Consider the following 71,798-nt stretch of genomic DNA (forward strand, 5'->3'; position numbering starts at 1 on the left):
CCCCCAGTCCCTGTTTCCATGTGGAGCTGTTCCACTGGACAGAGCAGCCAGCGAGCCCCTTCATTCTGTCCAGTCAATCAGGTACTCGAAACAGAGCATGACTCACGCTGAACGCGGCCAAGACCAACAGCATCAGGCTCCTTTTGTTGAAGAGTTAACTCTAAGTTCCATAAACAATTTCCATTAGTGGAGTTCTCGTTGCTTCCATGGCACTGTCTACAGTCAGGGAAAAGCCACAGAAAAGCCAAGCCGCAGAGGAGCACAGTCTTTTCCCTCCTTGAACGCTCTTTCTGGAAGATCATTGTGGAAATGTTTTCCTCTGCGACCTGGCCATGGTCAGCAGGTCGAGTTGGTGGTGCGGGCTCAATGCAGAGCTTATCAGAGAAGTGCTGGGTTTCAAGTGCAAGAACCAGCAGTGCCACTCCAGAGAGGAGTGAGGGTCAAGGGTAAAATTCATCATTAAACTCAGGGGTCTGCTGTCAACGCTGACTGCGGTTTGGGGCAAACCTCAGGATTTCTATCTGGGAGGAAAAACAGTCCATACCTCTCCATGGCAATGAAATGTGTTGTCCTAAGAACTGAGGAGCTATAGCACTAAGGGATCTTTAAAACTCTGGTGGATGAATACTCTTCAAGCTGTGCAAATGATGTTTTTAATACCTGGGTTGAAGGCGATGAAACCTCGTCAATTCTCTGAATCAAGTGAGAGGTCAAGTTGCCTCCTCGCTCTAAGAAAGCTTCTGTTGACACACTACTAAGAGAGAAAAGCAAAGTGCTCTTGTATCTCCAGTCTACTAACTTTTGTGTGAGACAAAAGAAATATATTTGCTGCTGCCCATTTGGTTCATGGCACATAGGAAGGAAAAAGAAGAAATCAGTGAGGATGGGTGGGAGCAGGGTGGAAACGATGGAGGGATGGCGACAGGAGATGGGGGGGGTGATACTTCTCTGAGTATATATCTTTTGAATAGTTTGGGCTTTTATTGCCATGTTATGTTTTATATTCTCAAAATAAATAAAGCCAGTAAGACTGAGGGGTAGGGGAGAGGCGATCTCTGTCACTCCTTTAGGAAAACCAAAAATTGTTTCCATCATCATGGTGATGGGAATAGTCAGTAAAAAAAGGACATAAATAAAGGGCACAATTTTTAAAAATAAATTTATTTATTTATATTTATTTATTATTTTTGGCTGTGTTGGGTCTTCATTGCTGTGTGCAGGCTTTCTCTAGTTGCAGCGAGCAGGGGCTACTCTTCATTGCGGTGAGCAGGCTTCTCTTGTTGTGAGCACAGGCTCTAGAGCGCATGGGCTTCAGTAGATGTAGCACGTGGGCTCAGTAGTTGTGGCTCGCAGGCTCTAGAGCGCAGGCTCAGTAGTTGTGGTACACGGACTTAGTTGCTGTGCGGCATGCGGGATCTTCCCAGAGCAGGGATGGAACCCGTGTCCCCTGCATTGGCAGGTGGATTCTTAACCACTGCGCCACCAGGGAAGTCCCAAGTCTTTCTAACTTTTAAAGGAAACTGCTATAAACTTGGAAATTGAAATCTACACAATCTAGAGTTCTATAGTTTCCACATGGCTGGAGCTCTTTGAGAACAGAATAGTGTCCATATGATCCCAGTGAGGGTCTTGACAAGAGTGATGCTGTGGACTGAATGTTTGTGTACGCCCCTCTCCCCTCAAAATTCATACATTGAAACTCAATTCCCAATGTGATGGTAGTAGGTGGTGGGGCCTTTGGGTGGTGATACGATCATGAGGTTGGGGCCTTCATGAATGGCATTAGTGGTCTTACAAAAGAGACCCCAGAGAACTCCTTTGCCCTTTCTGCCACGTGATGATACAGTGAAAATATGGCCATCTATGGACTAGGGAGTGTGGTATTACCAGAACTGAATCTGCTGGCACCTTGATCTTGGACTTACCAGCTTCTAGAACTATGAGAAATAAATTTCTGTTGTCATAAGCCACCCTTTATGGCATTTTGTTACAGCAGCCCTACTGGACTAAGACACAAGAATACCTTTTTGGGAGTTGTGGGAAGTCCTCAGGGCTGGCTCCAGGCAAGTGATAAAACAGGTGGTTTGTCTCTGAATCTTGTCTTCTCATTTCCTGCCTTCTCTTCCACCCTTAGATGAAGAGTTCAGTTGCCATGCTCAGTTCCCTTAACCTGTCTCCATGCCTGATTAGCTCTGAGAGGGCATCAAGTCAGGAGCCTGAAGAATGACCTTTAGGTCTTAAGACCATACATAAATGTTCTGGTAGTCTAGCCACATCCGGTGTTCAGGACAGTGTTCTTGTAGGAAATAGTTGTAATCACTTCTGGTAAAAGATCTGGAAAGATCTGAATCCAGCATTCAGAATATGTGCTAAGTGTATATGTTCAAGTCCTACTGGGATAGCCCAATACCAAGTTGGCTTGCTGGCATGCAGAAAAACACCAAGTAAACTTGACTTTGCTTCCGCCACTCCAGAAAGTTGGGATGGATGTATTCAAGTCCCAGGAGGAAACATGCAGATCAGAGAAGACTGAATACCCAGGATCCAGTAAGGTTCCAAACTGACCATGGAAGTTCTGGCCCATCCCCGGTTCCCCCTCAATCAATGATATTGTGTTCGGGTTAATTTGGACTCCTTTCCTTGAGACGACCTCCATTCCAGGGCACAGGTCCTCCAAAGACATCTCTTGCCTGGAGTAGGTTTCCTTGACTGTCATTAACCACATACTTAGCATTGGAAAAGAGAAGGAAAGAGTAATTTGTCGACTTTTGTCCCATAGAACTTACCCTAGATGTTTTATTCTTGTCTTTTATTTTTAGCAATGACAGCAGTTGGTTTAAGTTTTGGTTTCTAATAAATCAATTCCATTTACCTCACCCTCTATTAAATATGCCAAGCAGATTTCACGTTATAAATCTACTATTTTAATGAGATTTAATGAGATTATCCTTAGATCTTCAAAGATTTATAGACATTCATCAGAGTGGGAAAGGGCTGCTTCCTTTATTGGCTGTATATTTAAAGAACACATTTCAGAGAAGTCATTAAAGTGGCGTGTGTCTTCCCTCTTCAGAATCTTCATAACTGTTTTGTGTACATGTGTGCATCACAAAAGAGCTTCTTCCAGCCCCAAGCCTTTGAAAACCAGGACATGTCACACAGTGATAACTACAGCTCCCCAGAGCCCTGTCTTTTTAGATCTGAGCCATGTGTTTTGATAAATAAATCATCTCTGAAGTGCTTATCTTGCTTCTGGCAAGGATATAATAATTTAGATGCCTGCTTCGTAACGCCTACAGGAAAGAGAACGATTCCACATCTTGGCATGAGAAAGGGAAAGGCCCGTTAACCACCCAAATTACAATGTGGAAAGGATATGGGGGCGACTTGACTCAGAGTTGGAGGGAAAAAAACCTGGAGATTTAAATACCAGTAGTTGGGTCTAAAGCCAAGAAAAAAAGGAGATGAACTCACAGATAACAGAATCATGAAATAGCCAGATGTTACAGGACTGTCATCATATAAAGGTCCCTGCTTATTTCTGAACCTCAGTCCGTGGAAGAAACTTTTGTTACTGGACTTAATCCATTCGGCGCTTGAACCTTCTGTGGGGTAAAGCCATGCATCCCAGGTGTTTTTTGTTTCTTTTTTTTATAAATTTATTTATTTATTTTTGGCTGTGTTGGGTCTTCGTTTCTGTGCGAGGGCTTTCTCTAGTTGCGGCGAGCGGGGGCCCCTCTTCATCGCGGTGCGCGGGCCTCTCACTGTCGCAGGCTCTCTTGTGGCGGAGCACAAGCTCCAGACGCGCAGGCTCAGTAGTTGTGGCTCATGGGCCTAGTTGCTCCGCGGCATGTGGGATCTTCCCAGACCAGGGCTCGAACCCTTGTCCCCTGCATCGGCAGGCAGATTCTCAACCACTGCGCCACCAGGGAAGCCCCCCCAGGTGTATTTTGGGGTAACAAAAAAACAGTTACATCGAGCCCCTGAATTTTCTGTGAATGAAGCGGTTTGCCAAAGCTAATATTTGTAGCCACGTGACTTACCGTTCACGGAAGAGGTGCACCAATGGGAATGAGTGGGTGGCCAGTGCCCTGCAGAACCACCTTGATGAAACGAGGCCTGAACACTCCACACTTGGATTTCACCAACTGTGGATAGAAGAAATTGCCCTATCTAGAAAAATGTTATTTTGTTTACGTGCTATTGGGAACATTATTCGATGCCTTCAAACAAGGAAATCCTTGGCAAAGTCCCTTCAAAACCAAGCACCGGGATAAGGTTTGTTCCTCCCGATGAACAGTTTCCTAAAATTACACGAATTCTGCAACCGGTTGTTTTCCACTTTTCTAGGTTGGTGGACAGCTCAGAAGTAAGTTTGATCGCTATCATTCCTCTCAGTTAGAATGTATTGTTATAGTTCCTTTCCTTTCCACCTTAATTTTGGGTTCATTTTGGTTCCTAAAACCTTTTCTACCATCTCAGTTTTTTTTTTTTCCTGAAGTGGGTGGCATATAAAAAAGGTGCAGTTAATTCAGAGGTTTAAAATGTGCCTCTTGAGACGTTTATTTCCAAATAGCGCCTTATTCCCCGGCAGAATATTTGTTTCCTCCCTCTCCATTGTTTATTTATTTGAAGTAAGAAAGAACAAGAAAGCAAAAGACAGCAAATCGAAGGAGAGGGTTTGCCTGGAAAATTCCCAGGAAGAAGCAACGGACAAAATAATACCCCCTGAAACAGACAGGTCCTATGGAGAACTATGATTTCCATGTTCAAAACTCTTTCTCTTGTACAAACATAGTTGGAAGCTGGTTTTAGCCACTTCTTTCCTCAATGCTCAAGCGAGAGTTGAAATGACAAATGTGCCCCGAAGCCCCAGGTTTCACCTCAGATGTTTGCAAGTGTAGGTGTGTTTACCTGGAGTCCCAGGATGGAAGGCTTGTAAAAGGAGTGAAATTAATATGCAGAAGGTGACCTGGGAGATTTCCCCATCCTGGTTGCTAGCCACATTCCTAGATTTCTAGGACATTCATTAAGATCTTTGCATTTGCTTTAAAATTGTCCATAGTTATTAACAAGGTTTGAGAAATTAGTTCACAAGTTGGAAGATTACTCTTTAGGTAGAAATACAAGGGCCTTGGGCTGTTTCTCTTCAAATGAGTATTTAGTGACTTCTTGTGAGTCTAGTTTTGAGGAGGAAAGATCTGCTGCTTCCTAATTTTCTTTGAGTATTTTTAAAGTATTTTGAATGAGTTTTTGAAAATGGAAACCCAAAAGAGCTTAGAACAGCAGGGGGACTAGCGGTCTGAAAGTGGGAACACTGGAGTTCGATTCTTGCCCTGTCCTTATCTAGGACAGCAGTAACAGTGGGCTGTTTTCCACCTAGCCCTCCATCCATCCTTCTCAACCCTGCCCAGGGAGGCCAATCCTGCAGACTGTATCACCCAGGTCCCCTTGCTGTCTGGCATCTCACTGGTCTCGGCCTAGGGATGACAGGTGGGAAACAGGTTGAGTGAATCCTCCCCATCCCTGCCCTTGCTTCTGCCTCATCGTCCTTTGCTTTTCTCTTAACCCTGCCTACAACTCTCTAAGTGGTCCCCTGTTAAGGTCCTGTCATTTGAACCATCTGGGGTGGCTTCTGCTTTGAGCCAGGCTTCTGATACAAATGACAACCAGCTTTAGCAAACTGGAAATGGATTTCAAGCAGTGGGATTAAATTCTGAAATTCTGGGATCACACCAGCTGTGTCTGAATTCTTCCTAAGAGACTTGTTAGGTGGGGAGAGAAGCGGGGAAGATTAACTGGTCTCTGCATGCCTGGGGCCCTTGCGGCCTTTTGCTCTATCTTACGAGAAGTGTAAGACAGAGGACAGTTCAGGTGGTCTTGAAGCCACTGCTCCAGGGGCTTAAAAACAATTTTACCCGCCAAAGGTATTAACGCACTTGGGCACTTGAGGATAAAAGAGCTTTCTTTACTCATGAGTCAACCGAAAATTTTAATTAAAAATGGAGGGTTTTTGGGGTTTTTTTTAAATAGCCACTTGACAAGAGGGTGAAGAGCGCCCATAATGGGGTAGTGAGACCAGAGTCCAGGCTTCACTCTGCTGGCCACACTGTCCTCAGGACCTTGCAATAAGCTAGAAATGTACACAATTGTAGGCGAAAACTTCAAGGCTAGGGGAGGAGAGGAGGCCAGACCAGGGTGGGCAGTGACATCCTCAGTCTTTTGTATTTATATCTTACACACACACACACACACACACACACACATATATATATAACATCCAAGTACAACAGTCATTTGTACCATTTCCCAGGAGACACAGATGTTTCCAAGGCAAGGCAGGGCGGGGCTGGGGGCAGCACGCGGGACGGGGGCTGCCTCACAGAAGCTGCAGGAGCTTCATTGATTGTAAGAGAGCTCCGGGCTCCGCCGACGCCAGATACTGGCAGCAGAGCCAGTCCTCCAGCTCCACCCCGCGCCGGCGGTCCACCGCCTTCTCGGCGAACTTCATCATCATCAGGGCCCGCTTCATGTCGATCCAGTTGCTGAGCGTGGCGCACAGCGCCTCCTCCGAGGTGCCCGGCTGCTCCACCAGCTCCCGCCGGGGTCCCCACAGCAGGCACTGCAGCACGCGCTTGGCCTCGCCGATGCGGATGCGCTTGATGGGGTCGGCCTGCAGCAGCAGGTGCGCAAGCCGCTGCAGGCCCGGCGAGTAGAGGGACAGCGCGGGCAGTGGGGGCAGGTCCTCCTGCCGGTAGTCCTGCTCCCGCAGCTGCGCCCGCACCTCGAACGGGTTGGGCTGGTGGAGCAGCTCGTAAATGAGGATGCCCGTTTGGAACTCGTCGAACTTGCGGTACTGGGAGGCAGACACAATCTCTGGGGCCAGGCGGGCCTGGCTCTTCTTCTGCTGCAGGTTGGTGGAGCCGCCCGGCTTCTGCTTGGCCTTCAGGAAGTTGCTGATGATGACTCGGGGCAAGCGCTTCTCGCCGGGCCCTCCCTGACAGGCGGGGCCAGCCGGAGGGATGGGCGTGACGCCGGCCGGGAGGGCGGCAGGGGGGCACGAGGAAGGGGTGGCGGCAGGGGCAGGGGGTGTGGTGGTGGGAGGGGCCCAGGAGGCGGCGGAGGAGGGGTCCGGGGAGGCCTGCGGGGCGCAGTGCACCAGCAGCAGGTTCTCCAGGCATAGGTCCCGGTGGATGATGCCGTGCTCCTTCAGGTGCTCCAGCCCGTTGCAGAGCTGCAGAAGCAGGAAGCACACGCGCCGCTCGTAAACCTCGGGCTCAGACTGGTGGCTGGTGGCTGAGTCTTGCACAAAGTCCGAGGCGGTCTGGTGGGGTACCTCTCGGGTGATGACCACCACGCAGTCCTGCTCCTGGGCGGGGGGATGTGAAGGCAGGGCAGACAGGGGGTCCCTGGGCGCATCGGGAGAGGTGAGCATGCTGGAGGGCACCGAGGCGACAAAGTGGCCGCAGTCCTGCTGGATGTTGAAGTGCACGGGCACGGAAGGGCTGCAGTATGAGGCTGCTTTGGGCTCAGGGGTTTTGCAGATCTGTGGGGGAAAGGGGCAGTGAGGTCAAAGGGCCAGAGCCATCATTCGGTTCAGCAGCTGGGGTTGGGACATTTAGCTTTCCACATGCAAAACGGTGAACTTACACCCATATCTCACACCGTACACACAATTTAACTCAAAATGGATCCCAGAGACCTAGGTCAAAATGGAGAGACTTAGATGTGAGAGCCAAAACATACGCACTTTTGAAGAAAACACAGGACAGAATCTTTGAGACCTTAGGCTGAGCCAAGGACTTCTCAGATACCACACCAAAAGCATGGTCCATGAGAGAAAAAATGGACAAGCTTGACCTTACCGAAACTCAAAACTTGTATGCTTCAAAGGATACTAAGAAAATGCAAAGACAAGTAATAGAGTGGGAGGAAATATTTGCAAAACACATATCCAGTAAAATGATTTCTATCCAGAATTTACCAAAAATTCTTGCAATGCAGTAATAAGATAAATTACCCAATCAAAAAGTGGGCAAAAGATCAACAGGCATTTCACCAAAGAAATATATAATTGGCCATAAACACATGAAAAGATGTTCAACATCATGAATCATAAGGGAAATGCAAGTCAGAACCACAGTGAGAGACCAGGTGAGGCCCACCAGAACGGCTATAATAAAATGATAACAGCAAGTGTCTGTGAGGATGTGGAGAAATGGGAACTCTCATTTATAGCTGGTGGAATGTAAAATGGTACCACCACTCTGGAATACAGTTTCGCAATTTCTTAACAAGTTAAACCTAAAATTATCACACAACCCAGCAAGAGTGAGTTCCCTTGGTAGGAAGACGTCCCCATGCCCACAGCGTAGGCTGGACAAATTCTCAGGAAGCCAGATAAGAGCTTACACAGGCAGTCAGCCTCACTCCCCAGCCCTCGCACCTGAATTGGCAGCTACCTTATAATAGATGTGTTCAACCCCTGGGATGTTCCCTTCTTGGGGAATCTCGGGGGCAGATGCAGGCCCTAAACCTCTAGGACTTGGTCAAATTCTCTTAGGCTGCCCTAGTTTCTAGATCCAGGTACATATGCCATGCCTACCGGCTGGCACAACCTGTGGGGCTGATTTCAGTGGAGCCGCTAAGTGGAAGCCATGAGCTTTTCCTCCAAGGGTGAGTCAGAGCAGTTGAAAGAAAACAGAAAGCTCTCCAGAGAATAGGGAACCCAGAGGGCCCGAAGGTACCCTCTGAACCAGAGGTGGGAATAAACAGACGGATGATCTCAAGCTCCTCTGGGGAATTCCCAGTACCTTTCCCACCTCTTCTACATCTTCTTGTACTAACGACAGCGACTGCCAACTAAGGATCCTGAGCAACAGGAACCCTCATCTGGTGGCCACACAACTGAAGAGTCTTGAGCCAGACACAATGGCCCCCTGTCAGGCCTCAATTTCCCTCTAATTACACTGAAAGGGTCGGTATATGGTCTGTGGGTGCCCCTCTCAAAAGGAGATGATGCAACCCCAGCCGTACTTTGTAGAAAGGTAAGGATCAGTGCGTAATCCTGAGAAGAAAGGCATTTCGCCTCCATCTATAAAATATCATCCTGCAAACAATCCAAAAATAACCCTTTGGGGTGCTGCATGGCTGCACTCAGATGAGTACAGCAGTGTTTATGGAGCGCCACAATGCTTACAGGTGACGTTTTTAGAAGTTCTGTTGCAAGTACCTTTTCAAAGAGATTTATTTATATTGCAGTTCTACAAAGCTCAGCATAAAACCTGGCATAAAAGAGCTCCGCTTCTGAGAAAACTTTTTAAAAGATAATTGGAGGGCTTGGGGGAGAGAACACATTAATATATTGATCCCTCTATTAGAGAAGTAGAATAGAAATAAAAGGAAAGTACATTTTATCCCAGACAGTGCTTCCTATTACTAACAAAAGTGATTTCAGAATGCATGCCTAAAAGGCACTGCTGCAGGCTCTTTCTTATCCAAGCACACCCAGCTATATTCAGTTTTTATTTTTGGCCGTGTTGGGTCCCCATTGCTGCACATGGGCTCTCTCTAGTTGAGGCAAGCAGGGGCTACTCTTCGTTGCGGTGCGCAGGCCTCTCTTGTTGCAGAGCACAGGCTCCAGAGCGCAGGCTCAGTAGTTGTGGCGTACGGGCTTAGTTGCGCCGCGGCATGTGGGACCTTCCCGGGCCAGGGATCGAACCCGTGTCCACTGCACTGGCAGGCGGATTCTTAACCACTGCGCCACCGGGGAGGCCCTGTATTCAATTTTTAAATGGCAATCTTCTGGAACACTATTACACTAAAGGAAATTTGGGAGGGGTCCTCAAAAAACAGTCTTGCATATAAATACCAACCCCTGTGTATGGACCCGTCTGCTGTGCCATCCATGGATACTGACGTCATCCCCTCCAGTGAGGGCTTCTCAACTACAACATATACCTACCGAACTCTTGCACCATGCCTACAAGCATTCTGTCATGTAGTGTCTCGTTAAATCTCATTGAACAACTCAATGAGGTAGATGCTACTACAGAGGAGGAAACTGAGACTTCAAGAGGTAAAATTATTTGCCCTAGATTATACAGCTAAGAAGTGTTCTGGAGGTGAAAAGTATGGGCTTTGGAGTGAAAAGGACCTTAGTTTAAATATAAACTCTGTAAACATTGGCAACTTTCCCTTGATTCTTGTTATTTGTGGTAGTTATGTTCTATTAAGTAGCCACAAACACTGAATGCATCAATGCTGAACCCTGCTCCTGGGGAAATACAATGTGAAGTTCTTGCAAGCCTCTGGTCACAAGATGTTCACCAACTTATCAGTATGTACCCTTGTTGTATACTGTGTGTGTTTCTGTTTAAAGACACCTTATTCATAGATACTGCTGATGCACTAACACTGACTCACAGTCAACAGCAGTGTAACTCATGCCTGAACTAAGCCGATCTAACACCCTCTCAAAGGTGCATCACAGCCTTCCTGACCTTAGGAACACGAGACAGGACTTCAGCGCTCAGCGTGGCCATTTTAAAGAGCGAAATCGCCAACGAAAAGCACAAAAGTGTGACGATGAGGCACTCAATAGACACAAAAAGTACACCTGTGTACAGTATGAGAGCTGTACAAGAAGGCGGAGGGTCCCTTTGTACCACCTCAGCTGAAGACGTGCAAGTCAGATGACCCGGATTTCTGCCCCCGCCCACTGTGTGCCAGTTCAGGAATGAACCCCAAAGCCCTCCAAGTATTGACGTGGGGTTACAAGTAAGTTTCAGCATCGAATTCACAAACGCAGAATCCACGAATACTGAAGATCAATGGTATTTATCTCCAAGTATGTTTCTCCTCTGTATCTCAGGGGCAGTGTCCCTCTTCACAGGGCCACTGGGAGCATCAAAGGACACAACACAGGTGTGGCTTTCAACACAATGCCCAGGCGAGCACCCACCGGGAGAGGTTGCTATGGTGACTGCCCTTGCGGGTCCAGCTGTAGCCATGTGGTGGTGCTGGGCAATTCCAGAGCTGGCTGGCTGTACAAACCCAGAGGGTTCAGCTGCCGGGGCCTGGGCTGTGTTTCCAAGGATCCCCTTTCTCCAGGGTATCAAAGGCCTGGGCCCGGCAAACACTCTCCTTGGGAGCTCCAGGCACTTCGCACAGAGGTGTAAATGAAAGGGGAGAGTAAATGACAAGTGGCCTGGATGCATTTCAGAATCAGTGAGCTGGTCCCTCTGGCAAGACCTGCAGCTTCCTCACTGCCTCGAACAAAAGACAGAGCGCGTGTTATCCAGAGGGGCAGCCCTGGGCCGCCGCCAAGATCATTCTACAGTGTCAAATTAGAGGGGAGGGGAGGGGAGGGGGCGGAGGGAGGGGACGGCTTCTTTTCCACCCCATCTCCCCTCACCGCCCCCCAAGTTCATTTTCAGGGAGTCTGTGCTTGGGTTCTGGCTCAAGACCTTCACACAGACCTTTGGTTCAGCTCAAATTTCAAACGTTTCACTGAGCCAAGTCTCACTTTAAACTTTGGTGCCACGGCCTGATTCGTGGTTGAAAATCTGGGCTAAGTCACGTCTGTTAAATAAAAAAGGCCCAGCCCGCTTAGCGCAGGTCCCTAATTACCGGAGTTCTGGCTGACTGAGGCATGAAACAGCTTCGAAAGCACACACAACTAAGGCTTTTTTTCCCTCCTCATACTCGTGGAGCTGGGCTGCATGAGCTGGCTTCACCTCCTCGCGGCTACAGGGCGCCAAGCCCACAAACGGAGGGACCAGCGTCAGCCCGAGCAGGTGCGAGCCTGCAACTGAAGCTCCTGCTTCCCAGGCACGGATGAAATGAGCTCAGCCACAGCCAGGCGGTGCGGGAAGGAGCCCCCTCCCCACTCCTGGGGATTCAGCCGATTCAGATGACGGTATTCCATGTAGGATCAGCACTAATGAAGTGGAACAGCAGTGTGGAAGGATGCTCCGTGCCCCGCCCCTCCCCTCCCCCCCCCTCCCCCACAGGCCAGGCCCATTTGCAAATTGATATTGTTGTTCCCCAGACTCTGAATACTGGAAGCTCTTCTCCAGATTTTCTTTTCACACATTACGGAGATAGTCCCTGAGCTGCCAAGGCTCCAGCAAAATCAAAGAGGAGACCCCGGGGACTCTCTTCCTTAAGAGGACCAAGGTCTATCGCTGGCTTCCTTATGGTTTAGATTTCGAATGCAATGAACGATGCTGCCTTTTAACATCCTCTGGAAATGCTGAATTTTCTGCACTGTTCTTCGGAGAGCTGGCTAATTCTACATTGTTACAGGAGGTCCTAGAATCCAAGTTGCACATCACCATCATGGATATAAAAAACAAACCCCTTTGCCCGGAGGTTCTGATCCAGCGGCAGATCTTGCGCCACGTGGCCCCCTGGGCCATGTCACTTTCTACCCCACGGGCAAGAGGGATTAAGCCTGTCCCACCAGGCTCTTTCCTCCTCAAAATGGAGAAGTCAGCTGTCTCTTGACAGTGAAGGAGCCGCCCAGGTCCAGCCCAAGTAGGCGGGGGAGAGTAACACATGCACTTGAACACAGGAAATGTTCAGGGTGGAAGCAGAGACATTTTTCACAAATCCCTTTCTCAGGTCCACTAGGTTGGCAGAAGCAAAGAACTTCCTAAAGGCACCTCCATCCCCTTGACTTTCAAGGAGCTCAAACTTACATCCCTTTCAGTGCATGGATACAGGCCCCTGGCTCTGGGCCACCAGCGATGACCAGGCTGACCGTGTCCAGCTCTCTGGAGGGTCTACTCACTCTTCCTTTACTGGATACAGCACCCTGCTAATAGGAAGGGAAACGCTGGGGTTGTTTCTTTTTCTTTTAATTGTGGTTGGGGGGGTGACCAGGAAGGGTAGCTCAACGAGAGAGTAGCTGTCGAGTTCAGATATAAAGAGGCAATGAAGTTCAAAAATCTATCTAGTCTTTTGGGGCCTTGATTTCTGACAATGAACTGGATCCTCCTAATAGCTACCTTCCTGCCTAGTTTTTTTGCAAGAAGGCAGCGAGTAATTATACAGAGCCCCTCGAACAAATAAATCAGGGGTTCCCAATCTATATTTTATGGTGGTGTCACCAATTTTTTAAAAGAAAAATCTCACAGTAAAATTCACTGCAATTTTCCTTGGCTAATAATCACAGTATGAAAAAAAAATCTTACTGGTAAGAAGGAAGCCACCCCGCCAAGACCGTTTCATGTTAGTTCACTGTTTGCATTTTTTCTGATTAGAAATAAAAGAATGTCTTGGGGCAGGTGATGGCAGAAAAGAGTTCAGGGTTCCCTTCTCACTCCTCACAAAAGCCTGCATTTATAGAAGGACCACAGACCACCAGGTACTCAAGGGACACCAAAAGAAGATGAGAAAAGGGGCCACCAGAGGGGCCAGATGGATACAGACAGCTCCACCAGCTTACTCAGAGCTGTGCCCCAAAAGAGCAATGGGGCATGCTAGCAACAGCCCTGATCCAGGGCCAACGATTAAACAGCTGTGTTACTTTGGGCTAGTCACTTAACTTCCCTGAACTTCATTTTTCTTAACTGAAAGGGTGGTAGCATAGGCTTTGAGACAAGACAAAGAAGAATTCAAATCCATCGTAGCCACCTGCCAGCTGTGGGCAGATGACTTAATCATTTTGAGGCTCGGATTTCCCACCTGTAACACCTACCTACCCTGTGAGGATTTGAGGTCGTGTAGTTAACACACCCATCCGAGAGTCTAGTTGTATACTGACTGCTCTATCAATAATATTACTGTTGTGGTTCAAGACGATGTTTGGGTCTAACTCTCCTTCCGGCTCTATTTTAAGAACTATATCTGAATTGCCTATCTCCCGTATTAGATTATAAGCTCCACAGGAACCATATGTTCACCTCTATATACTCAGAGCTTTACAAAATACCTGGCTCATAGTAGGCATTCAATAGAAACCTGCTGAATAAATGAAAGAATTCTCCATCACATTAAAAGGCAACTGTCTTAATCCAACTCGATCATGTAGGTTCGTTCCTGAAAGCACAGAATGAACCTTCTATTCATCGTACAAATCACATTGCACCACGTCCTGGGTCAGGCAGAGAGTGAGATCACCGAGCATTTTTTGGAAACTACCCTCCTTCGGGAGCTGGCTGAGGGGAAATGACTTCCCCAGCCATAGCGCTGCCCCCCCAGCCAGGACCGGCTGGCGGCACTGTGGAATGGGAGGAGGGGTTGGTACCTACTTTCACAGCGTAGGTGCTGCCGGGGTCCTCGGAGCAGGTGGCACAGTAATAAATGGCATCCCCCGAGTCGCAGCAGGGCTTGTTACAGGCCAGCTTGAACAGGGACCAGTTATTCTCGCTGAAGTGCAGCCCCTTTTTCTGGCCGCCCATGAAGAGGTCCTCACACCTGGCCACGAGGCGGACCAAGGACTGGGCGTAGAGCCCTCCCAGCTTGGTGTAGGTGCCCTCCTTGCTGCTGATGCTGCTCAGGAGGCTGTGGAGCTGCAGCTGGGCGCTGCCCGCCGAGGCCTGGCTGGACATGCTCAGCTGGGAGGCCGCGGCCGAGGAGACCCCTTTGCCCTGCAGGCTCTGGCTGCCCGCCAGCCCTGGCGCTGGGCCCCAGGGGCCATTGTCTTTGAACGTTTTCTCCAGAGGCTCGGAAGCAGAGAAGGTGTGCTGGAGGCGGCTGCCGGGGCCTGAGGAGTAGCTGAAGTGGGACTCGTCATGGACACAGACGCTGGTTTCCGAGTGGCTGAGGTTCAGCTTGGGACCTGCTGTTCTTGGCTTGGGGGAGCCTTGGGTCCAGAAGAAGCCATCCGGAGAAGAGGCCGCCCGGCTCACTAGCTTCTTCTGGGGGAGAGGTGGGGGCTGCAGGGGGCCACCGGGGGACACATCCTCAGTGGAGCCCGAAGGGAAGGGGACAGGGCTGAAGAGCTCCTTCCCGCTGCTGGTGGGCGAGTGAGTCAGCTCAGATGATGGACCTGAAAAAGAGAAACAGAAACCATCAGACCGGGGACCCAGGCCACTCAGTTCCAGGGTCCCGTGGGCCATTTTTTTTCTTTCCATCAAAGCAATCTATTTTATTTTGTTTTTATCTATTTCTTGAAGAGACAACATATGCACAATGAACACAACTCAAAATGCAAAAAAGGTGTACAATGCCAATGAAGTCTTCCTCCTACCCTGTTCCTTAGCGCCCAGTCCCTCTCTTCAGAGGAAACATGGCTGGCAATTTCCCACACATCCTTCTGGAGATCTGCCAAACAACCCAAACACACACACACACACACACACACACACACACACACACACACACACACACATTTACACAAAGGAGAGCAAACGGTGCCCACTGACTGCAGTATTCCTTTTCTTCACTTGCCACTATGGCTTGGAGATATTCCACATCAGATGATGTTCAGGTCTATCTAATTCTTTTTAAAAGCTATCCCATACTGTATCATCATATGCAAGTACCATAATTTATTTAACTGGTCCCCCGTGGATGGACACTTAGGTTGCTTCTAATATTTTGCAAACAATGTTGCAACAGCACCAACAAACTTGAACATGTGTGGCTTGGCTGGAGTTTTTCAAAATGTCAGTTTATAGAGGGTACAATTTAGCTACAGTATAATTCCTCCTTTTTAGGGTATAATTCTCTGAGTTTTGACAAATGCCCTGATGGCCTGGGGGACAGTGCAGGCCCACAGACATTTCAGAAGACAGAGAATGTGATTTCATAAGAAGAAACAGATTTCAAGGGAAAGCGAGTGGTTCCCAGGCCCCACAGTTCCCAGAGGTGCACGTGGATATTGATGTGATCTGGGGAAAGTTCCATCACTGCCTCAGGCCTCCGCAGAGCATGGGGACCTTCAGAAATGTCACAGACGGTGAGATAAGAGCGAAGACTGGACTTACTCTTTATATCAATGTATGAAATGGAGAGTTCACAATGAAACAAGAGTTCAGGTAAAAAATACATAAGAAAAGGTACTGACATCAGAGACAAGAAAGGGCCAATTGAAGATAATACTCATTTCTTTCATTCTAAGAACTGACTCAAAGATGTACCCAATATTTTAATAACAGTTTTTAAGGGGATTAAAAAAAAAAACCAAAACATTAACTGTATCCATACATTATAAAATACATCCTATTATCCTGAAGGTTAAAATGTGAGAGAAACATGGGTCTCAGATTCAAGGAAATAGGCAGTTATGATGTGCGCCCCTCATTTAGTTGACTGTGCATGTAGCCTAAGGGCGGGGCACATAGTGCCTCTCTGGGCCCCCTCCCACCTTAGCAGGACGACCAAGATGCAAGACGCACAACAAATACAGAGGCCGGAGGCAAGTGGAGAAAGGCCCCAAAGGAAGCAAACTGTCTGTTAGTTTTGTGTCACTTCACTCAGAGGCACATGGCCTTCGCAGGGCTGCTTCTGAACAGGTAACAGCTGTCTCTGCATGAGTCCCTCTCTGATTTCTCCAGCCAAAGGGGGACAGAATGGGCTGGCACCAAGCCTCTCCCATCAACACGGGGGCCTCCTTACATGGGGGTGCTCCACAGGCAGGAGGGAGCTGGGTGGATGACCATGTCCTCAGGCGCCGATGTCCGTGCCTCAGCCCCATTGACCAGCATCAGTAAGTGACAGCAGGGGCCTCCTGCACAGTACAAGCTCCAGCGCAAAGCCCCCAGGAGGACAGAGTTGGTAAACGCAGCTAGTTGGACACAGGAGCTGGGAACCAGGTTTGTGCAAAGAGATGCATTATCAACACGCAGAAGATAAGGGTTGGGGAGGGGGCAGGCAGAGCGTGATCAGAATCCCGGTCAACGCTTTACTCAGTGCCTCCAGTCTCCCTGTCCAGACAGGGACAGCCTGCCTATGGTCAGGACACCTGGGTCCCCCGTCCAACCAGCCGGGGAGGTTTTTGACAAATCAGTTTCATGGCTAGTCCCCTCCTTAAGCCTTATGCTTATTCCCACCCCTTTCTTTGGTTTGTCTTCCTGGGCTTCCCCCTACAGCTCTCCTTGACGCTTTCAACACCTTCCTTTCTGCCTCTGGTCTGATCTGAGGGCGCATAGCGGGATGAACCCTGATATAAGCTGTCAATCTTACTCGGCTGAATTTCCTCATTTAAAAACTGACCGGGGGGCTTCCCTGGTGGCGCAGTGGTTGAGGGTCCGTCTGCCGATGCAGGGGACACAGGTTCGTGCCCCGGTCTGGGAGGATCCCACATGCCGCGGAGCGGCTGGGCCTGTGAGCCATGGCCGCTGAGCCTGCGCTCCGCAACAGGAGAGGCCACAGCAGTGAGAGGCCCACGTACCGCAAAAAAACAAAAACAAAAACTGACCGGATTGCATCCCTGCGAAGGCTCCTTCCAGCACTAATAGTCTATAATTTCAGCCATTCTCTCCATTTTCAACAACTCCTCATGTGCATTTTGTCTCAAAGCTGCCCCTGAAATAAAATACCTCTAGGCAGATGGTTATCTTGCTTCCACTGTTCCTCTATCTCTAGTTCCCACAAGCTGCTGCTGGAAAACTTTTCAATCTTTAAGCATAGCAGGAATCTTAAAAAATATATATATATATATATCGGTAACACTTCTCATTCCCTAGATTACCAAAGAAAACCAAGAGGTTGTGCTTTAGCACAGAAAATAACGCGTGTGTTCAGGCAGCTGGAAGGAAGTGATTTTCTCCTTTGCCCTGTGTGTGTTCTCTTGTTTTCTTGTGGGAACTGTGAGTGCGTGGCTTTGATCAGATCTATATCCCATAACCACTTAGCTAAGTAGGGGCAGGAGTACTGGGTATTAGAAGGAGGTGCGGCTTCAGGGATCAGCATGTGGACTGGTTCATTTTTCTTTATTTCTTAGATGTTAGGTGTTTCTCACCCAACAATCACTGCCTAAAGCACACAGTAATCAGAGGACGGCACTGCACAGGAAGGCTCCTAGCCATGCACTTCCCCAGAGGTTGTAAAGGACTGCATTACACAGACCTCATCTGGTGAAGTGAGGCTCATCTGAAATGTGCACTTCCTCTGTATAACTGGGCATTACATACACATATTGTGATTTTTGCATTTAAAAAACAATCTCCTACTTGGGTAACCGGTACACCATCTTCTGACCATTCTCCAGATGTGGACCTGCACCAGGCAAAAAGACCATAATTCACTCTGATCGCCCCCAGGCACCCCAGGACCATATAACATCTCAGCTGTTAATATTCTTGGCTGTTAATATTTGGAGGGAGATGTCTACGTGTAGCCCTTCTCGATAAAACCGATTTCTCCAGCATGAGACAAGCAGTTAGCTGTCTTCTGCGGGACCAGAGAGCCCCCCAGAAGACCCGCTCTGGTTCTGTCGTGTTGTTGGCTCTCGCATGGGGCACCTCCTCACAGACACAGCTTATCCCGGTTCTATGCCGGTGTTAGATCACCCTGTTTCCAAATTCTGGCTTACAATTAAGGGTGTAAAAAGGATATGAATGGAAAATTCATATCAAAGGATATGAATGAAAAATACTTTGCTGGGAAGTCTGCCTACATCATAGTTACATAATTAGTGGTTTTTTGTTTTTTTTAAATGACTTTGAGTCCTAATTGGGCCAGAGAGCTACAAATCCCATTTCCTAAGTTTTCCTTCCAATTTCCAGTTCTGCATATCAAGCCTGCAGCCGGCTATAGAGCAGAACACCTCTGCACCTCCTTAGTGCCTGTGCTTCAGAGAAGAGAAAGAAGTTTTCTAGAGAACTTCCTAGAGAAGTTTTCTAGGAAAAAACTACACATCACATTTGGTGCACTGGGTGGGATCTTAAAACGACGGAGAGGAAAGTATACCAGTTTGGTGCCATTATATTTATAAAGTAAGAGAAGAGAAATCAGGATTTCAACTGTGGGGGAAAAAAAGGCTCAACTCCTATGCAGAAATGCAGGCCAAAAGTTCAAACCCAGCACTGTGAGGTTTTCTGATTATAGAGTCCTCTCTTCTGGCTGGGTTTTAATAGGCACTTTCACTGTTCTCTATAGCCAAAGGGAGAGCTGGGCTTCAGGAGGAAGTGGTCAGTCCAGTTTTGAACCGTATAAATGAGCCCGTGTGGCTTGCTTGGCGCCCGGCTCTGCCTCCTGACGGCAGCTGGGCCAGAACAAATGTGGGGACAAAGGGCAGGGTCCCAGCTAAGAGTCCCCCAGCTCCAAACTTCAGCTTTGGTGTCTGACGATTCTCCAACTTAAAGTAAAGGAAAGCAAATTGCATTTTCTTTTGTTTGAAACAGTGAGTGTTCTGTGGATCGTTTTTAAAAATGAGGATAAGAGATTTGGCTGGAAACGGCTGTATAGATGAATCCATGCATTCACTCAGCATTTCTTGAGCACCTACAAAATGCAAGGCAGAGGGAACAAAGCAGATGGAGAAAACCTCGCCCACACCCTGTGGCCTGGTTCAATCCCTTCATGGTCAAGGTGAGAAAACTAAAGCCATCTGTGTAGGCCAGGGTCGCACAGGAAGTGGCAGTCTTACAGGTTTTGGCCCAAACCCCTCTTCCCACCCCCAGAAGACGTGAAGAGTGGTGGCAGAGGGGATGTTCTAGCCTCACAGAGAGTAATTTTTTCCTCCAAAGGAAAATTTGGTCAGAATAAACTCTAATTTTTTTTTTAAAGGAAGGCACATAGCATTCCTTCAAGAGGAACCCTTGCTTTTTCAAGAAGGTAAACGTGGTCTGAAAATGGAAGCATAGTATTAGCATTTTACAACTGGATGGAAAATGTGGCATTTGTGAGAAGTCTCTCCAGACCAGTTAATCATCCCAAGAAACAGTGATCCAGATGGGTAGGCAATTGACATGCAAAACAGGAGAAGCACCGTCTCAGTTTGGAAAACAGGCTCGTGGAAAATATTGCGTGTCTACAGCCCATGTGTGGTTCCATGATCTTTCCCCTGTTGTAACAAAATCATTATGGGTTTTCTTCCAAATGAACAGTAAAATTAAAAGTTAGTTCAAGGCACTTTCACATGCTGTTGACAGAAGCATAAACTGACATTTTTAGAGGTTAATTTGGTAACATCTGTTTAAAAATGCATATACATTTTGACATATCGATTCTACTTCTAGTAATTTATCTTACAGATATGCTCACCAAATTATCTTGGTGTACGTCACAGGATCTTCCTGCAGACTTGTAATGAAAGTAACCTAAACATGCATTGACAAGAGAAGGGTTTAACCAATTTATACAATGAAAAAAATATACAGCATGAAAAAAAATGAGGTAGACCTAGAGGTTCTGATTTGAAGGACTTCAAGATACATTAAGTACAAAAATGTGTAGAACTGAAGTTTATATTTAAAATATGGATACAAATTTCTGGGATGATATAGAAAAAAATGTTCCAAATGGGGGGTGGAGCTGGGAGTCTGAAGACTCTGACTTTTCACTTTATATCTTTCTCCATTGTTTGGATTTTTATCATAGACATGTATTGACTTCATTGAAGTAATAATATATTTTAAAAAATTTAGTTTAAAGGGAATAGCTCAAACTAAAATGAAGCTTCACTTTAGAGATACTGTGAGGGCTCAGGCCACAGACAGTCTTAAAAATGCGTATTTTTTCCTTTAGGATAACTTCTCCATCCTTCAGTAACACATCTCCCAGAATAGAACCGGTGACTCAGTCTGTCTCCATGGGGGATGGGAGGGTATACTGTGTTAGAGCAAAACATCAGTGTAATATATTAGACTGAACCCATCAATTTAGGATCAAGTGCTCTAACAAGCCTGCTAAATTGTCAGAAAGCACGCTATTTTTGGCTAGAGAGTTTTAGATGCCTTTTTCAGGACCATCTTTCTTTTTTCTTTTTTCTTTTTGGCTGCTATGTGCGGCTTGTGGGATCTCAGTCCCCTGACCAGGGATTGAACCTGGGCCACGGCAATGAAAGCCTGGAATCCTAACCACTAGGCCACCAGGGAACTCCCAGAACCACCTTTTTAAAAATACTATTTCTTCTTCTTTTTTTTTTAACATCTTTATTGGAGTATAATTGCTGTACAATGGTGTGTTAGTTTCTGCTTTATAACAAAGTGAATCAGCTACACATATACCTATATCCCCATATCTCCTCGCTCTTGTGTTCTCCCTCCCACCTTCCCTATCCCACCCCTCTAGGTGGTCACAAAGCACGGAGCTGATCTCCCTGTGTTATGCGGCTGCTTCCCATTAGCTAACTATTTTACATTTGGTAGTGTATATATGTCCATGCCACTCTCTCACTTCGTCCCAGCTTATCCTCCCCCCTCCCCATGTCCTCAAGTCCATTCACTACGTCTGCATTCCTGTCCTGCCCTTAAGTTCTTCAGAACTTTTTTTTTTTTAGATTCCATATATATATGTGTTAGCATACGGTATTTGTTTTTCTCTTTCTGACTTACTTTACTCTGTATGACAGACTCTAGGTCCATCCACCTCACTACAAATAACTCAATTTCGTTTTTTTTCATGGCTGAGTAATATTCCATTGTATATATGTGCCACATCTTCTTTATCCATTCATCTGTCGATGGACACTTAGGTTGCTTCCATGTCCTGGCTATTGTAAATACAGCTGCAGTGAACACTGTGGTACATGACTCTTTTAAAAATACTATTTCTTCTTAGAGTCTCAGGTAACAGCCTGAGTGGGTGAGCAAGGGCTCAGTGAGGGTCAGGCTGTCACTCATTCTGACTGACGTCTTTGTGGACTTAGTATCTCCCCACCCTTCCCTGGCCCCTTCCTGGCTGACTTTTCCCCATAGCACTTACTGCCATCTGACACACTGGCTACTTTAGTCCCTTATCTTCCTCATTGCCCATCTCTCCCCACTAGAATGTGAGCTCCACGAAAGGAAGGGACAGGGCATTTTTTTGTCACTGCTGTATCTTCAGCATCTAAAACTATATCCAGCCCATAGTTTGTATTCAACAAATATCTATCAAACCAATGACTGAATTAATGTCTATATTTCAAAAATCTTCTTGGCATTATTGTTGAGAAACACAAGCTGACTACTGTCAAGATATTTAATTAACTTCCTGTGTTTCTGGTTGGCAGTTACAAAAAAATCAGAACACAAACACTGCCTTGGTGCATAGCTTCATGGGAGTTTATAAGTATATTCACTACTGTATAGTTATTTAGACCTCTCATCTATCACTTCTGCCCATATTTTCAGTTCAACACAGCACTCATCTCCTTTGGGAATAGGGGAACCTGGCATCTATGATGTTTGTTTAACTGTGGAACTGAGTTGTAATGTTATCCTAAATCAAAAGGGAAAATGATCTTAATGCAATTATGAGGTCTGCGTATTTAAAAGTAACCATTTAAAAGCACAAGAGTCTTCTGGTGACCATTTCTGCTGATCATTCCCCCCAGGCCCATCCATCCATCCACTACAGAGGACCTTCCCCTTGGCAGCGTTCGTGGATCTGTCCTAATACATGCAGTTTGTCCCTCTTCAACCAAGCATAAACCCGACAACTGCTTAGATGGATTTTTCCTTTCACCGAGTTGACCCACTGTTCAATGGAACTGCCCACATGGACAAATGGGATAACAGATGTGCTTGGAGAAGTATGGAATGTGATACAAGCACAAAGAGCTGACATTAACACCGATATAAAATATTTTGTCAACGAAAAGTTTAGACACACTCGTTTTTAAAATGCAACCAAGTTATAGCTTTTGATTATGTTTATTTTACTTAGAAAATTTAAAACTATATTTTGAGGGACCACAAAATCTGAATGGTAGAAAACTAATTTTCACCATTAACCCTGATGAGCTTCCAAGAAGTTTACACAAACTACTACTATGCTATGCCCCGGAATGACTTTGTCCTTAACTCCCCCAGGCCCACCCATACCACAGAGGCACAAAGTCCACGAAATGCATTGTTTTCGTTACTGAATTCTTACTGACAAAAATCAATGTATAGTTGAATGGTCTCTTTTGACTTAATATATAATATTAAAGAGGTGGACGCTACATTCTTGACCTAACTCTACCTCTCCCATTTGGATTCCCTCTCTCAGCTTTGTCGCTAGATGCCGAATAGTAACAAAAGGCACGATGGGTCAGTATTTCAGCTACGAGGTAAAAGTGAGTAAGGATTCACAGGATGGAAAGCTAATTGTTCAGTAATAGATTAAAGCCAGCTGTCTTGCCTACTGACGAGCGGTTGAATGAAGGGTTTCTTACATTTTAGGACCTGCGGTTCTGGACATTCTCCAGCTTAATGTTTAAGAGACACAGAAAAGGAAGAAAAGAGAGAGAGAGAATGCCTGTGGTCTCTTGCCGGTTTCAAAGCATGGTTCTGGGTACAGAGCCATAAGTAGGAGCAGCAGATAGAAACTGCTTTGCTCTGAGAAGCCAGAGTCCGGTTAGAAGGTATATATACCTTTTTGTTGATCTTCTAGGAATCTAAATTTCGAGGTGCATTTCCACTGAATAACTCGTTCGTGATAAAGGACTAACCATGAAAATATATTCTTTTTTAAAAATTGAAGTACAGTTGATTTACAATGTGATTTCAGTGTCAGGCGTACAAGAAAATATATTCATTTTAATTCGAAAATGACTGAGTTAGGTGTCACCATTGTACTCATAAACCCTCAAGTGGCTCCCTATTTCCAAACTCCACAAACTGGTTTTGAGAGTTTTGTACAATCCAGCCCCCAGCCTCCCACCACCTCATGTCCCACTGCCCCTCATTTGCTTCCACTGAAGTGCGTTGGGCTGGTCTGACCCTTTCCCCATGTGCACCGCTAACCCTGTGCCTTCTCTCCTCTTGAATTGTTTCCTTAACCTGCAAAGACCCCTCCTCCTCCCTCTACCTTCTCAATTTTAACCACTCTGGAGACAAGAGCTGAAGTCCCATGTCCTCAAAAAGCCTTCTCGGGACTTGCTTGGCAGTGGAGTGGTTAAGACTCCACGCTTCCACTGCAGGGAACGTGGGTTCAATCCCTGGTCAGGGAACTAAGATCCCACATGTCTCAGGCGCGGCGCAAAAGAAAAAAAAAAAAAAGCCTTCCCTGAACCCTCACAATGAATCAGCACTCATTGATTTCTCTCTCTCTGGAAGCTTTCATAAGCACTCCTGTTCTGAGCAGCCCAATTTCCTAGCTTAACCCATGCACCCACATGTCACGTATTTTAATCTTACCTTCCTGGCTAGACCGTGTAAGAGCCCTGAGAGCAAACATCATGATCTGCTGGTTCTGAGAAGCAAAGTGCTGGGGCAATTAAGTCCAGTTCTCACCAACACCAACTGGCAAGTGGAGGATGAAAGACCCCTCCCTCAGAATTGCTCACAATCCCAAGACAGCAGGTCAGGGCTGACCAGCACAGGGACTAACGGTTCACGTGCCCAGCCCGGCCTTCGATGGCATAAGGTGCCTTGTAGAATTTCTGCACAATGGAATGGGAAAAGGAAAAAGATAGAAACCCAGGAAAATCTGCAGAGAAAGAAAATCCTCTTTTGCCACGTCCCACCCAAATCAAGGCTAAGATATTTCCTGTTTTGAAGTCAGAGCTGTCAGAAGTTTCCCATCAGAACACACCACAGGCTGACGTACAACATATGCTTTTGTCTTAGCAGCGCTAATCCTTTAGATAGAAAAATGTTGGTGACAGTAAATTCACAATGGAACCCTCTACTCCAAAAATGCCTACTGAGAGGAAATACTTCCTTAGGACTGGGAAAGACAGTCATGCTAGCACACGTCCAAACGTAACATGCTAGGGCAAGTCAATGAGAAAAGCAGGAGAGGACACACACTCAAGTGTTAAAGGGTGAAGGTTTTAATACTACCCATCACAACTATAGGAAAGCAAGAGTTTTTTTTTTTTAAGAATACAGTCGTCCTTCCTTATCTGCGGGGAATTGGTTCCAGGAATCGCCTCAGCTACCCAAATCCGTGGATGCTCAAGTCCCTTATATAAAATGGCGAGTACCATCGGCCCTCTGTACCCGCGGGGTCTGCATCCGCGGATTTAACCAACAGAGGTCGGAAATTCTTTGAATCTGCGAATTCGGAGCCCGAGAATACCAAGGGCCGACTGTACACCCAGTCAGGACTTGGCCACATATTACACCTTAGAGCTTAATCCAGAAAGTGGGATGGATGGTGGTCTAATGAAGCCGGCATGCTTTAATTCAACACACACTTATGTAAACGCCTGCTGTGTGTCCAAGGAAGTGTGTGTGTGTGTGTGTGTGTGTGTGTGTGTGTGTGTGCCCATGAAACAATGAGAGAGACAGAGGGTGGAGGAGGGGGAATTTGTGGTTGGCATGCACCCAATCCCCTGTAAGCTAATCCTGAGGACAGAAATGGAACGCAGACCTATACACAGATGTCTCATTACCCAAGGAATCAGGAGTCTTTCGATATGCTTCCAACTTCAGCCTCCTCCCACCTTGCTGCCATGCGGATGCGCTGTGTGTAACTGGAGAGGGAGATATGGGATGAGGCACCTTGTCATAAATTCAATAGGGAATAAATGTCAACTGCTCCTTGGTAGAGTCTACTTCACAGGGAAAGTGGGACCAAGACAGTAGGTCTAGCTCAGCCCTTCCGAATCTAGGCAATTAACCCAGGCTGGCCTTCCAGACTCAGGGAATCTAAGCCTCTCCATCAAGGTCAAGTCTGTTACCTCCGTCGCTGCAGGTCCTGGAGTCGGAGGCCAGGCTGTCCGTGGAGCCCGTGGTGAAGCTGACGTGGAGGCCCCTGAAGGATGGGCTGAGGCTCTCAGCAGAGCCCTGGCTCACCTTCTCCAAATCAGAGCTGCTCTTGTTCATTTTTAAAAGGTGCCTGGAAAATGTAGAAACAAATGATAGAAGTAATTAATTTGGTTTCTGTTCAAAAACCAGCTGATGGATTATGAACCTACTATGCTCCTGAAGCCTGATCAGTGCTAGTAAGTTTTAAAAAAACAATTTGGGGAAGAGAGAACAGGGACTCTTCTGAAACCTTACGCACGTGAATGGCAGGAGATTTCTCAAGCATGGTTAAGGAGAAGTGAGTCTATTAAATTTAGAAAAGCACCAAAATCATGATTTGGGAGGAACTGCCTTCATATTCTGGCCCCGTCTGCCAAAACATTTACGTCATCTACTATATCCTATGTAACATCTCTACAAAGAAAAATTGAACATTATCATACAAGCCAATGTATAGAGATACACAGAGATTGGGTAGGTTTTGCAAGATCACAGGACAAGGGAATTGCAGATTCAGACCAAAAACAAGAGATTTCTTTTGTGCCTGATACCCTCTTGACATAGCTTCAAAGGGTCTAGCTTATTCCTTGGACTTAAGGTCAATTTTAACCAGACATCTAGTGCAATGTTTAGATGGAACCATTTTAACATAACCCTTATTCCAGAACTATGGAATGAATCTGCCCTTAGGCTTTCTATGAAATCTTTGATTGCATCTCTAAGACAGCATGACCGATACATCAGGGACAGGAATACCAAGTTCAAGAAAAAAGAACTCGCCTTGGAGAAAACAGTTCCATTATTAAGTGGAAGGTTTAGCTTATTGATTTCTCTTTCCCTCTTTCCAAGGACTACATGAATATTCACTCTGACCTGACATTTTCCCCACGCAGCCGGACAGACCACAATCAATCCAGCCCTTTCCCTGTTGGTGGTAACCCAGATTTGTCTGAACTGATATTTCCTGATTACATGCCTGCTCCCACTACGGCAGATCTATATCTCAATATCTGCTGTAGGAAATACACAATACAGTATTGATTTGGCATCAGAACTGCCTCATTTAACGCACATGACCTTACAGCCAAGAATGTATCGATCATTCTCTGTGTTCAATATTGCGCAGCCCTGTACTGGTCCTCACAGGCACTGGAATCCCTTGTTCATTAACAGAAAAGTTTAGAGAAAGTTCGCTCCCATGAAATGTGCTCCCTAGAAACATGTCTGTCTCCCCACCTCCAACCCTTAGAACCAGATTAAAAGACGTTTTAAAGCTGTTACACCTAAGTGTGACAGTGATGGCAATGTTACAACTAATAGTATTCTTTATATTTCAATGTCACTGTAGGGACCGTGGGGATGTCAAATCTTTTGGAAGTGCTACGGCAGTATATTATCTTTATTTTACCCTCTGGCAAAATATAATCATAGAAAGTTTCATAAAATATTTTTAGCCTCATCAAATCCATCAATAATGGCTTTGCAGATGAAGCCAAGATATGAAGCTGTGAATAACGACAAGTCCTCAGTCTAGGAGAAAAGCCAGATCTACGGCAATCCAACTACGCTGCCCTCTTCAAAGTGGCCCCTGGAGTCTCTTGGTTTTCAGGCTCAGAAGGCTGCCAAGGGAGAAATTCCAGCACCATAGCTGCTGAGCTGGTGCAGAAAAACACTAGATGAAATGTATATAAATAGATGAAACTAAGAAGTACATAAATGTGTGTATGTACGAGTATATACAGATACACATATGCACACATACACATAATTATTTAGTATAACAGTGAAGCATTAAAAGAAAGAAAAATGCGCAGTGCCAGATGCAAAGAGAACAATGATTTTCAAATGACTAGTAGTGAATGAATGGCCAGGTCCATTTCATGAGCCAAGGCAGTTTACCAACTAGCAGTTTATTTTAATAAGAACAGACCAGAAAAAAATATGAAAATATAGAGTGAGGATTTGTGAAACTTTGTTTTGTGGAATTTTTGTTTCGTGTGTGTATGTGTGTTGGATCACAATATTAAATATATTTCTTTAAAATATATTTTAAAAACCTGGTTCAAAAAAGGTTAAATAGGGATAGACAAACTTTTCCTTAAAGGCCAGATGGTAAATATTTTAGGCTCACAGATCATATAGTCTCTGTTGCAAGTATCAACTCCGCTGTTGTAGCAGGAAAGCAGCCATTATATGTCAACAAATGGGTACGTTTTCTAGTAATACTTTATTCACAGACATAGATGGCTGGCCTGTGGGTGGTGGATTACTGACTCCTGATCTATTGATAGAACAGCCTTATTCAACAGAAGTATAATGCAAGTCATATATCTATACATGTATATATATATATAAAATTTAAAAAATTTTAGTAGCCAAATTATAGATGAAATTAATTTTAATGTATTTTATTTCACAAAATGCATAAAAATATTGTCATTTCAACATGCAATGAATATAACATTATTAATGAGATATTTTATATATTTTTTTCATTCTAAGTCTTCAAAATCTGGTATGTATTTTATATTTACAGCACATTGCAATTTAGGCTCACCACATTTTAACTAGTGGCTATTGCACTGTACAGTGCAGATCTAGAGAAACTCATGCATGGACAAGACTGTTCACAGTGTTACTAACAGCAAAAACAAAATCATAAACAGTCCAATGTCCATCAATAAAGGAGTGGATACACTGTGGTAGAGTCTTGTAATGGAATACCACATAGCATTCAAAAATAAATAAACTTGATTTTAAGGTACCAGTATGAAAATTATTCTTAAAATGTTGAATATTAAAAGTAGATTGCAAAAGGCTCATGTAAAGTGTGATACCATTTATATACAATTTAAAAACACATAATGATGCTATGTATTCTTTATATATTACATATATGTGGTAAAATGGAAATAACTTCATCAACTTCAAGATAGTGATGACTCTGGGTAGCAAGGGGAAATTGAAATGGAAATTGGATGAACAGGGATCTTCCACTGTACCTGCAATATTTTATTTTAAAAAATCCAAAACAGGTAACAAAATGTTAATATTTGAAAAATCTTAGGGGGACACATGAAAGTGAGTTAAATTATTCTTTGAACTTCATCGTATGCTTGAAATACTTGATAAGTTGAAAATGAACACAGAAATGTTCATTTCTAGAAAGAAGGAAAGAAAATCACTAGGGCCTGAATGAGTCCAGGATGGCCATTCCTGTTGACCTGTTGCTGAGCCTCTGAAAGGCAAGGAACACAGAGATGACCCAGTGAGATTTCCATCAGTCCCCATGGGACAGACAGGCTCTATGAGGATTGGTTCCGCCACAGAATAGCCTCATGGATGGAAAAAGTTATTTCTCAGTCCTAACAACTCACCTGAGACTGTGGGTGTTAATTTTTCTGCATCTAGTCACTATGAGAAGTCATAGCTGTGAAGCCCACCAAGTGAATGCAGACAAAACCAGATTATTCCTGTGGTTGCAGGATAAATTCTCCGTGTGTGCGTGTGTGTGTGCGTGTGTGTGTGCGTGTGTGTGTGTGTGTGTGTGTGTGTAGGGAAGTGGGAAGCCTCCAAATGCAGACTTTGGTCAATCTTAGTACAAGCCACAAGTGGAATTTTCATGTTTCCATGGCTTCTGGGGATATTACTACTGTTTCTCTACCAAAAAAGCTCAGGAAGCCCAGGTTCCCGCCCAGTAACAAAAACCCAATAGGCAGTTGGGGTGCTTAGATGTAAATAAGGAGGAAAGGGGTGACCCCTTCTCTTAAATCTGTCATATGAACTGCATCAAATATCTTCCACCTTGGAAACCTGTATGATCTGCTGTCTTAGAGAATTGCCACTTTAATTATTGAATGAACAAAAACACACCAGATTTGAAAATGAAAGGGGAAGCTGGCCATCAAAGCAGACTGACAATCACATTGTTTTTGTATCTCCAGTCTGCATGTGCAGTAGATTTCTTAAGAATCCCTGCAAAAGGCTTAACATTCCGAAGGTGACTTTTCTGAGCCCTAATGGATTGTTCTGTCAGATGCAAGGCCAAGGTCAATCCGAATGTACTCAGCAACGCATAACAAGACTATACTTATTCTTTTCTAAAGGCACTTTTCCCTCATTAATGATAGTTTGATTTGCCTTTCATAAAGCCAGTGCAAACCATCTATAAGATGAACTGATGTCATGTGATTTAAGGAAGTGGCTTCATGGGCCCAAAACCACATCTAGTCTTTCCTCTCTGGGTGGCAAATAACACTCTTATCAGCTGAGAGCCGGGCCGCACAGATGTCTTTGCTCCGCGCTGTGATAAATGACTTGCTCTTGCTCAGACTTCCTTCCCTGCCTCCCCACGTTGATTAGACACAGTCACAGGAGAGCAGCGTGAAATACACAGCCAGTGGCACAGCGTCCTTAGAGACCTGAGCCCTGCAGCTGCTGCCCGGTGTTTGCAGAATGGCTTTTCCCCCCATTGTCCTTGGAGAAAGAAGCCTTGCCAGAGTTTTCTCCATACTGTATTAGTAGAAAGCTGCAAAAAATAATAATAATCCAGCCGGAAAAGCCATCTGCCAGACTTCCTCATCTGTAGGAAAAAAGCCGAGTCTAAAAATACCCCCTGAGTTTTCAGAATGTCCAAAATTTTTAACGGATACTGGACCCCAGTGTGGGTCAGAGATTGTATCTCGAACTTCACATGGCTGCTAGAATCCTCATACGGCAGCACAACTTAAAGTGTGACAGAGGCACATTTTCATTCTCACGGCTGACTTTGGTTTAGTTCACATCCATTTGGTTGAAAACTTTTTGCTTCTGGAGCAGAAGATATGAAAAGTCACATAATGCCAGCATGCAGTTTTAGACTAGCTCTCCAGACCCTGGTACACAATCACACCACCCAGCCTTTGGATTGGGCAAGTTCACTGCTAAGTTTAGCCTTTTGGAGAAGCCCTTGCGGGTAGCTCTGAAAGCACAAACACGTTAGAAAACTCTATATACCTTGTTTACATTACCAAGAAGTGAAAACAGACTGATTTAGATGCGAATGAATCAAGTCATGCCTAAATCAAAGAATGAGAGCCTCTTACCATCCCGGACTCCAGCCTGCGGTGCTGGGATCATCCGCATGGCCCCCCAGAGCCTGGGGATGGGCCGTGCCAGTGACCGTGGGGTCGGGTCCCGTGGAGCAGCCCTGAGGATGAAGGGTCAGCTTCAGAGGCGGCTGAGAGTGCCCTGTCAGACCACTGTGAATTCACCAGCTCAGAGCTCTCCGTTTCCCCTCAGTTCCTCTCTGACTTTTCTATAAAATGCACTTCCTGCAAAAGCACAGGAAAATAGGGACGGCTTTGCCTCTGTGACCCGCAGCTTTCAATCTCCAATTGTCCTGTTGGGCTGCATCATTAGAAGCAATTCAAATACCCTCTCAAATACACTCGGTTTCACCCCATTCATTCTCTACTATTTGGCCACATCCTAAAGTCAAAATCATTCAATGATTTGAGCTAAAACATGGGGTTTGCTTGGTGAATAAGAGCACCCCGTTTTTATTTATCTTATGCCTGTAGGACCTGCAGTGCATCCCCCATCCTGTCTCTTCTGACTTTCAGATTTTCCAACGAATAAATATTGACTGCCTGCTGCGTGCCGGGCACTGTGTCAGGTCTTGTGCATACAATAGTGAGTAGAGGTGACACCGTCCCTGCTTCAACAGCCCTTCCCTGGTGGCACAGTGGTTAAGAATCCACCTGCCAATGCAGGGGACACAGGTTCGAGCCCTGGTCCGGGAAGATCCCACATGCCACGGAGCAACTAAGCCCGTGCGCCACAACTACTGACCTGCACGCCTAGAGACCATGCTCCGCAACAAGAGAAGCCACCACAACGAGAAGCCCACGTACCACAACGAAGAGTAGCCCCTGCTCGCTACAACCAGAGAAAAGCCCGTGCGCAGCAACAAACACCCAATGCGGCCCAAAATAAATAAATAAATAAATTTAAAAACATATTTATCTACAACCTGGTAGATAAATATTGATCAATCTCCTTTCAAAAAGTATATACAGGGTTCAAGCCACATCTTCCAAAAAGATCTGCAGCCTTGGGGCAGATCATCCTGACTCAAAATCTTTCCAAAATTCTACTCTAATAATGATGACCAACCCTGAAGAGCCCTACACGGAGCTCTTGTAAGTATTCTTGACCTTGGCAGCCATACTAGATCAGCTCTGGTCCTCTATGGTGACAGAAACACACACCCTGGATTTTCTTTGACACTCCCTATTTCAAATATTTCCCCACACGGTCTGTACATTAGAACATATGCCTAGTTTTTAGTTTGGAAAAAAATTATCACCATTTTGGTTAATCAATACCTATTACTTATGCTCATATATACTTTGCTCTAATGGGGCTAGTCTCCCACTGTCCGCAAAGCACCCTGCATTCCTGTCCTTTCCCCACCTTGGCACAGAGGAAAACATTCTCTCTCCCCTTCAAACCTTTTCCATCCCCAAGACCTAGCAGCAGGATCACTCACCTAAAAACCCTTCCTAAACCATCTCAATCTTCTCTGACTGGTCTCTCCCCTCTGGAACTCACACCAAACAGTCTGATTCACATAGCTAAGCATTTGGTTATAATCCTGGTTAGATTACTCTGTTTCATGTGAAATAGGCTTGTTGCCACCACAATTATAAACTGTTTGAGGAGCTGTGTCATAGTCAGGACATGCTGGAACACAGAGTAATTATTACATATTTCTTGATTAAGTTTATCTGCCTCTGTTTCAATAACTGGGAGGCATCTAGGAGGATAAATGTTTCCTTTAAGAAAAGAATTACACTTGCCCAGCAAAACTTGCAAAAGGGGCAAAACTTGCAAGAGGCAGGGACACTGAGTAAACAACAGCCCTCAGCAAAGCTGGACCTTTCTCATATCTACAAAATATAACAGTCCCAAAATATCCTGAATTTACACAATCTTGCAGTTAAAAAAATTTTTTTTTCAAGAGATGGGATGAGAAAGGCAGATAGCTACGCCAGAAAGGTTCTTATTGTTTTTATCTTTAGTGCTCTTTGATGAAGATGCTATGGGAGTTATTTTGCAAGTGTCTAAGTGCCAAATGAAGGAACTAAAGGATCCAGTCTGCTCTGGGGCAGGTTTCCCCGCTGATTTATTAGCATGTATAAAGATAGGAAATCAGTTTCATTTTGGGTCAGATGACCTTTACGGTCCCCATGCAGACTTGTTAATTTGCATTTGCAGTTAATGCACTGGTGACTGCTGGGGCTCTTCAAGCTGAAAAAGCCTTTGGTTCAACCCAAAAATGAATGTGCTTTGCATTCAGTGGAAACCATTTAAAAATAGAAATAAAGCCTTTTTTTTTTTTTTTTTTTTTTGCGGTACACGGGCCTCTCACTCTTGTGGCCTCTCCCGTTGCGGAGCACAGGCTCCGGACGCGCAGGCTCAGCGGCCATGGCTTATGGGCCCAGCCACTCCGCGGTATGTGGGATCTTCCCGGACCGGGGTACGAACCCGTGTCCCACTGCATCGGCAGGCGGACTCTCAACCACTGCGCCACCAGGGAAGCCCAAGCCACGCTTATTTTTAAAGATAGTGGTAAGCGCGCCTGTGCACGCACGCACGCACGCCTGCACCTACACACACATCTTTAGGTTACTAGTTAGCTAGTATAAAAATGGATAAAAATGCTTAAATTGGTCAAATGGAAATTTGGAGCCATTTGCCCTGACTATACACAGATATACTTTGGCGTTGAGAGACACAAATGGTTTTAAAAGATGACCTTTCCTGTCTTGGAAAATCAGTCTCTTATTTGTGGCCGCAAGTCTGCGTGGCTGTGTCCTTCCCCAAGGAGGTTCTGGTGCAGGAGTGAGAAGGGCAGATGTTTGCAACTACCAAGCGTGGGGAGGTTTCAGCTAAGGCTGAGGATGGGGAGACCAGCTGTTGAGAGCAAGTAAGAGAGTACGGAAGAACACAGCGGCTGGACCCCATCACCGGGTCCACTACGCTTACACCTCCAATCCCATCACCTGAGAACAATAAGTCTTCAACTCCTGGCCTGTTAAGCCAAGGTGGAAGCTCTTACATCTGTTCACACAGGGGCAGATGGGAAAGAAGACAATGAATAACCACTGGAAGTAAAGACTGAACAACTGCAATCCACAGAGGGGCCCCTCCCACCAGCTGCCCTGCCCACAGGCCAGCATAGCGTGGAAGGACCCTCTGGAGCCTTTGGGAACAACAGCAATGTAAGCATTTGAATAGCTTCCCAGACAGATTCCAGAGTCACCCAGGAAGGCCACTGATGTAGTTAAGAGCATGAACACTGGGGCTCCGCTGCCTGGGTTTGGGGTCCTTGCTCCACTGCTTACTGGCTGGGTGTCTTGGAAAAGACGCTTAATCTCTCTGTGCTATAGCTTCCCATCCATAAAATGGAGATAACAATACTACTTACCTCATTGTGGGGAAGGAGAGTGGTTAGGAAGATTCAATGAGTTAATATTTAAAAAGCGCTAAAAACAGCACCAGGTACATAGAAGGTACTGGTTATACAGAAAGATGGGTGGATGGGTGGATGGATGGATAGATGGGGAGAGAGACAGAGAGAAGACTTCAGCAGTCTACAGCAAACCCAGTAATTCTTTCTGCTACCTGGATAGAAGCAGAAAATGGATGGGCTAGAGATTTCACTCTCTTGGTACTTTGAAGAGACCCAAAAAAGAAAGTTCATCAGGGTGATTCTTTGAGGACATGCATTATTCTAAAATAACTAGGAAGAGTTGACTTGTCTGTCATCCAGACCTCAGTTTGAATCTACATATTCAAGTGCTTGATAAACGGTAGTGTAGCTCCAGGTTCAGGGGCTGACGTAGTCTTCAGATGACCAGGTAGCTTAGCTCCATTACACAAAAATTTAGAAACAGAAGAACCTCTTTTATTATATTAGCCTGCCTCCCCACTGTAAAAAAAGAACCTCCCATGATTCCTTCCCCCTTCACACCACCTCCCCACCCTCTAGCACACAGAAGACTTCCAGTGATGGACTGAACTGAAACTGTACTGAGTTGTTGCCCACCAACCTGGGAATCGCCGCTGTTCTAGTCCTGACCTATTCCTGTTGGAATCAATCCACCACAATGATCTCTGCCTGGCCAGAATCTTTTTGTTTCTTACTGATTTTGGCAAGCCTGCTTTCAGAATGATCTTTCCCTCCTTCTCTTGACTCAGCAAATGCTTCAAGTCCACTTTGTTGGCCCAGCTTCTGAGCCCAGCTATTGGGCTTAAGAAATCTGTATGTATTTATGTTAGATTTCATTCCTACCCTCCTGACTCGGGAGATTCAGGCTATTTGTAACTAAGCGCCTAGGATGATCTACTTCTCTACTCTCCACTTTGGTCCAGCCTGTTGCCTAATAAGGATAAGGTTCCCCTCCTACTCCTGGGTCAGTTTGTCAGCACCCTCTTACCTGCTCCCCAACAGCTTCATCTCCTGTCCACAGACTTAGCTGAACCCTCCCCACCCCAGGTAAGAGTTCTGGTCACCCAATTCCAACATGGGATGGTGTGCTCCCCACGCCATCAATTCTTGGACACCAGCTGGGTGTTCTACCATTCAACTCAATTCTGACACTATCTACCCAGAGACAGCATCAGGTTCCACAAGGTTAAGGGCTCAGTCCCACCAGACCGCCCTCTGTTGCAGACGACCGGCTAGGGTTAGACAGGTTGGAGGTTCCAAACTGGCTGCAGAAGCTCACAGAGAAACATGTTACTTAAAATTAAAAGCACACGACTCAGGAAGAGCCAGATGGAAGAGACGCCTCGGGCAAGGTATAGGGAAAGGGCAGGGAGCCGCCATGCCCTCTCCCAGTGCCCCACAGGCCACATGTGCCACTTGCTTCACCAACCTGGAAGCTCTCTGAAGCCTGTCCTTTTGGGTTTTTATGGAGGCTTCATTACATTACATATGCATGACTGATTAAATAATTTAAATCATCGGCCACTGGAGACAGATTCAACCACCAGTCCCTCTCCCCTCCCTGGAGGTGGTAGTGGGGGGTAAGACTGAAATACCGACCCTAATTACATGATTGGTTCCCCTGGCAACCGGCTTCATCCTTAGGTGGGGTCCAAAAGTCAGCTCATTAACATAATAAAAGACACCTTTATGGCTTTCAGCACTTAGGAAATTCCAAGGGTTTTAGGAGCTCTGTGCCAGCAATGGGGAGGAAGACCAAATGTAGATTTCTTATTATAAATCAAAATATCAAACTAGGTAACTCCAAACATCCTCACTCTTCACTAGGCAGCCCAGTGCTTCTCTAGGAAAGCACAAAACCGTGCAGACTGGGACCACAATCAACGCATGCTTCCTGACCAGCTAGCTCTTGCGGCTCCCTGGCCATCCTTTCACTGGACCTCCCATTCTCCAAAGCAAGACTGCTGTTAAGTATTTCCTCGCACACACATTTTACTTTTCTGTTTCCGTAGAGACGACTACCTGGGTTTGCTCCAACTCCCTGCTACTGTAAGCAATGTTGTAAAGATCTTCACTGGGGCTTCCCTGGTGGCGCAGCGGCTGAGAATCTGCCTGCCGATGCAGGGGACACGGGTTCGAGCCCTGGTCTGGGAAGATCCCACATGCCGCGGAGCAACTAGGCCCGTGAGCCACAACTACTGAGCCTGCGCGTCTGGAGCCTGTGCTCCGACAAGAGAGGCCACGATAGTGAGAGGCCCGTGCACCGCGATGAAGAGCGGCCCCCACTCACCGCAACTAGAGAAAGCCCACGCACAGAAACGAAGACCCAACACAGCCAAAAATAAATAAATAAACAAAATTTTTTTAAAAAATTAAAAAATTAGAAAAAAAAAAAGATCTTCACTGTATATGCCCCTAATTGGTCTGTGTGTGTTACCCTAAGGCATGGCTCAGGAATGAAGACCATGGGGACACAGTGTGGTCTCATACTTAATTGTCCGGAGTAATTCGTTTTAGTTCCACTTACACCAAGTCCTCAATACTTGGTGATTGAATGACTATCAACATCAAGAAAGTCTCAGACTCTGTACTGTTGGAAGAGTCTTTCATTAGCTTTCCCTGCTTTCACAGGAAGCGCAGACCAGTATTTAAGGTAGGCCAAGAAGCTGGATCAAGGGGCTGGATTTAGGATTTACTGCACAGACAATTCCCTGTTTCAAGAGAACACAAATATAGAGAAGGCATTTTGAGAGATTTGAAGGGAGGTCACCAAGTAAACGTAACAGATCAGTGAATATTCCTGTCCCGGATTTCTTCTACTTTCTTACCTAGGGAGATGCGTTTTGTCCTCACGTTGAACATTTTTATTAAAAAGATGGCCTTGGGCTTCCTTGGTGGCGTAGTGGTTAAGAATCCGCCTGCTAACGCAGGGACACGGGTTCAAGCCCTGGTCTGGGAAGACCCCACATGCCACGGAGCAACTAAGCCCGTGCACCACAACTACTGAGCCTGTGTTCTAGAGCCCGTGAGCCACAGCTACTGAGCCCGCATGCCACAACTACTGAAGCCCACGTGCCTAGAGCCCGTGCTCCGCAAGAAAAGAAGCCACCGCAATGAAGAGCAGCCCCCGCTCGCTGCAACTAGGGAGAAGCCCATGCACAGCAACGAAGACCGAACGCAGCCAAAAAGAAATAAATAAAAGAAATAAATTTATTAAAAAAAGAAAAGATGGCCTAACTTGCCACCAGTCAAAAAGACTTGGAAAAATTATATGTAATATTAATTATGAAAACAATAATTTGTCTTCAATTTCCAAAATTTAAATTTATATTATAATATTTAATTTCCAATTACAAAAACTATTCCTCCAAAAGATTCTGACATACCTCCTAACCCTTACCCCTCAATCTGGGACACAGAAAGTCAGTGCTATAAGTCAAAGAGGGTGAGGCTAAGTGAAAATTCATTGTTTAATGAGATTTAAGGACCGAAAATGTAAATTTAAGGTCTATAAAGAGAAATAATACTTTAAATATTGGATACTAGACTTAACGGTAACTGTTTTTTACTAAAATAGAGTTCCCAAAATGCATGGAATATTCATAATCACTCATTAAGCTTCACAGAATATTCACAGTCACTCATTAAGAGAAAACCAAACATTTTGGCACAATAGTCTGAAATTGAGGCTGTAATCAGAGAGGAAGACCATCTTCTGCAAACTCTTTGCTTTGGGCCATGTGGGCTGGACAGACCACACACCCCTCCCAGGTATGAACTTTTAAATTAGTATACGAAACAGTTATTGACCACCAATGATTTTGCATCACCGATGGTAAACTTTAGATTCTGAAGCTGGATTGGCAAGCAGCTGGCACACATGTCTGCACTCCCCCCTCGTGTAACGTGCAGACAGTACTGATGGATGATGGCAAGCTCTCCTGCAGGGTGGGCACGTGGCCTCACTGTTTTCCATGAAGAGCTCCAGACTGGTACTCCAACTGATTGCAGCTGGTGTGGAGGATGCAACCTAACTTGTGGTGCGAGAATATGCAGTCACAAAACCCTCCTTTTGATCTGCACACATTCATAAGGATTATTTTAAGTGACCTCCTCACTACGACTGATTTTAAAATTCCAAGGACTCTTCTTCCCTTTCTTCCTGATCTTCAAGGTCTTATTACTAATTAATGTGCCTATTTATCTCAAGCATTCATGGTTTTATCCAAGGTGGCTGGATTTTCATTCATTTTGACTGTCTACAGAGCTCCTGAAGTCAGGAGCCATTCTGGAGGGTTTCTACAACTCAGGGACATACGGTGCACACACAGCCAATTATGGGCCTAAAACACAAGTTTTAAACTCTAGGGAAAATTTTTATAGCACGTGCATAAGTGGGCACGAAACGGCTAAAAACCAAACCGACAGGAAGTCAGGGAGATCATTTGATAGTGACAGATACTAAAGTTAACTGGAGAGTAAAATATCTGAGTAAAAAGGGAAGGATTTTTTTAAAGTAGTCTTTAATCTGGAACTTCCCCTTTGCCCCCAATGGAGAACACTTGTTTATATAAGTCTGCCTGTTAAAAAAGTACAGAGAATAAACTGCCCAGGGCATCAGACAAAAGTGGAAGCAGGGGATTTTACAGAGCTGTATGGGAACTGCACGAACACCCTTAATACCCAGCATTTTTAGGGATCCGCTCAAAAGCCAATAGAAAGAAATAATGAGCGATTTTAGCACAGAGGATGAAGACTCTCATCTTAAACTCTGAAAAGTATTAGCTGCAGAAATGGCTGCTGAGGAGTCTCTGTAGTTGGTCTATCTACCCTGATAGAGGGAAACGCAAGCCTTTTCATGACCGCCAAACAACAAATTTCTTGCACTACAAATAGAGAATAGAGGTGTGAGTTCCACACCTCAAAGGTAGGCTGGCTATTCTAGGAACAAAGTCCCTTTGATCACTTGATGGGCAGAGGGGGCTTGATCATATGGCCCATGCTTGTGTTTCCCAACCCACCTCGGAAAGCACGGAAAATCTATTCTCAGAGAAATTAAACCACACCCTAGAATTCCTTGCAATTCATGGGTGGGGAAAAAATGTCCTTAGGTGATTACTGCCTGAAAGGAACATTCTTGTGGCAAGAGAGGGCTGGGCTCCACACACCTGCTCAGCTTTAAAAAAAAGAGCAAATGTACAATCGTTGGAGAGTAATTAATCCATGAAAGGATGCATTGTGCCCTCATGGTGTTTGCCCACCTTGAAGCATTAATAATTATTAACTTCAGTTTCTTTAACTCAAGGCAACAATGTTCTATTGAGCAAGGCTGGCCACAGAATTATAATGGGGTGTCCAGTAAAAAATAAGGCCAAGATCTGTAGTTCCCTCTGGCCTTTCTTCCCCCTAATTCAATAATCTTTTATTGAATACCTACTATGTCCCAAGGTATCCTATGGGAAAGTCAAAGGAAAATGTACAAAACGTGGTTCCTGTACTCCCAAGAGTTTACAAGCTTTCAGAGAGATATGAATATGAATCCAGTTTAGTTCAAGACACTACATTAGCTGCCAAAACAGTGGCAAGAAAAGAGCACTGGGGCCACCCGAAACCTGGGTGTCAGAAAGATACTTTGATACAAGTATTTAATGATGCTACTTGTTCCTTTTCCAATATTTCTTCATGCGCAAAACATAAAGTTAGGTGCTTTGGGCCAGAATGAAATAAACAGGGTATGGCCTCTGCCTACTACTGTCTATTGGATAAAAATTTCTTGAGCATCTACACGTGCCCGGCATCAAACAGGATATTTTGGGATGACAGATGGTTAAGCATGCTTTTCACCTTCAAGGAGCATGTGGATTTTTTTTTTTTTAATAAATGGTTATGTATATGCTGTACAATGTGTGATCTTGTATCAGGTCAAAGGACCTTAAAGGAAGGACTATTTTTTCATTACTCCTGGACACCAAGCCGAGCTTACCTTGGTCTTACTGAATAGAACAAGGAATCTGGTGAGAGTCCAGATGCTATGGTAAACAGTCTCATCAAAAGCAATCAAAGCAGGAGTGAACCTTTCGTGGTCACATCTGCCGATTTCATTCATACCAACTCAACCCTCAGGGGCCTTAAGGGGCAGAACCCCAGTCACTGGCTTTTGAGCACCTTGCACAAAGTGTAACAGAAAGTAGGCAATTAGTAGATATCTGATGAATAAAATAAAGAATCTCTAATCCCTAACCTTCACCATGGATGCCTGCTCAAAAATGGAGAGAATATTGTAAATATTTCATATATATGAAAATCAGTGATTTTTTAAAAAATTACAGAATAGGAAGATAGGAATCAATTTGATTTCTCCCTGCTTCAGCATCACTAGATGTCCCACGTCAGGTTCTACCCACAAACTCATGGGAAGAGGCCAACTAGTAATTTCCCTCTGGCATGGAGCAGGGCATAAACTTGTATTGTTGATACACATGCTTTGTTCTGTTTGCCAAACTTTGTGTGTGTGTTGAGGGGGGCGGGGTGTGGAAGGCAATTTCTCCCCCTGAAGTATGCCCAGTATTCAGTCTCCCCTGGACCGACTCGACCTCCAGCTGACTTAGTTTTGTCAAAAAGGCTAAACATAGAGAAGATTCTTGAAGCACATACAGTGCTTTCCAATACAAACTGTGATCTTCAGAATGCCACCCAGAAAAACCTGTTGTACATGAAGAGTGTGGGATTTCTTAGTAAATTGTTGCCATCCCATTGTAATCCACTACAGTAGAAAGGGCTTCAAGAATAAAGCATTTGGAGGTTTCATCAGATTGGATATGGGGTCTGGAGACAATGACCCATCTCACTCATCTGACTCCCATCCTCAAGGTCATGCTAAGAGATCATGTGATTGCGAGACCACACAATGAAGTCGTTCTGGTTCCTCTGGATAGCAACGTGGCCACTTCTGTGTGCAGAAAAGACCTCCATCTTTGACACCATCACCACCTGTCTGCTGAGAAGCCACGTGGAAGGGAGGAAGGGAGGGAAATTATGAATGAACTTAAGTCCAGGACAGAGTCAGTCTCTGCCCCCAGAATCCCTGCAGAGGAGGAGGAGAACTTAGTGATATTGGGTTAAAATTACAATAAGCATGAGTGATAACTTGAAAACAAAGTCATCCCTCGCTTTCTTGGGGAAACGTTTCTTTCTTTTGATTAGTCTCACCTGGGGCCAGACCATTTGGAAACTAAAACCCTATAAACCTGTCTTATTTCTCAGTCACCTGTTGTCCTCTAATTCCACCTCTGAGTTCAGGTCTACCAGCCTAATTTGGGGTTTCTTTGTGAAATGCCTGTTCTGCACTAATCAGATGATTTTCCCTCAACTGACCTTGTCATTCAAAAGCCATAAGTCATTTAAAACGCAGTTTGCATCTACAAGGAAATAAAAGGCAGAAATAAATTTGATTTTTTCGCATCTTAATTACTCCCCCAGGCACTGGCTGCTCTCATTAAACTGCCTTAAGTCTTGAACGTGACATTTAAACTAAGAAGTCCACACTTCCTTCCTGCAGGTTTTCATTTTCTAACCAGAAATATTTGTTGACCCTCACCTTCCAACTCTGCTCTAAAGTGGAGCAGGGGTGACCCAGACTCAGTGGGGTCAGTCAGGCTGAGTAGGTGTGAGCTTGTTCAGGTAGGAGGTTGCCTTGGCAGCAGCAGGTAAAGAAGGACCCAGGACCCTTACCTGCCCGGGAGGAGGGGTGGGCATATACTTAAACACCTCTAAATGGCTTTCAGGCATTAAATGAGTATTGAGAGCCTTCGTCCTACATGGCATTACAGCAAGAGTTTCCTCAGGAACCCTAATGGGAGTTTACAGAGGATGATATCTCAAAACAGACAGATAAGCTACTGCCAACCATTCAAAACAAGACCACAGGAAAGCCAAGCCACTCTCAACATCTATTTTTTTTTTCCCTCCAAGTGAGTCAGTTTTGTAAAACAGGACCGTAGGAGCATGATTCTTTCTTCTTCCATAATGGCCCAAGAAAGTAGGTGGATCTGCTTAAGTAAGTGTTAGTAAAGAGTAACACCACCTTGCATGCAGCAGCCCCCTTCTCTAGAGCTGTGAGTGTACATATACACATCGTGACAGCAGTTATCTTTGTTCACAGGTGAGCTTGATCCTTAGAAACAGGACCCACTGAACAGATGACCCATGTGAAGAAATTAAGTTAACCTGGGATGTCGCTCAAAGACCTTCCAGCATTTCTCCATCTTGGAAAACTGACGTCAGCCTGCAATAGTCACCAGTGTGGTGCTGGTATCGGTCCTGGATCAACTGTGGGCTGCATTCTCATCAATACTCTGATGTGCCACCACACGGCTAGGTTTGAAGGCTGTGGGTTCCTGACACCCTCCTCAAAGGAATTCAGTACGTACAGTACCGAGTTCCAGAAACAAAAGTCAATTTATGGTCCTGAGCCTGCCCTCTTATCTCCTCATGGGAGAGATGTGATGATTCAAAAGAGAATGTTGGTAATGCTTGAAAAATCTTCCTCAAATGAATATATATATACTAGTTTGATTTATTTTAAATGGTACCAGATGCTCTTTTCTTTTTTCTGTGTTCCCTTACGCTAATTTTATTTCCTAGATTTTTCTCCCCAAAGTTCTGAAAATAAAAACATTTTTTTAAGAGCTGGCACCTAGAACCTCTGAGATTCCCACCTGGCTTATGTTTTATATAATCCAGTGGTTTTGTCATAAAAAACTGGCCCCCAAACTTGATCTCAGTCAACCCAGATGCTAACAAACATTCTACCTGAGTCACATTGTTACAGTGGGTGACCGGGGTTTCTCCAAACATTATGATTCTCACCAAGAAAGTTTTAGTTCCTTCCCCAAGGCTCAGGTGGTGTTCCTGGGATCGGGCCAGGCCCATTCCTACAGGGTGTGTGTGTCCCTGCCACTGTCAACAGCTTGGGGCGGCTTTTGCCTACATAACTAATCTCTGCATTGGATTCTGCTCATCTCACTCGAGAGCCTTTCAACAACAGGGTGCTGCAAATGTATTGTTATTATTAGCCCATTTCGGACAATAACTTGGAGTGGAGTTCACAGCGAGCGGCTTGCGTAAGATCACTTAACCTGTAGGTGAGACAGGCACAGCATGAACTCGATTTTCTGACTCCAAAGCCAGTGCTTTCCACCAACCTTCCCAGGCCTGAGGCAGACAGACACAATGCCCACGTTTTACTCGCATGCCCTGCCTGCTCCCTAAGCCGGCTGATGTGCCCTAGGTGTTTGGAAGCATAGACTTTGGAAGCAGACTGCCACGTATGGCCGTGTGACCTTGGCAGGTTACTCAGCTCTTCCTATCTCTGTTTCGTCATCTGTAGATGGTAATTCCTACTTCCTAGAGCTGTTCTGAGCATCAAATGAGTTAATACGTCTAAGTTTCTTAGCTCCCTGCCTGGCCCATAGTAAATGCCATATAAATGGGAGCTCTTCTGAGCTGCCTCATTCATTTAGGGAGTGAAAACTGTAGCCCAAGAGCCTGCGGTCGCCCTACGATCTGGAGGATGGTTGTCTACTCCGCATAGCAGGCGCCCAACTCAATCCCAGAACAAAGTAGCAGTGCCAGTAAAAGCCCACGTTAGAATGCATCGCAGCCCGTGATGCTGTGATGTTCAAAGTCTAGTGTCACAGCTGCTTCCCCCTGCGGTCAGTTCCCCGCTTCTGACATCAACCTGGAGGCACATGGGCTAAAACAGAACCAACAGAGATGACCCGACTGAAGGAAAGTCTGTTCGGAAAGGCTGTCAGCTTTCGAAAAACAGCAGGTTGCTCCTTTCCCTGATAGGAATCAGTTCTGCTCTAATAGAGGGCCATTTTTACCCCCCAGAATTTGAACTCCATGCACAACTCAATACCTTAAAAAAGGCATTTGTTTTTCTTGGGCCTTTGAGAGGGACTTTAAACCGGACTTTAAACTCGGGCCTTTGAGAGCAGTGAAGCAGTGGAGAAAGCTTTCAGTTTCAGCATGCTACCATGAAACTACATATATATTTTTTTCTTTAAAAACCCACATCTGAGGGTTCCAAACCATGTGCAGCACCTCCTACTACTCTGCTTTTGGCTCCAAAGCCTAATCGCCATCATGGTCCCAATTCAGGAGCCCTTGCTCCTTGGCCTCCCCATCTCTTTGCCTCTTGAGATTCTGTAGCATAGCCTCCTGGAGCCTTCTTTTCCATGTTTCAATAAACGGGGAATTTCAGGATTTGGGGGGGGAAAGCCTGCTGAAGACACTTCAGAGGGATGGAGAGAAAAAAGAGTACCAGATTATAAGAGGACGGGCACCAGGAAAGAGTGACAGCTTGGCATTGCTTCTTGGAAAGACGCCTTCCGAATAGCCAATCCCAAGCAGGGCACTGCTTGTAGGTTTGTGTGCTGAGCACCAAGTCACAGAAATTTACACAAAGGCACGAGGGCCTTTGGGCCGACACTGGTGCCTGGAGGTAGGGCTCTGAGCCTGGGCCTGATGGCTTCGGTACAGGTGGCAAAGACCAAGGTTTCTGGAAGAGGCCTCGGTCCTGCCAGACGAGCCCCGGAGTCGCGCGCGCACACACACAACTGTACTCACCGTGACTTCGGAGGCGGCGGGGGAGGCGAGAATGCCTCGATCCCACTTTTGTCCTTGGGGAACTCAAAGGCAAATGAGGCCGATTTGCTCATCCCGGTCCCGGCTTTGCTCTTTGGCCCAGAGGCGCCGTCTGTGGGGCGGGGTCGGAGCCAGGTGGAGGAGCTGCATGGGCCCGTGGGGCCACCGTCCACCCCTCTCCCCCAGCTTTGGCTCAGCAAGTCCTGCTCCACCTCCTCCTCTTCCTCTATCCGGCACTGGCGGCTCCAGGCGCCGGTCTGGTACCGGGGCCGCCTCTGGTCCGAGGCTGACGTGGCAGTGGCGGGCGGGGGGCCCCTGGCAGAGTCGCTGGCAGGGACACTGTTGGCCCGGCAGGAGGAAGCAGGGTCAGCGGGGCCCCTGGATGGAGGCTGGGGCCCAGTGACACCCGAGTTGCCTTCGCTGAGGCTGGGCTGGGGGGAGGCCGATGGAGACACCGGGGACCCTCCGGGGCTACTCTTGGACAGCTTGGGAGGGATGGCAGGCCTCCCCTTGGGCGTGCTCTCACTGGCACCGTGATGGCGGCTCTCCCTCGAGCTGAGCCCCTGCCCAGCCGAAGGCTCCCCTTCGCCTGCCTCAGGGGCCTGGCTCAGGGGCCCGCGAGGCCACTGCACCCCCACCGAGGAGTCAGGGCTGCTCAGGTAGATTGTCCGGTGGTCTTCTTCTGGGTGGGCCGCCATGACTGTGATGGTGGCCGCCACCTGGGGGGCCACCTCTGGGCCTTCCCTGTCCTGGCCCCAGCCAGACGTTGTTTTCTGAGCCCAGGTGTTAGCCATCCTCACCTGGCCCTGGCCCTGGGCAGCTGCCGCCTGTTCTGCCTTGGCCTGTGGCCTGGAAGGCACTGGAACAGCCTTCTTCCTCTTGGTGCTCTCAGCATAGATGGGTTCAGGCTGTGCAGTCTCCCCGGGGTGGGATGGGGCCTGGGGCTCCCCAGTCAGCCCCAGGCACCTGCTGGAGGCCACCCCGTGGCAGCCAGAGTCCTGCTGCTTCCCCGGCCCAGGTGCCTTCATGAGGGAGCAGGAATCACTCTCGTGCTGGGGGACCAAGGGGCTGCTGGCGCGGCTACTGGCACTCCCGCAGGAGAGGCCATCCGAGGAGCTGGCAGCCTCCGAGGTGAGGGACTGCTTCTTGGGGCCCAGGCGGGGTGGGTTCTCTGTCGGGCCCTGGCTGCGGCACTCCCTGGGGAAGCTCAAAGCCCGCCTCTCCTCCTCGGTTGGCTTCGAGCACATCCCCTGCTCCCAGCAGGCCGGCGAGCAGTCCCTGCAGCCCTGCCTGCGCCCGGAGTCCTCAGCCTGTGAGGCGTCCTGACCACCTGGGCTCCCAGGGCAGCAGTCCAGGATGGAGCAGTATTCTCCCCCTTCGCTGTCCCCTGAGGGTGAGCACCTTTGATCGCTGTCATCCTCCGAGGGCAGGGATTCCCGCAGGGGCTGTGCAGAGGGGTAGGGCCTGGGGCCCTTGTGGCAGCCAGAGGTCATCTCAGCAAAGGCAGCCAGTTTCTGGCGGAAGCTCTCCTGAGGGGAGGTCAGCTCTTGGTAGGGAATCGTGGGTTTATCTTCTCGTCCAAGCTTCTCATCGGGGAAGCTCACTGGGTGGAAGGCGACACTCCGTTCCCCCCGGGGCTCTAGGCTGTGCAGGCCGACCATGGCATAGGCAGGGGAGCAGCGAGGGTGCCCCCCGTCTGCCGGGGCCAAGGGCCCAGCAGGCTTCTGGACGCCTCGGAAGCTGCCCAGGTAAACTACTGGCACATCTTCCTGCTTCGGGAGGGGGAGCTTGCCGGGGGCTCGTCTCCAGATGACCTACACAGCCCCAAGGTTAAAAGACTTACATTAGACCTTGTCAGAGAAAAAAGGAAGAGAGAGAAAGTGAGAGGGCAGGGCCATGACACTGTAAACTGTCTTCCGAGCCACCATGAAGCAGGCGGGCAGCGTGCCTACCCTCTAACCTCCCCACAGCCTTCTTGTCATCACTGGGGGCCCGTGGAGCCACTGGGCTTCCCGTAACCTGCGCTCCTCGCCCCTGTCTGTAATTCTTTTGGCTTAGGTCTGTGAGGTGGGGGGGAAACGCCAAAGAATAACGTTTTGCCTTCTCCCTCAAAACTGCCGGGCGAGGTAAGTTCTCCCAAGGGCTTCGAAATAGAGTTTGGGGTTTGGTTTAATTTTTGCTTTGTGTTCATTAGTGTTTTGATAACATTGTCACAGCACAAAGAAAACAAAGCCATAAAGCTTTTAAAAACACTTTGGGGGGCTTCCCTAGTGGCGCAGTGGTTGAGAGTCCGCCTGCCGATGCAGGGGACACGGGTTCGTGCCCCGGTCTGGGAGGATCCCACATGCCGCGGAGCGGCTGGGCCCATGAGCCATGGCCGCAGAGCCTGTGCGGCTAGAGCCTGTGCTCCACTACGGGAGAGGCCACAACTGTGAGAGGCCCACGTACAGCAAAAAAAACCCAAAAAAAACCAAAAAAAACCCCAAAAGACACTTTGGGTGGGTGGTGGTGGGGTCGGAGGGCAGCAGGGTGAGGGCCGCTCTCCGAGCTGGGTCCCAGCTCCCTTGCTTCGCTCTGAGCTGTGCTCTTTCTCCCAGTTACAGGCAGTGACCTCAGCCGAGGCTGCATAAGTGGCTGGACTAGTCGAGCTAGAGACAGCGATGTGGGGTGGTCATTTCCATCACTGAAATCACTGTCCCCTCCTCCTTCCCCTCTAGTCTCCCCTATCCCCAGTTTTAAAGCAGTCTCAAGGCAGGGTCGGCCTCTGGCTCCTTTCCAAGATGATTCAGAACAGAAAGAGTCCCTGGTTTACATCTGTGAAGGTCAAAGGTATCGAGAAAGGCCTGGGGAATGGGTGTGACCAGCTTCTGCAAAATGGAGCGGCTTTGAAGGGGACAGGAAGCTGAATGCAGCCCCAGGAGATGGCTCACCTTAGTCAAGCCTCCCTTGATTTAAAACTGACCTCTGATCTCACAGACGCTCACACACCCTTCCTGACCCCTCACTATGATATTTTAAGGAAAACTAGTTAAGTTCTTAGAATATGCCCTAGAAATGCAGATTCCCAGAAGACACGTCTAGAGGCAGCAGGCTCCATGTGCCCTTTAAATAATTACACCTTGGTCAGGGTCACCTGGGGGATGAGCGGAATGGTCTAATCTCTAAGGATGTAATTGTCTTTAGTAATCCTAGATCAGAGCTGGAAAAACCCAAGCTCCCAAATTGGAAATATGAACACTGTCTGGGAGTTGGATGACATTATGGAATTACTGCTGACATTTTTAAGTGTGATAATGATATTTTTGTATAAAGACTTTATGTTTTAAAGACGTACGGACATGATGCAGTATGTGGGGTTTGCTTTAAAACCTCAGGTGGGGAAGGGAGGGTCGGGGCAGGGGTAGAGATGGAACAAGATTGGTCATGAGTTGATGATTGTTCAACCTCACGCGGCAGGGTGGTGGATGCATGGGATTCGTTAAGCAATTCTTGCTACTTTTGTATATACTTAAAATGATCCATTAAATAAAAAAATTTTTTTTAACTTTTTAGAAAAAGCTTCATTCTGGTGTGCCCTGATACAGTCTTCAAATGAACTTGGGGGGACTGCATTGATGGTTCTCAGCCTAAAGGGACAGAGAGAAAGGAGGGCAGAGAGAAAAGAGAGGGCGGTAGTTGGGAAGGAGCAGTTTTGGGGTGAGCCAACAGGAAGCCACCCTGCAGGAGTCCTGCTGGGACAGCCCTCCTTGGCCGCCCGCCAGTCACCGGTGTTACAACAGGAGCAGCCTCGTAAAAATACCACAAAAATACCACGGGGCTGAGTCAGCCTCACCTGCGCAACGTCGGCACTCACGCCAGCCTCTGTCCACCCATCGGAGGTGTCGGAGCTCATCATGGTGGGCTTCACGGCAATGGTGGGCTTGGAGTAGGGCGAGCTGCTCAGGCCTTCATCTTCCGGGCGGCCGCTCTCGGGCCTGGGGGGCAGGCGAGGCGGAGGGGGCAGGCTGCCAGCTCGGGGCTGGGGGCGGCCAGGTGCCGGCTGGTGGTCAGTGCGCAGGCAGAAGCAGTTTTTGCAGGACCCGGGCTTCCAGATGTGCTCCACAAAGTCGCTGCACGCAGACATTTTCGGGCTCTCGGGGTTCACTGGGATGGTCTGGTGCATCTTGAGCAGCAGGCGGGGTGCTGGTTCATCTTGCGCCTGGCTCCCTGCCGTGGTCTCAGGGGAGGCGGATGGGGCTCACAGGGTGGCTTCCTGGAAAGGCAGAACACTTGCCTCATCAGAGATCTCCCCTGCCAGAGGACGGGGGCATGATCAATTCGAGTCTGACGATGTGACTGGGGAGCAGAGCGGGGAGCGGGGGGAAAGGAGGAGAAAGAGGTAAAGATGAATATTCTATTTATTCTGAGACCCTCACCCATTTGTCATGAGGCTGTTAATCCCTTTCTAGTGGTGTGGCCTTAGAAAAGCCGTAAAAGCTAAACGCAGCTCTGTTGCATGAGTAGAGAGCGTAAAAGACACTTCAGTCCCCTAAACTCCTGAGTGCTTGGAGGTTTGGGGCAGTTAACGGGAAGAAACCGCACAGGGCTGGCGATGAGAAGCTTGTGGCTGACCCATGCCTCCCCTGCTGCTAGGGGTCTCGAGCCTGGGACTCTGCCCCAGAGAAACAAGAACTACCAAGTAGGACAGCAGATAAAAATCGTGGCTTCTGGAAGACAAGCCACAATTTTTAACCAAGAACGATGTGTGTGGGGAGGCAGGCCTGGGCTCTGAAAGCAGCACTGTAACCCATACTTGTGAGGATAGGGAGACAGAAGTGGTGAGCAAGGGGGGAGGTGGGGTGCCGGCTGCCTCCCAGGGACCTTTGTCGGGAGGTCTGGCATCTTGGGAATTCGCCCTCCCCGGCCCCCCTTTCTTAGTATGCCTCATTCAATCCAGGGCTCAGTGAGATCAATACAGCCAGAGCTGCAGGGCCAGGGGGAAAACGAAAGAGAGATTCATGGTCACAACAGCCCTGTGGTCTAGGGCTGGTTAGGCTACAACAGAAGGAAGAGATGATCACAGTTATTTTCCCTACGAGGCCCCTGAAGGGGAGGCAGTGAGCTTGCTGAAAGAGTTTGTTGCCTCTGACAGTAAAAACTGAAGGCTGAGAGTTTGCACCATAGAATTCACTCAGTAAATTCACCATTGAGGGGGAACTCGAAGGGTTGCAGATTTTAACCAGTTAACCTGAATAACATCCATCAGGTAGCTGTCATCCCCATTTTACAGATGGGAAAAGAACGGCAGCGACATCAACTAAGACTTGGCCACAGACACAGAGAGTTCGGGGGTTCTAGAAAAAGAAGCCAACTTTGCTGGCAGCTCCTCATTATCACCTCACTCATCACCTCATTCTTTATACTGAGTTGCTGCCATTATCTGTTTGCTGCTTTTGCTCTTCTTTCCTCATTTAAATGAACTGACTTCCTCAAAAGGAGAGCGTTCAGGAGAAAATCGTCCTGAAGAATCTACAGTGAACATACTCTCATTAAACAGGGAGGGTTTGGCCCTGGGATCTGCTTTCCACTTTCCTCCCGTGAGACCTGGCTCTGACGTTGATGCTCTCCATACCGTCAACAGGACTAACCAGGTGGAATGAGCCAGGAGCCCCAAAGATCATTCCAGAATCTCTGTGGGAAGAGCTCTCTTTCTGGTCTCCCACACTCACAGAGAGGGGTGCCTATTCAACAAGAGCTGAAGCTATATTGGCCTCTTTTCCCTCCAAAGTTAACCAGGAAGCCCACCGCATCATCTTTAAGCTAAATGAACTCTCTGAAATAAAAGACAAGTATTTGTCTTTTAGTTTGTGACCGTTGTTAGGATTCACGCATCAAGATGATTGCAAGTTGCGTTCTCCTCCTGCTACACCCAAGTTGCAGGTTCATTCCCTGCCAAGTTCCCAGAAGAGGCCACTAAGCTTCAACGGGCAGAGGAGAGCAGGGATTTTTCTTTCTCCTACAATCCCAGGCCACGGAGAGCTCTAGGCTCTGCTGCTAGATTATGGAAAGAGGAAAAAGTGGAGGAGGTGCTCTGGTGTTCAGTAAGGCAAATCTCCATACCCCTGCCCCGAGGTGAGGAGAAAGTCCTTTCCTGGGGTTCCTGGCCCCCCTCTTCTACTGCAGGCAGAGGCTCCCACGCCCCAGGTGGGATGGAAGGAGAGAGCTTGGGAATCGGTTCTGTGTGGGCTCAGCTCCTTCCTGCAGCTCCTCACAGGGCTGGGCTATCTGAGGATGGGGTGGGGGGGCATCCTACAGATTAGCAAAGCAGCCGCTTGGGGTAGCCACGCCTCATCTCCTGCTCAACAGGCAACTGACCCACGCTTGTCATGGTTGCTTGGTGCCGGAGGTTCTCCTCCTGTGCCGCAGATGGCCCACTCCAGCCCGGGGACTTTTGGTAGGCTCTGGATTACCAACGTTCGGGAAGCTTCCAGAACCCCTCCCCAGTTCATGAGCACTCTCCTTGCTCCCATCCTCAGCTCTGAAATTCTCTGACGGTGAGTACAACTTCTACCACTGACTGGAGAGGCTTTTCAGGAAAAAAGAATGAAGATGAGAACAGAATAAAGCCCTGAGCTCCTCTCCATCGCTGACTCATTACACATCCTGTTAAAACTGGTTTCTCAGTCACAGCAAACAGAATCTATCACTATATCAAGCCAGAAAGGATTCTCTCTGTCTAGAGAGGTTCTGTGCTTGGAATTATATCCAATTTGTTTTAAGTAAAAGACGGTGGAAAACTCAAGTGGCACTCACAAAGCAGGAGCCCTGCCTGCCTGCCAGTGCCAGCTCTCCACAGCCTGGGAATGGCACCTTTCCAGCCCACATTCCTTGCCTCCGAGGGGAGGTAGCCCCCAGAATTATGCAAATTCCTCCATTTCAGTGGGAGGCAGTGGTGTAAGATTAGAAAAAGATCTCAGCATTCTTTCTGATCCAAGTCATGATAAAATATCTTTGCCTCTGCAAACTTCTGCACCAGATTTGTGGCTAAAGTGTGCAAGATCGAAGCTGTCAGACACACACCCACCCCACTGGAAAAAGAATCCGAAGATGGTGACCAGATCCATAAAATGAAATCTCTGGGCTCCAAGTGCCCCTCATACTTGCACGGAAAGTTGCTCACACCTTACCCTGAAGTGACAGAACTCCAGAAAATATTCATCTAAAAAAATTATCTACATTACAGTTAGACGAATGCAACACCGGAAAAGAGAACTATTTATGAAAGTGTTTGTCTGGATTTCAACACTCCATTGACAGAGGTTGCCCCGGCAGAAAGGAGAAAGTGACAGCCTTACCTCCCCTCTCCCCCCGCACACACAGAGGGTAAGTCATGATATTCACTCAACTTTTAATTTTCTTTTTTCCTTCTCCAGGGCAATGTAATCTAATCTCAGCAGTAGGAATGTGGTTTCTGTGGGTTAGACCCATTAGTCTAAACCAGTAAGGAAGATACCCGCGTTCCACAAGACCCCATGATAGCGAAATAACCGCACAGTTTCCCAGTGCTTCCTGTCAAATTTCCGGCTCAAAAAGGGAAGGGGTTGTTAAGGACAGTTCAGGCCAATGGTCCATAGGGCCTTCCCAACCTGACTCTGGGCTGGACGCCTTGCAAAACTCCTCCCTCCTAGACCTTTGGGCTTTGCTATCGGCTCTGCAAAGCCATGTGCTTGCTGGCTTCACCTGAGAGAAATATACAGAGCCGGCCCTGCCTCCATTCTCAGTGGAGAGGTTCTGTTTTCTAAGTGTGTGTGTGTGTGTGTGTGTGTGTAAGCGGCAGCACAAGCAAAGGTTAACAACGTGCCCACAGTAGCCTTTCAGAGGGCTCTGCCACGGCTCAAGAAGAAGGCATCGTCTCGTTCCCCTTGGAGACCCCCAGGCTGGCATCCAACTCGGGGCTGCCTAAGAGGCAACTACTAACTTGGGGCCCCAAAGCATCACCCCCGGGGTCCTGGTCCGAGGCGCGCGGGCGGTCTCTCCCTCTCTGCTCCTTTGACAATCCTGCGGCCGCGGAAAGGCAGTCTCCACAATAGCAATCCCCAAAGCGCTCCGGTCTCCTGCCCCAAACCCAGCAGCCAGACCAGCGAGACCAGCAGAACAGTCGGTTCCCTTGCCGGAACTCGGAGGAAAGTTTCCCCGTTCGAAAGAGCGCGATTCTCGAATGAATCGAAAACACCCCTCCGGCTCCCCGGTCCTCCGGGATCGGCGCCTCCACCTCGGGCGCAACCCGGGGCGCACGCGGTCCGGACGCTCCACCCTCCCCCAGCGGCCGCCTGTCACTCCGGGGGACGCCGACTGGGGTCGCCCGCTCGGTAACCGCCGCGCTCCCCCGGAGCTTCCCTCTGCGCCCACGTTTGCCAAACAAAAAGAGGCAGGCTTTGGAGAAGGCGCCGCGGGCTCACCTCGGGGCCGCGCTCCCCCGGCCTCGCCGCTGGTCTCCGAGCCGCCAGCCGCCCCGCCGAGCGCCTCGGAGCATTGTTTGGAGAGTGTGTGCGCGCGGTCCGTGCCCGGCCGCGGGCGGTGTCGTCTGCCTGGGCCCGGCGGCCGGGTGGCAGCTGCGAGCGCGGCTCCGCCCCCTCCGCCTGCGGTGGCGCCGCCCGCCCAGCCTCAGCCGCACCTCCGGAGTCCCTGCCGCCGCCCCGCGCCCCCCGCCGGCGGGCGCGCTCCCTGGCCCCTGATTCCTCCCGGAGATCCACGCCCCGCCCCTCCCTCACGCTCCCGACGGAGGCTCCGCCCCCAGCCCGAGACTTGGAGGCGTCCGACCCCCGAGCGAGCGCCCTTTCCCACCCCTCTCCAAGGAGGGCCCGAGGGGTTCTGCAGGGGCGAGTTTCGGTGTCTAAAGCCTTCCTTTTCCCATGATGTGCGCATAGGTATGTAGTTGTCTTGCGTCCCTTCATCCTGCCTGCTCTGAGAGACCCTGAGAGGACCAGAGAGGCGTGGAGTGTACAGCCCCAGAGCTGGAGGGGCGTGCGGGGCGGGGAAGGAAAGCGAGGGGTCCGGAGGGGAATGATGAGGTCAGGACCGAGACGCGTTCCGAAAGCTGCGTGGGCACCGAGATTGTAATGACTTTTGCAGGTAGGAGGAGGCTGACGCACGACCCAGCCGGACTGGGAGTCCTGACAGCGGATTCTGGGTCCTGCTCGGTCCCTCGACTGAGGCCTCAGGCAAATGGCTTAACCCCCTTGAACTTTAGTTTTCTGAAAGAGGAATACAACGGTTAGAGTGGAAAGAGCTGGTCTTCCTCCACACTGGGAAAGTGAGGGCTTCCGCAGGCCAGTATTACACCTGTGTTCACACCGTTTCCAGTAAGTGACTCATTCACTGAGATAGAATGAGTTCGAGATAGTCCTCCGGCTAAAAATCTTTTAACCGAGAGTATGACAGCCTACGACCCAGTCAGTGCCCTCCCTTTCTCCTGCTGCCTGCAACAGGCTTGCACCTTGACCTGGGTGTTTCCTCAAGGAGCCCGCACCAAGGTCACCACCTGGCGCTGGCCTGGTTGGGGGGAATTCGCGAAGACCCCAGAAAAACACTTGTGGCCTTCTCTCTGCTCCTTCCTCCATCCCAGAGAGGCAGTGTATAGTAACTCCAGCGGGAGTCCTCCGCCAGGCAGCCCACCACGATGCGCCTGCGAGTCTCCACCCAGCTCAGAGCAGGAAAGCTGGTTCTCCTTGAGATTCCTGCGTTCTCTTAGCGATCCGCCGGTGACGGAGCAGGAATGGGGGGTGGGATGAGGGTGGGGAGAAGACATGTATTTGAGGTTTGGTTTCTGTGTGAGAAAAAGAGAAAGTTAGAAAGGATATTAAAAAAAATACTTCCTGTGCTCCAATGTCACTGATTTCTCCTGAGTATGAGTAGAACTGGGGAGAAGGTTTAGAGGGAGGAAAGTAGGTTAAATACCTACGCTGTGCCAAACAACCCCATGCGAGGGACATCATCCCCATTTCACAGAGAAGAAGACCAGGGCGCAGGGGGCCACATCATTTGCCAGGGCCCATCAGCTGAAAAGTCGTGGTCCTGGGGTTGGAACCAAGAGCTGTCTGACTCCTCTGATGGGCAGTTCCACTCTGCCACTCTGCCCTCCGCTAGTACTGGTTGTCCAGCTCTATTTTTCTTTCTTCTCGAAGTGAAGGGAAACCATTTGAACAAACATGGAAGGAAAACTCCGTTTAGGCTCCATCATCATCCAACAAAACTGAAGGGTCAATCCCACTCACTTACAGAGAGACCAGGAGGGGAAGGTGTTGATAAGCAGGTAGGGACAAAGTGGTTGTCGCTGGAGAAATCCAAAAATGACATCAGGAGGTGCATGCAATTCAGTTACAACGGAAGAGGGCAAACCCGGGTGTTTGACAAGTTCCTAGTTCCCATGATTCAGGTGGGATATCTCCGTTCTTCCTCTGTAAAGCCTGGTGGGGACACCCACCCCGCGGAATGGAGCATACAGGAGGCACTGGCGTTCCCACATTGTTCCTTCTCTTTACTTAATTTGTCTTTAATGTATTAACAGGCTAAAGAACGTAATTATAAGAAGCAAAGGCTATAGTATAAGATTGGCGGTTCTGTGGCATGGTACAGCAATTGAATGGTTAATTCAGTCTTGCAAAATAAACTGTTTTCAAGCGTTTTGCTGCGCTCACACGAAGTAAATGCATTATACTGTAGTTGCTGACATATAAAGTGCATCTTTTAATGCCAGCGACATGGCTTTAAAACTGGCTTCCTCTTGCCTAATGAAAAGAATAAAAAAATACTTCAAAAGAGTTGCTTAGATCCACACAAAATACCCATTATCTTATGCAGTGCTCCACCAGTGACTGTTAAGTATGTTATCTCCTCAGTGAAGCTACAGTAAGCTCATGCATTTTAATAAAAAATTCTTGCTTGAACTTCCAAAATTCACCCTGCAATGCAGTGCAATTAGTGTATACATAGCATTCTGCGTCTACCCACTTATCAGTTCATTTTCACGACATTTTTAACTGCAGGGCTTGGCTTCCCAGATACAGATCAGACCTCGAAGAAGAGTGATTCCCTTCAGGGTTTTAGTCCTGGAGCACCATTCTGTACAAGAGAGCAGTTAAATTTGGGGAAATTAAGACAAAGTCTGGGGCAGGTGGTGCTTTGAGGTAAATAGGGTAAAGTAATTTGGAATTAGAAAGGCAAAAAGGTAGGATTAAATTATACAGAGAAAATAATGCTAGCTGGGGTACTTGAGGAGTTAGCATGAAGATTGGACCAAAATAATCCAAGCCTGTATCTCCCTAGCTGGAGAAGAGACCTCAAATGATAGAGAGGTGTTCAATTTTAGTCAACAAACATGTATCGAGTGCCTTCTCCTTATGAAGCACAGGATGAGGGAATATGGGGGGAAAAAGAAAGATGAAAAAGTGACAGAATAAAAGCTCTATGAGAGGAAGATAAGCTAGGAGCAGTGAGGATTCAAAGGAGGAAAAGATAAAACCGCAAGAAGTGGTTTCAGGGAGGAAGGGGCTTTGTAGGATGAGAAGGATTATAATTTGTGGACCGTGGGGACTTTCCAGACGGAGAGAGTGGTATCCGCAAAGGAATGGACGTGGGCGAGGCAGAAGACTTTTTGAGAGATTTCTTATCCAGTCTGGCTGGAGCATGATTATTGGAGACAAGCCTGGAAATGGCGTGGGGCACTGGACAGGAAAGGCTTGCTTTCTAAGTGAGCCAGCGGGAGAGGATTGACATTTCTGATCAGCTGAACGGTGCTCTCCAAGTTAGTTTTTCATTTGCTGTATCTGGATCTTATATCTCAGGTGGATTAGGAAGTGGGAGAAGAAATTGGAGACAAGGAGACTGGCTTAGAGTTTCTAACCCTGGTCCTAATGGGAGGTCAGGGCTTGATAAGGGACATAAGCAGGGGCAATGGAAAGGATGGATGTTGGAGGGAGGGCTTTGAAAGGCATCAAGAGGGAGATGTGGGAACTGGATGCTTCCTGATCACTGTGAGCAGTGAGATCTTAACTACTCGTGGCTTACAGGATGGGGTGCCTCCTCTGTGTCAGGCCCTGTGTGCTACATGGTTTACGTACTTTCACTTAAACTGCACAGGAACTCTGAGGTCCGTGCTGTTGCTGAGGGAGAGGAGGGAATCAAAGATAACCAACAGAACTTTCGCTTCAAGAGACTGGTAGAAAGATGATGTCATTAGTACAAATAAGGAAGTCAGAGGATTTCGTTTGTGGTCTCTGGAGTCTGAAGTGTATGCAGCCATCTGGTGAATGAAGTTCTCCTGCCAGAGTGGTGTCTGGAGCCAGAGGAAAAATGAAAGAGCTTGGAGGGGTGGGTGAGGAAGGAGCAAAGATGAGGCGAAGAGAGGCATGGTGATCTAGAAGGCCATGCATGAAACAGAGGCGCTCTCTTCCAGACCTTGTGTAATCCGGAGCAGTGTGAAGGGAGGTCTCTTGGAGAGGATGGAGGAAGCATTGTCAAGGGAATTCCAGGTTTCTGCTAATTGCATGAGGTGGGGTGTGTTCAAGACCAGGTTAAACTCTTAGTTACTTTGCTTATATCAGCAGGTGTTTCCAGCAGACCCCATGGAAGAAGTAGATCAAATGGGAGCACAGATGGGATGGGAAAGGCCGGCTTGACAGGGATGCAAGTCGGGAAAAGGCGGATTTAGCAAGGGGAGGAGGGTGACGGCAGGTGAGAGAGGATGAAACTCCTGGAAGCCATGGGTGTGTGCCGGGCTGCCTTGGTGGCATCTGGAGTCCCAGAGCCATCATGGAGGGGATTGCCAGGGTAAGGAGAGAAGGAAAAAGGTCTTCTGAAAGTTTGCTGTGAGGAGCCCTTCTGGGTTCCCTCTGTCCTGCGAGAAGATGGTATTCTCAGCCAGCCAGTAAAGGTGCCTAGGCGTACGCGGCCCCACTCCTCTTTCTTTTTCCTTCCAAGTGATAATCAGCTCTTTAAGTTGCCAACCCTCAGTTCTCTCTTCCTTCTCGAAGGTGTGGAAACTCAATCTGATCAGTTAATCCTGGTCCTGTGGTTATGGCATCACATCCTTGTGTCCCAACTTTTTTTTTTTAAACCATTCCCAACATCCCGTTCTTCCCTGTCTTTAGTCCCAGGCAGTGCTACCCAGGATAAGCCATGTTAAATAATTTACATTATTTTATCCCAAGCACTGAATAGATTCCCCCCTCCAAACTGAAAGCTATTATTTAAATAACTGCAGATGTCAGAATCTCAACCCACATGGGACTGAAAGCCTGGGGTTCAGGATTGTTACGATGTTTCTTTGTGTCCAAGTGCCGTAGAACTCAGATGTCAGGTGTTGAAGAAGGAAAACACTTTTCTCCCCTTTTATAATATAATTACAGTGAGATGTGTATTCAGTGACAAATACCTTATTGCAAACCTCATTTTTTTCCAAAGTGTTACTGTTATGGATTGACTTGTGTTCCCCTACCACCCCTCCCCCCAAAAAGATATATTGAAGTCTTAACCCCCAGTACCCCCAATAAGGTCAGATGTGACCTTATTTGGAAGTAGGGTCTTTACAGATGTAACCCAGTCTAAATAAAGTCATTAGGGTGGGTCCTAACCCAGTACGACTGGTGTCCTTATAAAAGGGGGAAATTTTGACCCAGAGACAGACACACAGAGGGAGGACAGTGTAAAGACGCAACGAGAGAAAGGCCATGTGGGTAAAATGATGATTTACTAGCCAAGGAAGGCTGAGGATTGCCAGTGCACCCCAGGAGCTGAAAGACACAAGGAAGGATTCTTCCCTGAAGCTGTCAAAGAGAGCTTGGCCCCTGCGACACCTTGATTTGGGACCTCTAGCCTCCAGCACTGTGAGACAATAAGTTGCTGTTGTTTTGAGCCACCCAGTTTTTGGTACAGCCAGCCTTCTGTTTCTAAGGCTTCAGATCCACAGCTGGTTGACTCCAAGGATGTGAAACCCAAGGATACAGGAGGCTGACTGTATTCATTGAACTACCTCATTTTATGTAAGGGACTGGAGCATCTGTGGATTTGGGTATGTGGGGCACTCCTGGAACCAATCCCCCACGGATACCTAGGGACGACTGTACTTTGTTAGAGCAGCCCTAGGAAACTAATATAGTTCCTAAAATAAAAATGTTCCAATGAGTGATATACACTACAGCTTCTAGACAGATGATCGATAGTTTTCAAAAATCAAGAACATGACCTACAGAGGCATGTTAATTAATGCCCACCATGAATGTAATGCCAGACAGTTCACTAGAATAAGAAAGTCAGAGTGTCCCTTCATTCAACCTGCCTGAGGAAGAAAAAGGTCATTCTTTCATCTGTAGCTCCCTCTTTCTCCAGTTTTAAGGTCCATGGTTAGGGGAAAGTCCCAGTTCCTTAATTGAGTTTGTATTTGCATGGTTGAGAAACTCTTTACCTCCACACACAGGCAGTGTGCATTAAGTATCTCGAAGCCCATCAAGGGATTGTTCTGGGTCCACAGACACATCCAGAGATGCCCTTAATGGACCTTAGAAGTCATCTTGGCCTAATCCTTCACTGACAAATGGGGGCCCTGAGGCCCTAGGTGACCAATGTGACTTGCCCAAGGTCTCATAGAACATTTCATAATACTTCTTCTGAGCTTTCAAGGTTGTTTGATTTTAATGTGAACTCAGCTGTGAGTTAAGGATGTGAAAATGAGAACTATTTGAAGAATTACTTCATCACGCCCACTGCTTGGCTTTCTGACTGAGCTGGGGTCAGAGTTGAAAAGCAGCAGAACATTTTACATTGGGAAGGTCACAAAGGAAAAACAAACCCATTTGAAAGATGTGTTTACTTACCCTCAAGCAAACCTCCTGATGGCGCAGCCACTTTGGAAGACAGTCTGACAGTTTCTTAAAAAGTTAACTGTAAACTTGTCGTATGGCCCAGTAATTCCACCCTCAGATATCTACCCAAGAGAAATGAAAATATGTCCACACAACAACTTGCATACCAATGTTCATACAACATTATTCATAATAGTTAAAGAGGGAAACAACCCAGATGTCCATCAAATGGTCAATGGATAAGCAATATGTGATATATCTGTATAATGTAATACTATTCAGTAATAAAAAAGAATGAAATAGTGATACATGTGGCAACACAGATGGACCTCAGAAACATGCTAAGTACCAAGTGAAAGAAGCCAGACTCAAAAGACAACTTAATGTATGATTCCAGTTCTGTGAAATATCCAGGGGCTTCCTTGGTGGCCCAGTGGTTAAGCATCCACCTGCCAATGCAGGGGACACGGGTTTGAGCCCTAGTCTGGGAAGATCCCACGTGCCGCGGAGCAGCCAAGCCCGTGTGCTGCAACTACTGAGCCTGCGCTATAGAGCCTGCGAGACACAACTACTGAACCCACGTGTCACAGCTACTGAAGCCTGCATGCCTAGAGCCCATGCTCCGCAACAAGAGAAGCCACTGCAATGAGAAGCCTGCACACCGCAACGAGGAGTGGCCCCTGCTCGCCGCAACTAGAGAAAGCCTGCGCGCAGCAACAAAGACCCAATGCAGCCTAACAGAAAAAAAAGAAATATCCAAAAAAGGCAACTTTTCAGAGACAGAAAATAGATCAGTTGTTGCCTAGGGCTGGAGGTGGGAAAGGGGTTGGGGAGTGAGGATGAACTGTAAATGGCCATGGGGGGGATCTTACTGAGATGATGAAAATGTTCTAAAACCAGATTGTGATGATGATTGAACAACTTGACAAGTTTACTAAAAATTATTGAGTAGCACGCTAAAAATTGTTACACTTTATCGTATATAAATTATACCTCAATAAAGTTGTTTATAAAAAGAGAAAGATGGAATAGTATTCAGCCTTAAAAAGGAAGGAAATTTTGACACTTGCTACAACACAGATAAACCTCGAGGGCATTAGGCCAAATGAAGTCAGCCAAGAGGACAATTGCTGTTTGATTTCACCTAGGTACCTAGAGTAGTCAAAGTCATAGGGACAGAAAGGAGAATGGTGGTTGCCAGGGCTTCTGGGAAGGGGGAGTGGGGAATTATTGTTTAATGGATACAGTTTCAGTTTGGGAAGATGAAGTTCTGGAGATGGATGGTGGTGATGGCTGTACAACAATGTGAATGTCCTTAATGCCATGGCATCGCACACTTAAAAAAAGTTATAACGGTAAATTTTATGTTACATATATTTTATCACAATTAGAGAGAGAGATCACCCATGTCTCTGTGAGAGAACTGCCTGAGTGTGAAAGATGAAGCAGGTTTGCGAAATCTCACGTATCTTTAGGTCAGTGAGCCTTAGTCATTCAGAAGGCCATCTGGTTTAAACTCCTGTAGCAGGTAGATGGATCCATAATTCTCTAACATCACAGAAACTCCAGGCTGATTGCTGCCTGATAAATCAGGTCAGGGTTGAGAAAACATCACATGCTTTACTGTGGTTCAACAGTTGCTTCCCCCTCGTCTTTCCCAAGGCAGCTTCGGTTTCGGTTTTACTAGGTCAGTAGGCTTCCCGAGTGTCCTGACCTCTGTGTTGTTGTTGACTTTGACAGGAAGCCTTCTGTGTAACCTTACCTCTGAGACCTAGTTATCAGTTGCCCAAACCCAGCCATAAGGATGTCATTCCATGGACCATATCTTAGAGGTTTTCACTTACAAAGGTAAGCCGGTGCTCTAAATCAAGTTTTCCTGAGGATTTTTTCTGTGGTAGAATAAAAGGTTTCTATTTATCTAAAAAGAACATGTCACTTGCCATCTGTTGTAAAGTTGTCTAAACCTCTTGAAAAACTGTTTCCTTTGGTTAGTCACCCTTGAAGTGAGGTGGCCTTTTCTCTTTCCCTTCTTCTTTTTTTTTTTCCTTAGCTTCTCTTTTCTTTAAAATTTTTTTTTTTTGCGGTACGCGGGCCTCTCACTGTTGTGGCTTCTCCCGCTGCGGAGCACAGGCTCCAGACACACAGGCTCAGCGGCCATGGCTCACGGGCCCTGCTGCTCCGGGGCATGTGGGATCTTCCTGGACCGGGGCACGAACCCGTGTCCCCTGCATTGGCAGGCGGACTCTCAACCACTGCGCCACCAGGGGAAGCCCTTCTTAGCTTTTCATAGAAAATATACCACAAAAGGATCTCAAGACAATTTTTGGACACAGAGCATTTTACCAATAAACAGCCTTGGCCCTTTGCAGGAGTAAAATCCCATTTTAATACAGCACAAGGGACGCTGGAGAGAGGTCTTATTTCTCTCTGCGGTACACCACATGGTGAAACCAAAAAAAAGACTTTAACTTGCTTCCTCCTTTCAGGTTTCTGAGTGCATGCACTCAGTCCAGAGACGTATGTTGCTTGGTTTCTGCATGGGGTGGGGTGGGGTGGGGTGACATGGGGGAGCAAATAAACCTCCCCTGTAGGACCTGCAGGTACCCTGTAGCCTCCTTCAATTTCAGGTCCACGGTACATAATTGACACAGAGTATCTATCTATGCCAACCCCTGCACCTTCTACAAACACTGACTCTTATTAGTAAATTACCTCTTCCCAAGTCATAATGTCACAGAATTAACATTCTCATTTTGCATCTCTGTCAAGTAGTAGGGGGAGGACTTGCCTAGGCAGACCAGTTAATAATCAAGTGTAGAAGATTGGAGGGAAAAAACCACGATTAATTTGGTCTTCCAGATCCTCTGTATAAAACTCCAGATAGTGTCGCATGCAGTGTCACCAGTGCGGCACTTTGTGGAGCCGGGATGATCAGCGCACTCCTGACTGGTGCTGACATATAATAATTGTGGCCGAGAGGCTCCTGGAGGGACACTTGGTGGAGTATCCAGTGACCACAGAATGTAGCCGATTCAACAAGCTTTGCAGTGACCAGTGAATGGGGAAAGGGGGGCATCATAGCTAGAAGAGAGAGCAGAGCGAAAGCTTGAGCTGATTTACTGGAAAGCCCCAGGCCTTGTTCAGGAATCTTTATGATAATAGCTCTTTTGACTGGCCGTGCTGTTTTTTCCCTTTCAGAAGTAGCAATGGTGGTTGGCTGGGAAAGATGTGGAGAGAGCAGGGTAGGAAGGGGGTCAGAAGACACGTGACAGGGCTGATTAACAAGTAGTCTTTGTGAGCATTGGCCAGGGGACACCTGCAGCTCTTCCAGACATGCCTGCCCAGTAGGGGTGGTTTGAATGAGAAAACAGCTTCCCAAAAGATGTAACACAAGAGCATAAAAGGAAAAGAAAACTGTGCATTTGTGAGATGAGGGAATTGTAGAGTTTTATCTCTGATTCTCCTTTAAATAAACCTTTTACTATCTAATACTCTCACCCGAAGGTCAGGGCTCACCAGATGACGAGAGAGAGGACTCATTACCAGGGCTCCAAGCTGGTGTTTTGCTCAAAAAGGAATTTGCTTTCAAACAGACATGTATTCACTAATCTCTTTTCTTAAAAAAAATAAAAAATAAAACAAACACAAAATCTCTTCCAACTCAGCTGACTAAGTCTGAGTGGGGATGACAGCAGCATTCACTGGCGTGATCCCACAGAGCAAGTGTCCAGGATGAAAATAAATGTGACTTTTCCTATCAGGGCACAGTGGTGCTTTGTTTGTAATTCAGTTAAAGAACAGGCGTTACAATGCTCTTGTATGACAGAGGAGATAATAAAGAGATCCACATCTTTGGAGCTGAAATTCAGCTAAACCTGTGCTTGACAGATTGGAATCAGTATCTTCAGAGAGCCAGAAGGGGACAGTCCTTGGTTTCCAAGGGGCTATACTTGGGGGAGGTGGGAGAAGCAAAAGAAAAAATCCTCATGCCTTCCATGTTCAACCAGCTTAGCCCAGATGCATTCTAGGTGGTTGTTTCTCAAATTTATTGATATTTTCCATGGCTAATAGAGCCTTGATGAATATCAGTTGTGTGATCATGTTGTGAGATATTAATTCATCTTTCGGTCTGTCTATCTCTCTCTCTCTCTCTCTCTCTCTCTCCCCCTATTGAAATGCTAAGTCGCCAAATAAGGTCATCACTTAAATTTGGTTTTAAGGACTTGGAAGGAATTAAGTGAGGTGTCATCACTGTCACCTTTGGAAAAGCTTTCCTGACTGTGGAAGCTGAGTTGGATGTCCCTTCTTGGCATTTTCACTGGCTTCAGTTTCCTTGTCTGTAAAACATAATTAGTGATACCTTCCTCGGGAGGTTGTTTTGAAAATTAAGTAAGCTAAGTTATGTAAAATGCCTAGTTCAGAACCTGGTGTCTTAGCCCATTCAGGCTGCTATAACAAAGTACCAGAGACCAGTGACTTATAAGCAGAAAACATTTCTCAGCGTTCTGGAATCTGAGAAGTTTGAGATCAAGACACTGGCAGATACAGAGTCTGGTGAGAGCTCACTTCCTGGGTCATAGAAGGCTGTCTTTTTGCAGTGTCCTCACATGGTGGAAGGGGTGAGGGAGCTCTCTGGGGTCTCTTCTATAAAGGCACTAATCCCATTCATGAGGGCTCCACCTTCATGACCTAATGATCCCCAAAGACCCCCCATCTCCTGGTACTATCACCTTGGGGGTTGGGTTTCAATACATGAATTTGGGGGGGACCCAAACAATCAATCTGTAGCACCTGGCAGGCACTCTCAATAATCGATGGGCATTGTTAGAGCATGCATCAGAAAGCTAAATCCATTCATTTACTCATTTGGCGCGCTTTTTTTTTTTTTTTGAGGACACACCTTGTACCAGGCGCTAAGCAAGCCCCTGATGATAACAGCAATGAGCCCAACAGATATGCTTTCTGACTTTCTGAATCGGACAGTATAATGGAGGGGAGAGGGGTAGGCAGTGGGAGAGCCAAACAGGACCATGCACTTTTGATGACAAATTGTGACAGGTGCTCTGAACGGACAGTGCTTTGTAAGGTCACAGTGCAGGAGAACTCCATCATCTAGGGCGTCAAAGAAGTCTTCCTTTTGAATGGACTTTGTTGCCGAGTTTGCAAGGATAAGGGTTTGACGTGGAGGGTGGGACATGAGACAGAAGCAGGATGTGAGAAAGGGTATCTGTTCTGTTGTGGTTTAATTTCATACTGTTGGAGGATCAGGAGATTTATTGATGTGAACTTAGAAGACTAAATTCCTCCAGTGCCTTTTCTGGCATGAGTTGCTGTCCTCTGGTATCACAGGGATGTGTATGAAGGGAACACAGACAATGCAAGGGAGACGGTTTAGGGGTCTGCGGGGAAGGCACCTGGCTGGCAAATAGGAAGGAGCCAATAGGATCGTGGAGTTAACACAAGGAGCACCGGGCTGAGAGGCAGGAGAGTTAGATCTTGTCCCCAGCTAGCAGTTGTAGGATACAGATGAGAATACTGGGCTTCAAGAAGATTGTGTATTTACCCAGGATATGCACCTGATAGGTGGTACAACTTAAACTAAAATCCAGGCCTTCTTATTCCAGGTCTCTTGACTATACCACAAATGGAAGGATTTGAGAAAATAATCGCTGAGGTCCCTTCCAGGTTTAAAGTTCAATATTATGAATGATCCCCACGGTACTTCCTCAATAGTAAAGAGAAAAAAAACGAAAGAGAAAGAAAAGGAGGAAAGGTAAGGTCAACAAGGATGGAAGGAAGGAAGGATGGAAGGAAGGAAGGAAGTATGGAAGGAAGGGAGGAAAGAAAGAAAAAGAAAGAAAGAAAGAGAGAAAAGAAATGAGATGAAGACCCACAGAGACAGACAAAAAAGAAAAAGAGAAAGGAAAAGAGAAAAGAAAAAAATCTTAAATTTTATCTATGATTTTTCTACTTTGGAATATGTCCAACTTAATCATTTATAGAGCCGTTAAAGTCCACATCAGAGCACTTGCCAACTGAGTGTTCTGTCTCCAGCCCACCATCAGGGCACTCACTAGGATGGATGTGAGACTTCCCTGCCATATTATCATAATGTTTATTCCAGGCAATGCTTGATTATCTGTGCCAAACACAGGGCAAGCCATGGAGACACGAAGCCCTGAGAGAGTTCACACGGTTCTGAGTCATTAGCTCCAGTATCCTCGCAGCTCCAAAAGCGGCCAAGCTGGAGGTGTCTGCAGAGCTTCGTTGCCTTAACCTCTTCCATGCTATTGTGTTGAGCCTGTAGGTTCAGAAATGAGACATAACGCCAGGCAAAGAAACAATTTACTTTGCACCCAGGGCAGACACCAAGTTAAGTCACCTGGCCAAAATTAGGGTCTCGAAGGTAGGCAGTGCCTTGTCCTTTTATTTTTTACACCAAACCTCCTTTTGGCTACTCTAGGTAAAAGGCAAATTTGCTTCTCCTCGAAGCCTTTTGGGCATTTCCTTTTTCCCTAAGCCATGGCGACCAGACACTGTTCTTCATGCCAATGTCTGCTTCACTGCCCTCCCCTGTCACACACACACAATTTTTCAGTTTACGCTTTTGTAAAAAATTTAAATGTGTTGCCAGTTAAACACAATATCAAAGGCCCCAAGTTGTTTATTTCTGTTTCTCTATTAGAAGAAAGGAATCATGATAAAAATTGTGCTTTGTGGTTCTAATGGAATTTAGATATGTTTTTAAACAAAATGTTGGTAAGAGACACCTATCTCCTCCTCACCAAAACCCCTCATTTTATAAAACAAGTGTTTAAAAAAGTTGGATCTATTTTTTTCTGTGGAATAGAAACTCAGGTGTGACATTGAAACTTGCTGTTAGTAATACATAGCAACAGCTCCCGGGCTGTCTGTGGTGTAGAAAGAGCAAGCTAATGACTAAAATTGAGATATTCTGACGTGATATAATACATAGACAAATAAATTGTCTCTAAAAACAGCGTATTAATAGCACTCTCATTTTTAACCAAAGTTACTGTAAAACAGAAGGATCTTCTCAACGCTTATCCCAAATTCCATTATTTAAGTATTTCCAAGGGCTGGAGGAATATCTAGAAATGTACAGACCAGAATGTACAAGAGAGTCAAGAGAGAAAATAAGGTCAGTTCTTCCTGACACACAAGCTACTTCAAAGGAAACTGGACATCTTTTAAGGAGCAAGGGACTGTCTTTTGGGGTCTAGGCCATCAGAAGACGGTTCTGTTCAGAAATGTCATCTGTGTGTCACAGAATCCCCAGTCTAAGATTTAACTCAAGACTGGCTACACTGGGTCATGTCATTGGAGAGTAACCTATGTTACTTTAGAGAAGATGTTTTTTTTTTTTTGGCCACGCAGCATGTGGGATCTTAGTTCCCCAACCAGGGATTGAACCCACACCCACTGCATTGGAAGCACAGAGTCTTAACCACTGGACCACCAGGGATGTCCCAAGATATTGTGTTTTAAGAAAAGACATTATTGCCCTTTGTGATGCTAACCCTCTGTTCAGGATACAGACACATCCCTAGTTCCTCTTAATGACCTATGATGTGTGTATAAACTGTGAGTTTGTATTCACACTTTTGAATGTATATACATTTAGTCTGTATCTTTCAAGGTTATCAAGTTCAATAAGGTTTCCAACTACTTTGCAAAGTAATACTTTATTTTACTTTCTCCAAATGCTCTCATTTTCTGTCTCCAAAAGGTGATCCTACGTCCCCTTTGGGCTCCAGGGAAGCTGTTCATATTCTTTCACTACTTCTGCAAGATTTCTTTTTTTTTAATTAATTTATTTATTTAAAAATTAAAAAAAAATTATTTTAGGGCTTCCCTGGTGTCGCAGTCGTTGGGAGTCCGCCTGCTGATGCAGGGGACACGGGTTCGTGCCCCGGTGTGGGAGGATCCCACATGCCGCGGAGCGGCTGGGCCCGTGGGCCATGGCCGCTGAGCCTGCGCGTCCGGAGCCTCTGCTCCACAGCGGGAGAGGCCACAACGGTGAGAGGCCCGCGTACCGCAAAAAAAAAAAAAATTATTTTATTTTTGGCTGCGTTGGGTCTTCGTTGCTGCACGCGGGCTTTCTCTAGTTGTGGCGAGCGGGGGCTACCCTTCATTGCGGTGCGCGGGCTTCTCATCGCGGTGGCTTCTCTTGTGGCAGAGCACAGGCTCTAGGCGCACAGGCTTCAGTATTTGCAGCACATGGGCCCAGTAGTTGTGGCACTCGGACTCTAGAGCACAGGCTCAGTAGTTGTGGCGCACGGGCTTAGTTACTCTGCGGCATGTGGGATCTTCCTGGGCCAGGGCTCTAACCCGTGTCCCCTGCATTGGCAGGCGGATTCTTAACCACTGCGCCAGCAGGGAAGTCCCTGCAAGTTTTTTTTTTAAATCTCTCTTGGTCTTGCCCTAAGTTTCAGTACACAAGTTCATCCTAGACATGTCCCCTTAAATCTGTCATCATCGATGGAATGCGTTTACCCTACCAATGAGTTTTTCCTTCCATATTTTCTATTCTAATCAGTTCTAATTGTTCTACCCATAGAGTTCTTTCATACCACCCTCCCCAATCTAAATTCTGCTCATTCTCCAAAGTTCATCTTTAGGTCATTTCCCCAATTCCCCCCACCATGTCCTTTCCCTCTTAATCCAATCCACTCCAAACTCCAAACTACTCTACCATTTCTATTGGTCCCCTTCATGCCACCTCCAAGCCTCCTTTCATTGTGCTTAACCATTTTAGAGTTTTCTCTCTTGCTCTTGCCTTGACAGTGAGAGACCAAAGGCCAGATATCCCAATTTAGACTTGTTCTGTAGGAGGGAGCTTTGCATCTAGCAAGAGCCATACACTGCATTTTAGAGTCTTTAATGGTTTTTCCCTGTCAATCTTTGTCAAGAAGATATTTAGTCTGTCCTCTTGCTAAGTTTATTCCCCACCTGGATCCCTTTTATTGCATCTATACAAACAAGGACACACCTATTATGAACGTGGAAGCTGGTTATCTCAATATGAAGCAGCAGGAAGGGGATTCAGTGGGTAATCATGCTGATAGATTAAGACTCTGCAGTCTTTAGAGCAGCTACAGACTTCATGGAGGTGTTTGACTGAAAATTTTATGGTATCTTTGGGTAAAAGAAGGGAAATAAATTGTGCTGAATCTGAGCATATCTGGCTCCTGAAGCAGTCATTGCTCATTCTGAATTAACTCACTGGCCTTCTGGATTTTATATACTGTACAACCTCACAGGCTTGTCCTGCCACAGGCAGCATGATTGACCTTCAGGGTACTAATAAGGTCAGCATTTGCTGCCCTGGTCCAACCCACCATGCGTACTCGGTTCTCATCACCACTTTTCTGAGCCAGGGACCTCATCTTTTCCTTATGCAGTTTCTATCGTCATAAGCTCAGGGTTAAGCCAGCAGCAAGGTGATGTGTTACCAAGAAAAGTCAGTACAATCTTAGACTCATTGCAGCTTTGGGTGATGGCATCCTGGGCAGAGCTGACGTTCTAGCAGAGCCAAGAGTCTGGACACTGTTGATAAGAAACAGTTTAAAAGGCTGGAAGCTGTATCACCCAGAAAAGAGGATGAGAGCGAGCAACAGGATTCTCTTTTTATCTCTACGGGTTGGGAGGTAATGTGGAAGTGGGACTTTGTTCATATGAAAGCTAGGACTAGTGAGGTTAAATTATAGGGAAGCTCCATAAGTTTAAAAATGGAAGGGATTGCATTGTAACTGGTGAGCACTCTCCTAACACTAGTCAGATGTAAGGACTTGCGTTCAGTGGTTAATCAAGATACTATGGAAGAGATGCCTGCATTACATGAAACTAAAGAGACGCAAATCAGCTCTAACTCCAGCCTTCTTTGAATCTGTGATGGTTTCCAATTCATTTATGTCTTTCAAGAGATGTAGCACCTGAAACAAGTAAGACTCCAGATTTCGTATGGATGAAAAGATTTTATGCGAGGGCAGGATTGGGAGGGGGGAATGGGCAGGGGGAAGGTTTGTCCAATATTAATCTTGATGGTTTTGTTCTAGTGGGTCTATCTTGAAAACAGCAGTGGTCACTCACAAGGCGATACTAATTTTGTTCCCTCCTTCACAACCAGTACACAACTCAATACAGTCACCCCTTACTATTCATGGGGGATTGGTTCCAGGACCCCCAGGGATACCAAAATCCACAGATGCTCAAGTCTCTTATATAAAACCCGGTAGTACCATCAGCTCTCTGTATCTGCGGGTTCCGCGTCTGTGAATTCAACCAATCTTGGATTGAATTTCGACTAAGTACACCAGGATTTCAGGCATTCTAAAACCTCTAAAACTTTGAAAAATAATGTTTGGTTGCTTTTTCATGTCAATTTACAATGACTAGGAGTACCAAATAATTAGGCTTTGGGGGAATTATCCTTTGGAGAAAAAGTACCTTTTACTGAGTTGCTTTCATACATATATCACATTCAATCTCTAAAGTAATTCTACAAGGTAAGCATTTTTATTCCAATTTTACAGTTGATGGAGTTGGGGACTGCAAGCAACTTATTCAAGTTCACATGACCATAATGCTGCTGCGCTAGTCTTTGAATCTGGGCCTGTGTGATGCCACAGTCCTTTCACAGAATCCCATGGCTCTAATCATATATCCTGCATATTTTTGAAAGATGGAAGGCAATGTTTAGAGAAGCCTGTTACTTCTGAAAGACATGACTTGGCTTTACAAGGATGGAGGAGTATTTGCTTAGCGGGTGGGAACTCCAGCTCTGGCAATGCACTAGCATGGGTCTGAATATCAGCTCTTCCCTCTTAAGTCGCTGAGTGCCCTTCAGCAAGTTCAATAACTTGTGTAGGTCTCTATCCTTATCTGAAAAATGGGAGTGCTAACAGTATCTTCCTCATAGGGCTGTTTTTAATAGTAAATGAAATAATATATGGAAAGCACCTAACACAGTGTGGACATGGTAAGTTTTAGCCATTGTGAGGAGTATACGGTTGACCCTTGAATGATGCAAGTTGGAACAACACTGGTCTACTTATATGTGAACTTTTTTCTATAAATATATTGGAAGAATTTTTGGAGATTTGCAACAACTTGAAAAAACTTGGAGATGAACCGTGTAGCCTAGAAATATCGGTAAATACAGTACAGTATTGTAGATGTATTTTCTCTTCCTTATGAGGGATTTTCTTAACATTTCAAGATCTAGTAGTTCTGTCACCCCCTCAAAGTTCCCTCGTGCCCCTTTGTGGTCAACGCCATCCTGCCATTTCTGGCCCCTGGCAATCGCTGACCTAATTCCTGTCCTTATAGTGTTGCCTTTTCCAGAAAATCACACTGGTAGAATCATATAGTATGTCGCATTTTGAGTCTGCCTTCTTTCACTTAGCATAATGCTTTTGATAGTCATCCATGTTGTTCCATGTAGTAGTATGTTTTTTTTAATGCTGAATAGTATTCCATTATATGGATATACCACATTTGTTTACCCACTCATCAATTGACGGACATTTAATTTCTTTCTGGGTTTTGGTGATTTTGAATAAAAATTCATTTTGAAAGGTTTTTTTTTTTTTTTTGAAAGTTGTCAACCTTGGTTTTTAGCAACTTCCCATAACTTACTCATGTAGCAATTAGCAATTAGTACTTTTAGTTTGATTTGATATTAAGGAATTATCTTTTGCCTTTTCAACTGAAGTATTTGTTCTGAAATACGATGACAACTAGGGCAGGCTGGCCATGGGAACACAGCATAGATGCTCCAATAGGTAGCCTTCTTCCTGTACTTGTCATTCCAGGCCTGCGACTTTCCTCGTGGAGAATAGAACGCCACTTCTTCTCCGTATCTGAACAGGCAAATATTCTGCTCGAGGAGGGGACTCAGAAGGTAGTGGTTGTAGCTGCCTGAGATCCAATAGTCGCCCTTTGCAATAAGGCTGTGATATAAATAATCGCATGTGAATGGGTTTTCAACTTTACTCATGGGAAATTGGG

General features: G+C 46.6%; 1 protein-coding gene across 1 annotated transcript; it reads right to left on the bottom strand.

Annotated features, from left to right (window-relative positions):
- Positions 1 to 5,790: 5,790 nt before the first annotated feature.
- Positions 5,791 to 53,479, bottom strand: PRAG1 (PEAK1 related, kinase-activating pseudokinase 1). Its single transcript, XM_082863733.1, has 6 exons — positions 53,367 to 53,479; positions 48,761 to 49,180; positions 44,911 to 46,742; positions 25,715 to 25,872; positions 14,259 to 14,998; positions 5,791 to 7,546 (listed from the first exon to the last, which is right to left on the bottom strand). Exons 2-6 carry the CDS (start codon positions 49,088 to 49,090, stop codon positions 6,380 to 6,382), a joined length of 4,227 nt encoding a protein of 1,408 aa, XP_082719859.1. The 5' UTR covers positions 49,091 to 49,180; positions 53,367 to 53,479; the 3' UTR covers positions 5,791 to 6,379.
- Positions 53,480 to 71,798: the final 18,319 nt, after the last annotated feature.

The sequence above is a fragment of the Leucopleurus acutus genome, assembly GCF_964270905.1.
Source record: "Leucopleurus acutus genome assembly, chromosome: 21".
Taxonomy (NCBI): domain Eukaryota; kingdom Metazoa; phylum Chordata; class Mammalia; order Artiodactyla; family Delphinidae; genus Leucopleurus; species Leucopleurus acutus.

Bases quoted from the DNA above. Each gene is read 5' to 3' on its own strand.
- PRAG1 (XM_082863733.1), bottom strand. From the start codon at position 49,090: ATGCACCAGACCATCCCAGTGAACCCCGAGAGCCCGAAAATGTCTGCG. The intron at 46,743-48,760 runs GTGAGGCTGACT...GGGGCTGTGTAG, and splicing joins TGAGTGCCGACGTTGCGCAG to GTCATCTGGAGACGAGCCCC. The intron at 7,547-14,258 runs GTAGGTACCAAC...TTTCCCCCACAG, and splicing joins GCAGCACCTACGCTGTGAAA to ATCTGCAAAACCCCTGAGCC.